Genomic DNA, 72,089 nt, shown 5'->3' with positions numbered 1-72,089 from the left:
AGCTTCCGCTTTTGGGTGGAGTTCCACTTTAAGTAAGATATGAGGATATTTTACCTTTTAGAAAATCTAGATACATTTACATACTAGCATGTCTGGCAGTGTGAGAGGAAACCCACACAGGTACAGGGAGAATATACAAACTCCAGACAGAAAGTTCTGTGGTTGGGATTTGAACCAACGACCCTAGTGCTGCTAGGCAGACGTGCTAACCACTTAGCCACTGTGCTGCCCTTAATTTAAAAAAAAATATATACAGTATCTCACGAAAGTGAGTACACCCCCCCCCCCCACATTTTTGTAAATATTTTATTATACCTTTTCATGTGACAACACTGAAGAAATGACACTTTACTACAATGTAATGTAGTGAGTGTACAGCTTGTATAGAAGTGTACATTTTTTTCCCCCTCAAAATAACTCAACACACAGCCACTGATGTCTAAACCACTGGCAACAAAAGTTTGTACACCCCTAAGTGAAAATGTCCAAATTAGGCCCAATTAGTAATTTTCCCTCCCCGTTGTCATGTGACTCATTAGTGTTACAAGGTCTCAGGTGTGAATGGGGAGCAGGTGTGTTAAATTTGGTGTTATCGCTTTCAGTCTGTCATACTAATCACTGGAAGTTCAATATGGCACCTCATGGTAAAGAGCTCTCTGAAGATCTCAAAAAAATTTTCTCTACATGAAGATAGCCTAGGTTATAAAAAGATTGCCAAGACCCTGAAACTGAGCTGCAGCACGGTGGCTAAGACCATACAGCAGTTTAACAGGACAGGTTCCACTCAGAACAGGCCTCGCCATGGTCAACCAAAGAAGTTGAGTGCACGTGCTCAATGTCATATCCAGAGGTTGTCTTTGGGAAATAGAGGTATGAGTGCTGCCAGCATTTCTGCAGAGGTTGAAGGGGCGGGGGTCAGCCTGTTAGTGCTCAGACCATACGCCACACAGTGCATCAAATTGGTCTGCATGGCTGCCCTCCTAGAAGGAAGCCTCTTCTAAGGATAATGCACAAGAAAGCCCACAAACAGTTTGCTGATGACAAGCAGACTAAGGACATGGATTACTGGAACCCTGTCCTGTGGTCTGATGAGATCAAGATAAACCTATTTGGTTCAGATGGTGTCAAGCGTGTGTGGCGGCAACCAAGTGAGGAGTATACAGACAAGTGTCTTGCCTACAGCCAAGCATGGTGGTGGAGTTTCATGATCTGGGGCTGCATGAGTGCTGCCGGCACTGGAGCTACAGTTCATTGAGGGAACCATGAATGCCAACATGTACTGTGACATACTGAAGCAGAGCATGATCCTCTCCCTTTGAAGACTGGGCCACAGGGCAATATTCCAACATGATAACGACCCCAAATACACCTCCAAGGTGACCACTGCCTTGCTAAAGAAGCTGAGGGTAAAGGTAATGGACTGGCCAAGCATGTCTGCAGGCCCAAACCCTATTGAGCATCTGTGGGGCATTCTCAAATGGAAGGTGGAGGAGTGCAAGGTCTCTAACATCCACCAACTCAGTGATGTTGTCATGGAGGAGTGGAAGAGGACTCCAGCGGCAACCTGTGAAGCTCTGGTGAACTCCATGCCCAAGAGGGTTAAGGCAGTACCGGAAAATAATGGTGGCCACACACAATATTGACATTTTGGGCCCAATTTGGACGTTTTCACTTAGGGGTGTACTTGCCTTTGTTGCCAGTGGTTTAGACATTAATAGCTGTGTGTTGAGTTATTTTGAGGGGACAGCAAATTTACACTGTTATACAAGCTGTACACTCACTACTTTACATTGTAGTCACATGAAAAGATATAATAAAATATTTACAATAATATTTCAAATAGTAAAAAATGGGAGGGGTGAAATACTATAAAGGGAAGTCTAAACTGATAGTGTTGCACAACCTTGGAAGAAAAAAATAAACATAGTAAAGCAAAAAAAGCTAAATGTAGTGCCCTTGGTCTTGAAATGGCTCCAGATATGCTATAATACAGTTCTGAAAACAATTTTTTTGTACTTTTGGAGTAATTATGTTGATTAATTAGGAATTTAATAAATTGTAATACTATGAAGCTTGGTTAGGATTTCTTGCTTAGTGAGATGTCCATTTCTACAATTTCTTCTAAGCCCTTGTACACACGGTCGGAGAATCAGTCGGAATGTGTCCTATCGGACCGTGTTGTCGGATAATCCGACTGTGTGTGGTATGCATCGGACTGATTCCTTCGGAATATCCGTCGGACCCAATTTTCCAACTTGTTGGAAATATTTTCCGACCAACTGGTTCGATCGGACATACTCCGATCATGTGTAGAGAATTTTGATCGGACAAAGTGCCACGCATGCTCAGATCAAATTCCTACATCAAAGCTATTGGCTACTAGCCTGAATGTAGTCCCATCGTAACGAAATTACGTCATCACGTTCTAAAAGATCAGATTTTTCGACAACTTAGTCCGACCGTGTGTATGCAACAGTTTTGGACAAGATCCAACGGACAAAATCCGACGGATTTGGTTGTCGAAATCTCCGACCGTGTGTACAGGGGCTTTGATCCCACTGGATAAGGTCCAGAAACATCTGAAGACATAGGAGGAACCCCATACAAAGTGGACATAGTGTTTACTTATATTATATTTATTCCTTCCTTTCAACTTATACCATAGATGAAATGCCTCTCTGCTTTATTTTTGTCTTGATTTGCATAATACACAGCAATTGTAAAAGTTTTGTGCACGATTTTGTTGGTTTTGATTTGTATTACTATATACTGTTTTTGCTCTGAAAGAGACCATCTTTCTTTGATATTTAAAAGTTTAACAGCCGAGATGATCATTTTACATATTATTTACTTATCAAACATTGCAGTGTGCTATATTTTAAAATTATTTTACCTTCTACTAGTTTAATGTATCTCAGTCCAGATTAGATTTGCTGGATGGGAGAGGAATGAAAGGGTATTTATGTGTCTCACTATTATTGATCCGTTTTGACTAACAACCATAATGTCCAAAATGCAACAGCTGACTTTTATCCTGAATCCTTTCTTCTGATAAAGACGTGAGGCTATTCCCAATGTGAGCATGTGCTGGTGTTTTTTTTGGCTTTAGTTGTAAAGTAATCTTAAAATCTCTTTTACTTGCCTTTTTTATAACATATTTTGTGTAAAGATTATTATATAATACATTAAACGTGTAGCTTGTAGGTATTGTTCAAGTAACTGATGCTAAAACAGCAAAATATGTGCTTATTAATTTTTAAATACATTTTCCTCTAGACATTTAAAATGAGTACCATCAAGATAGATACAGAACAATCAATATCAGCATGTCAGGACTAATTAAGAAAGGCAAAAAATGACAACATTTATCATAAATGCATGTTCTCTGTCTATAAGCATGGGAGAACATTTAGCTAGGGATTGAACGGCCCTATTTATCATTGTTCTGGCTTTTGATTCTAGTTTAAAAGCACAGCAGGGCAAGCAACATGTTTCAAACTCACTTTCTTACACCTCGTTTGACTGGGCTGCCCATGACAAGATTTGTATAATCAATTACAGACAACGTTGCTGGGCACTGAAAGCTCAGGGCAATCAATATTATCACCAAGACTGAGCACATGCCAACCATGTAATGATTTATATGTATATTTGTTTTCCTGTTGCTAACGACATTACTAGTTGTTAATGGCATTTAAGAGAAAAATAATTCACTTTGCAGTAAATATTAGATACAGTCTACATTTTCTTTCATTTAGGATAATTTTCTTCTACTCATGAAAAGAACATTGCATTTAAAATTTAAATGAGTCTACTCTATTTTAACTTTGAAAGCATAGTGGAGTATGCAGTGTACAGTATGGCGAACACTATGCAGCAGGCATGTACTGGCCATTGAGACTACAGGGAGTTTCCCGGTGGGCCGATGGCTCAGTGGGCCGGTTTCAGTGACAAAGTAATGGCTGCACGGCTTGCCCTCAACTTCACGCATTTGAGAAAGATACAGAGGCTAATAAGTGAAATAATAAAAGAGGTTAGTGAGGACTCCTTATGTTATGCTACTTATGTTTTTTTGCACGATTACGTATAGTTTTATATACTGTTTTTGTGCTTGTTTGCAAAATTAAAGTGGGCTGGTCTGGATGAAGTCCAGGGCCAAATTTTTGTCCCAGTCCAGCCCTGCTATGCAGTGATCTAGAGTATGTAACATACAGCACATTATGCAGAGAGCAAGTAGTCTAGAGTATTGAATGTGCAGCACAGCATTCAGAGTACACTGGTCTGCAACATGTAATTATGGCGTTAGGTCCAGAGTATGTACATATTATACGGGGTACAGACTGTAGATGCCCAGAGTATGTATTGTACAGCACTGGATACAGAATGCAGAAGATCAGAGTATGCAACTTACAGCATGGCATACAGAGTGCAGAGGTAACATACAGCATAGTGGTGTGAGGACATTGCCCTGGAAGTCCCCTCTTACATTGGTGGTCAGTGTAATGTTCCTATATGATGGGGGGTCGGTAAAATTCCCCTTACATTAGTTGGCAGTGTAGATTAATGCCCCTACATTGTTGGTTAGAGTACTGTTTCTTTTCACTAGTGGACACTTTAGAAGTGATTGGTGGTTAGTTGAGAAGTTCTCTCTTACTTTAATGGTCAGTGAGATGCCACATTATATAATTGGTTGCTAATGCAGTGTCCTCAGTGAAGAAGTGCCCCTTTTGTTTACTGGTTAGTGGTGTAGTACCCTACCCTTATATTTGGGAGTTAGCGATGAAGATACACGCTTACATTGGTTTTTAGTGAGGGAAAAAATGTCTGTACAGCTGCTGGTATCAACAATGACACTAATGATACAGCAGATCAATCCACAAGCTGGGAGATATCTGCCCCATATAGTGTGTGTGTGTATATATATATATATATATATATATATATATATATATATATATATATATACACACACACACACACACACACACACGGTAAAATAAGTATTGAACACATCACTATTTTTCTAGGTAAATATACACTGTTCATAAAAATTTAAGGAATGCTTTTTAATCAGAGTATAGCATCAAGTCAATTAAACTCCTGGGATATTGATCTGATCAGTTAAGTAGCAGAGGGGGTTGTTAATCAGTTTCAGCTGCTTTGGTGTTAATGAAATGAACAGGTGCACTAGATGGACAAAATGAGATGACCTCCAAAACAAAAATGGTTTTACAGGTGGAGGCCACTAACCTGTACCCTCTAGAGCAGGGGTCTCAAACTGGTGGCCCTCCAGCTGTTTGCGAAACTACAAGTTCCACGAGGCATCACAAGGCTGACAGTTACAAGCATGACCCTCACAGGCAGAGGCATGATGGGACTTGTAGTTTCACAACAGCTGCCATTTTGCCGCCATTTTGAGACCCCTGCTCTAGAGGTTGCACAGGAAGTCCACCTCCTCCAGGATAGCATATCAATACGTGTCATTGCTAGAAGGTTTGCTTTGTCTCCCAGCACAGTCTCAAGAGCATGGAAGAGATTCCAGGAGACAGGGATTTACTCTAGGAGAGCTGGACAGGGCAGTAGAAGATCCTTAATCCATCAGCAGGACTGGTATCTGCTTTTTTGTGCAAGGAGGAACAGGATGAGCACTGCCAGAGCCCTACAAAATGACCTCCAGCATGCCACTGGTGTAAATGTCTCTGAAACAGACTTTGTAAGGGTGGCCTGAGGGCCCGAAATCCTCAAGTGGTCCCTGTGCTCACTGCCCGAAACTGTGGAGCTCAATTGGCATTTTCCATTGAACACCAGAATTGGCAGGTCCGCCACTGGTGCCACTGGATAAAATGAGGGTGGACATTTCAACAGTGGTGAAAATTCCACATGAATAGCTCCTTTTAGAAAAAAAAAGTTACCTAGAAAAATGGTGACGTGTTCAATAGTTATTTTTCCCGCTGTATATCCCAATACCTTAGGACAATGTAACTCCTACAGAAATAGCCGCCATTATACTGTCGCAGGTTGGCATGATCCCACGAGCCGTCGTAGCTATACATCGGCTCCTTTAAGCGGGATAGCAGGTGTGCGTGCACCACCACACTGCGGGGCTGCTGATGCTCATGGCCAACGGTCACGATGACTGCCGGCCACGAGCGATTGCGGGCACGAGAGGCAGAACAGAGACGTGTGTGTGTAAACACACAAATCCCTGTTCTGTTAGGTGTGACAGATCGTGAGTTCCTAATAGCTAGGAATCACGATCTGTCATTTATTCTAGGTCAGTCCCCTCCTCCTACAGTTATAAACCCACACAGGGAACACAGTTAACCCCTTGATCGCCCCCTAGTGTTAACCCCTTCCCTACCAGTGACATTTTTACAGTAATCAGCGCATTTTTATAGCACTAATCGCTGTATAAATGCCAATGGTCCCAAAAATGTGTCAAAAGTGCCCGATGTGTCTGCCATAATGTCTCAGTCCTGAAAAAAATTGCAGCTTGCCGCCATTATAAATAATAATAATAATAAAAAATTATAAAAAAATAATAATAAAAATACTATAAATATATTCCCTATTTTGTCGACACTATAACTTTTGCGCAAACCAATCAATATACGTTTATTGTGATTTTTTTTTTACCATAAATATGCAGAAGAATACATATCGGCCTAAACTGAGAAAAAAATTGCTTTAAAAAAAAAAATGGTGATATTTATTATAGCAAAAAAAATTAATAAATATTGTGGTTTTTTTTTAAATGTTGCTCTTTTTTTGTTTATAGCGCAAAAAATAAAAACTGCAGAGATGATCAAATACCACCAAAATAAAGCTCTATTTGTGGGGAAAAAAGTACATCAATTTTGTTTGGGTGCAGCATCTCACGACCGTGCAATTGTCAGTTAAAGGGACGCAGTGCCGAATTGCAAAAAATGGCCTGGTCATTCAGCAGCCAAATCTTCTGGGGCTGAAGCGGTTAAAATGCAAATTCAACTGTTAATAGGACTGGAAAGACTGAATGAAAGACTCTTCTTCTGCTAATTTTATTCAAAGGGCAAATGAAATGTAGTTTACAGCACCCAAGTAGTTTTTTTATTAGGACTGATGGACTGACAGACTCTCGCTCTCTCAGATCTGAAGGCATAATCTGTCATTGAATAAATGGCACCAGCAAATTATGCCAAATTGATAAATGTTAATTGTTTGCTGTGATACAAACTGCAGTCTGATATGAGGATTGTAAATAATACAATGGACCTCAAATGATATGGTAAACAAACTGCAGGAAAGGTCTTGTGACATCCGAAAGAAAACCTGTTTTTGCAGCTGTCATATGATAGGTGGCAGCGAGCATTGTTTGTGTATACACAAAAACGAAAATAAACTGCGCTTGTGATGACAAATTAAAAAAATAGCTGCACCACTCTAGTGAGATATTGTCACAAATAAGATTATATGAAAAAAAATGTGTTGCGCTTGATATAAATCGGTATAGCATAAAAAGTGAGTCCATGAAGCCTGGTTCAATGCAATGAACCGCATGGAGCAGGAGATGAGATGCCACGTACATACGATCAAATTGTCCGGCAGACTTAGTCCGGCAAACAATCCGCTGGACTTTCTAACGAACGGACTTGGCCACACACGGACACTCTGAAAGTCCGGCGATTTCCAACGATGACGTACAGCACGTACGATGGGACTAGAAAAAGGAAGTTCAATAGCCAGTAGCCAATAGCTTCCTTCTCGTACTTGCTTCAGAGCATGCGTCATTCTAAGCCCACGTACACTAGGTCGGAGATTTTGGCATCCAAATCCGTCGGATTTTGCCCGTCGGATTTAGTCTGATGGATTGTGTCCGAAACTGTTGCATACACACGGTTGGGCCAAGTTGGCGAAAAATCTTTCAGAATGTGATGACGTAATTTCGTTACGATGGGACTACATTCCGGCTAGTAGCCAATGGCTTTGATGTAGGAATTTGATCTGAGCATGCGTGGCACTTGGTCCGATCAAAATGCTCTACACATGATCGGATTAGGTCCGTCCGGCCCAGTTGGTCGGGAAATATTTCCAACATGTTGGAAAATTGGGTCGGACGGAGATTCGGACGGAATCAGTCCGATGCATACCACACACAGTCGGATTATCTGACGACACGGTCCGATAAGACTCATTCCGACAGATTCTCCGACCGTGTGTACAAGGGCTTAGTCTGCCAGACCAGCACACCGACAAACGGATTGTCCGCTGAAAGCCAAGTCTGGCAGACAAATTTTGAGTCAAAACTACTTTAAGTCAGCCGGACTTTACGAAGAAAAAGTCCACTGGAGCCCACACACGATCGAATTGTCTGGTGTAATGCGGTCTGCCGGACAATTTGATCGTGTGTACGCGCCATTAGAGGAACATGAGGATCATTTAAGAGTGATGACAGGAGGAGATGCTCACGCCCCGGAAGAAGTCCCTGTAGTGACTAAACCGGTCGGGCTGAGGTGTCGTTTCCTTTCATTACGTTTGGATGAGAGCACATGGATGTTATTGTGTCCATACACACATGCTGTTTTTATCTGCAGGCATGTAAGTGAAATATCTCTTGCGGGGTATGCCCTTTGATGCGTTCACTTGCAATAAGAGGATTTGTGACTTCCCTACTGGCTACCTGGAACGATCTTCCCACATCTTCGGTATGCTGACTTGTGAATGGTGATGGAGCATTTGAGATTTAAGAACCTTTCTTTGACCCCCCCCTACATGTTTACATCTAGGGGACCAGGAAAATCAATGTTATTTACCTACTTGGTCCTACCCCCCAGGCTCATCTGCGCTGCAAGGTGGGTGCCTGCAGCCTATTCAAGGCCCATAGCCTTGCTATGGATATGAGGACACTGATGAACCGTCCATCATCATGGGGGCCTAGCCATATGTCATGGGAGCCTAGCAGTCTGTATCCTCTAGATTTTAAGGCTACTTTCACAGTGAGGCGGGCGGGCGCCGGCGGTAAATCGGCTCTATTTTTAGCACCAATTTACCGTCGTCTTAGCGGCGCTATTCAGCCGATAGCGGGGCGGTTTTAACCCCCGATGGCGGCCAAAAAAGGGTTAAAACTGATTGCAAAGCTGCCGGCGGGTTTGCAGCGCTGCCACATTGTTTTCAATGGGAAGGAGCGTGTAATGCACTGCTCCTATAGTGCTGCAAAGATGCGGGACGGTCAAAAAAGTCCTGCAAGCACACCGCTCCAGTGTGAAAGCCCTCAGGCTTTCACACTGGAGACACAAGAGAGGCGCTTTAGCACCTGTAAAGCGCCTCAGTGTGAAAGTAGCCTAAAAGCTTTTGACCTAGCAGTGCAGGGGCAGCCCTACTGCAAGGAAGGATTTCTACTTTTCCTGCAGCTGAGCTTTTTGGGACTCGTTAGCTTTTATTTTATTAATTTGCATATACTCTGTTGGACATCTGTCTCTGGGGTCCCATAAACACTATGCTCTTTAGAAAAGAACCGAGGTTGCTTGGAACTTGCTTGAAGGTTGCGTTCTTCACATTATTTTTCCATTAGACATACATATTATCACAGCAGTTACTAAACTAGATTCAGCTAGACAGCTATAACCTTTACATTGACAATCCATGACAGCATGCACTTGGAGGAAGTTGCTTGAATGATGCTAGCTGTTATTCAACCCAGGATCTGATGACATCTAGTGATGGAATGAACTTACAATAGGGGGCACAGATCCAAATTTAATTTTTTTTTTTTTACCCTTGCTGGCCTTTTTATTTTTTACCTGCAGTTTTGCATTTAACTACTTGTCCACTGATTGCATTGTCAGGACCATAGATGTACTCTGTACAGTGCCAATTTCCCCTTCTGCCTGCCCCCCGCCCGTGTTGCATGCCCCCCCAATGCAGTGCTGCTGGCTTCTCTCCCCCTCCATGCCCGGCTGCAGTGGGGGATGTTTAAGGATGGAGGGTCATTTACCATAGCGCCAAAAAATTACACTGCAGTGCCAAAAAGATCACATATGCTGGAATAGTGAAAGTCAATGGGGCTCAAACCTGCAAAATCTAAAGTTCTCACTGAAGGCTTATATGCAAGTTCTTTGCCATAAAAATTGTTTGGAGACCCGGGTCCTGCCCCAGGGGACATGTATCAATGCAAAAAAAAAAAGTTTTAAAAACTGAAGTTTTTTTTCAGGAGCAGTAATTTCAATAATGCTAAAAGTGAAACAATAAAAGTGAAATATTTCATCTATAGTATGCCTGTAAAGTTTCACATTTTTCCCCATGTTTAGAACAGTGACAGCAAAATTACATTTCTAAAGAAAAAAAAAGTCATTTAAAACTATTCGCTGCTATAATGAATTGTCGGTCTGGCAATACACATAAAAGTTCATTGATAAAAATGGCATGGGATTCCCCCACAGGGGAACCCCAAACCAAAATGTAAAAAAATATATATATATAAAGGTTCCCCCCGAATTCCATACCATGCCCTTCAGGTCTGGTATGGATATGAAGGTTAACCCCGCACCAAATTTTGTTTAAAAATGGTGTGGGCATCCCCCTCAAAATCCATACCAGACCCTTCAGGTCTGGTATGGATTTTAAGGGGAACCCGGCGCCATTTTTAAACAAAATTTGGTGCAGGGTTAACCTTCATATCCATACCAGACCTGAAGGGCATGGTATGGAATTTGGGGGGACCCCTACATATATATAAAATCCATACCAGACCCTTATCTGAGCACCCCCTCGACGCTACGGGGGAAGCCATAGGGATGTCCCCGTGCATCAGAGGGGGGCGGGGTCACCCAGTGACAGCATGGCCCCGCCCACAGTGCTGTCACCTGCGAGGAAACATATGTCGTGTGCCTCCCGTGGAGGCAGATCTTTATTTTATTTTTTGATCCGTCGGCGGAGGTGAATGGACTACGTGGGACAGTTTTATTCTTTTATTTTTTAATAAAGGACTTCTCCCATGGTGTGTTTTTTTACCAACAGAGGGGAAAAAAAAAAATAATGTACATTCATTTACTAGCTACAAAAAAAAAAAAAATGTATATGGTGCTACATTTAGCAATTGAATTTTAAGCGCCCTGCTCTTTGGAGCTTACCATCTAAAATTTGACAAAACCTTATGCCGCGTACACACGATCGGAATTCTGGCCAGAAAAAGACTGATGAGAGCTTTTCATCGGAAAATGTGACCGTGTGTATGCTCCATTGGAATTTAGCTGTCCGAATTTCCGCCAGCCAAAAATTTATAGCATGTTCTCAATTTTCCAGACGGAAAAACTTTCTATCGATAATTCCGATCGTGTGTATGCAATTCCGACACGCAAAAATATCACGCATGCTCAGATTCAACTACAAGACAGAAGCTACTGGCTATTGAACTTCCTTTTTCTAGTCCCGTCGTACGTCGCCGCGTTATAAACGATCGGAATTTGATGTGACCGTGTGTATGCAAGACAGCTTGAGTCGAATTCCGTCAGAATTCCGTTGGGAAAACCAGAGCTTTTTCCGATGAGTATTCCGATTATGTGTACGCGGCATTAGAGTGGACACAGCTTGACTTTCAGTTTATAACGGGCAACACATCACATTTTTATCTGCAAAATTTTAGAAACATACTTGACAGTCATTATTCTTACAAAGCATACCAACAGAATATAAAAAAAAAGGCACTTATTCAAAACACCCACCACCAACCCACAATCCATACATACATTGGTGACCGTCTTCTGCTGGAAGCTGCATTTCTGTGTACATGATTAAGCAATGAGATCAAAAACAGTAGAAGGTCAGCATATGCTTCCAAACGATGTTTGTATGGTCAGACAGGAACACACACAACATTGACAACATGGCCACATAAGCCCACTTTTGATTGGAAAAACGCAAAAGAATTTCCGCAAATATGCCTAGTTGGGCATTTGCCAATAGGCACAATTTCATTCCTTCTCCCCACAAATCACAGCAAAAAACATGGCCTTCTCAGGCTAAACAACCCCCCCTACTGCAGCCCTTTATATAAGATAGGTTGTGTTGTTAGCACACTGACACACGCCCATCAGTATCTTTCAATCTGTCTCTTCATGTATGTCTAAAGTGATTGCACCTGATGGGCAGGAACACAATACTATTCGCAACTCTGTTAGTCCTTGGCTATGTGCATGAAATCTCCAACTACAGGCCAAAGATCGAAGTCCATTTGTATGCACCTATATAGAGCAACAGTTTTCAAAGCATATGTACCTGTGCAGTGTAAACCCTAACATTTTAAAGGTCCAAGTCCCTGGGCATGATTAGTGCTAACAAACATTAACATCAGCCCCTGGCTGCAATGAGCTTCCAATCTAAAGTTCAAAACAAACTTTCTTACATTAGAGCCTATTTCAACAGGAGACAAATAAAAAGCCAGTATGTCTTTGGATTGTAGTGAGAAACCCACACAGGGAGAACATAGAGTATAAACTTCAACACAAGCATTAGTATGTTGGGGAATCGAACCAGCAAGCCCAGTGCTGTTAGACAGAAGAGCTAGCCACTTAGCCAGCAGGCAGCCTCACACATGTTCTCTGCATCTCTGTGGTGTGAACCAGCCCTAAGTCAATAGCCATGCTCAGTGTCACAAGCAATATAAAATATGTTGGCCTAAGTATTGGGATGCCTTCCTTTAAACGCACATGAACTGTAATGGCATCCCAGTCTTAGTCCATAGGGTTCATGATTGAGTTGACCATTCTTCCAAGTGCATTTGTGAGGTCAGGCACTGATGTTGGATGAGAAGGCCTGACCTACAGTCTCCGCTCTAATTCATCCCCAAGGTGTTCTGTTGTGTTGAGGTCAGGACTCTGTCCAGGCCAGTCAAGTTCCTCCACCCCAAAATCACTCATCCATGTCTTTAAGGACCTTGATTTGTGCACTGGTCCAAATGATTTGGTGGAGGGGGGGATTATGATGTGGGGTCGTTTTTCAGGCATTGAACTTGGCCCCTTAGTTCCAGTGAAGGGAACTCTTAAGGCATCACCATACCGAGACTTTTTGGACAGATTCATGCTCCCAACTTTGTGGGAACAGTTTGGGGAAGGCCCCTTCCTGTTCCAACATGACTGCACACATGTGCACAAAGCTAGGTCCATAAGGACATGGATGAGCAAGTTTGGGGTGGAGAAACTTGACTGGCCTGCACAGAGTCCTGACTTCAACCTGATAGAGCACCCTTTGGCTGAATTAGAGCAGAGACTGTGAGCCAGGCCTTCTCATCTAACATCAGTGCCTGGCCTCACAAATGCACTTCTGGAAGAATGATCAAACATTCCCATAGACACACTAAGCCTTGTGGACAGCCTTCCTAGCCTCCACAGAAGCTGTTCTAGTTGCAAAGGGTGGGCCAAATCAAGTTTTAACCCTACGGACTAAGACTGGGCTGCCATTAAAGTTCATGTGTGTGTAAAGGCAGGTGTCCCAATGTTTTTGGCTAAATAGTGTATCTGGCAGGATTTACAATGGTGGCGTTTGGGATTTGAGCCCACACACTCAGGGATGCTAAGCAAAAGTTCTAACCTCTAAGCCATGGAGCCACCACATGTGAGAACCTCCTTTACATAAATACTGCATTTATTTGACCATACAGGTGGTGGAATTACATTACTGAAGAGTTATTCTTCTTGATTTATTCTGTGATATTTGGTGGGTGAGTGTAGAATAGTGATGTTACCCTCTAATTTTTGGAAATTCCATTTTGGTACACATATCACATTTTTTGGGCTCAAATTATGAATATTTCGAAATAATAAAAAGCACAAAAAATTGTGATTCATTTTAAATTTGCATCAGCAATGGTATTGTTTGTGCTTTGTTTTGTTGTGAGATGGAGAATAACAAGTGAAAATGACAGAGAAAAATATATTTTACCAAAACAACAAAACATTCCACATTCTAGCATTCTTAAAAACAAAATATTTTATGCAGTAGCAACAATGTTGCAAAGGAAAATTCATTTCAGAGAAAGATACATTTCATCTTAACATTAAAAGGTTTTTTTTTGTGAAAGTTACAATTGTTCCATTAGAATCAATGGTTAAAACTTTGGACTATCATAGAGCAGATTTTCACTTCCAAAAAATGCTCTCTAATTAGCTCTCATTTTGGTATTTACTATAGCGCTGGGTAAAAAAGACACTGGAGCTAAAATTAGAACTATTTGCAGATCTGAGCATGCTCGGTTGTGTTGGCACCTAGTTGTCCAAAATGGGACATTTTTCACTTCTCAGACTTTTAAAGATATTTCAGTGTAGGGATGAGCTCAGGCGTGCTCGCATGGAACACGTGCAGAGCCCGCCAGGAAGTCGGTGCAACACTGCGCTAATCACAGGCAATGAGACATTGCTCGATCTGTGCAGCCGCACATCGGGGCAATGTCTCACTGCCTGTGATTAGCGCAGCACTGCACCGACTTCCTGGCGGGCTCTGCACGTGTTCCATGCGAACGCGCCTGAGCTCATCCCTATTTCAGTGTAGAAATCACTTTTTCACACAGTTTAAAAGCAGATTATCTTTAAATAATATACTGCATGTTTCAGTACCATTTAGGCAATTATATCATGCTCTAAACATTATTTCCATGTGCAAGTGTTTGGGCGCTATTTGGTTTTAGGGAATTATAGTAAATTCGATTTTAGGAGTATTTTCTCACCAGTGCTATAGTGAATACTGTTTTAGCACGATTAGCGCTAATTAGCACTAATTCGTGGCAATTAGCACTAATTAGCACCGCAACGCTATAGTAAATGACCCCCAATATGTAATTTACCAGCCCCTTCCTTTTCTAAATGAACACAGGGAACACACTCACTCATTGTGTTCAATCATAACTGTTTGTGAATGAGCAGGAAGCCACTCAGCACATGCATGTGTGTTTGATATTTGGGGTGCACACCCTAATGCAATAGGCTGCGCACACCTTTGCTCAGGATTCATTTTTGGGGAATTTACTAAAAGGGTCGGTCCGCTGATGATTTGACATTCCATCTAGGTAGAATATTTGGTGGGCAAAATCCAGCTGACTTCTTATATCTTTTGAATAACCCAAAGTTGAAATCTCTTTGCCATACTTCCTTGCTCAATTCCCACCAACCTTGGAGGTTTGGCTACTCTTGCCAAGGAAGGGGTTTTACAAGGGTGCAGAAACTAAGCACAAACATCTCATCATCAGGCTTCCCAACAGATATTAGAAAATTGTCTAGTATTCTCAAGAAACTTTAAAAAAAATATTTTGGATAACTGGGCTTTTGTATCTTTGAGTGTCCATACACAAAGATGATGTACTCAAAGGTAACAATTTGTAAAAAAAGATAACTATGTGGGGAACTATGTGAAACAGATTTTTCAAAAACAAACTTTGCTTTTTGGGTTTATTCTAGCAATCCTGTCTATTTCTATATAGAGATATACAACATAAGAAGCCTATATTAAAAGGATCATTATACATTTTGCAATTTTTGTTGATGATTTTCTTAAACATGCATACTATGTAATGTAGTGGTTATTTTGGTATGACTGTCACTTATTCCTATCTGCACATTGTGTTACTGCTGAGATGACAGGTATTAAAATGTAAGTAATGGAGGACAGAAACAAATTATTTCATAATTAAATATAACTGCAAAGAGAGAGAAGACTTCATACTCAGTGGATTTTGTTACTGTTTAATGCAGTGAAAATGAAAATTACACATCTTCAGCTTTATGCAAATGATCAAAAAGTAAAATAAACCTGAAATCCTCAGCTTTACAATACCGTAAGGTCAAGTGCACAGCAAATGATCCAACTGACATATAATAAATAAGCTTAAAGACTTTTTTTTTTTAAAAAGGCCACTGAACATAAAATGCAAGCTTATTCTTACAAAGTAGAGGGATACTAAAGGCAACCCCTTCTATTAGACTTGAGGAGCCCAGCTAATCTTCGGAATTAAGAATGTATTTTTCTTTCCCTATCATTGGACTGACAAAAAAATGATCATTTTGTGTTTTTATATTATAAAATGTTCTTGTTTCTGCAGAAACATTGTGTGGAGCATTTTTGGGATATGACACAATTCAAATACAACTAATCCCTTCAATATGTTATGCTTCATGCCCTGGCTGTACATTATACTCTATATTATAGCTTACACATCAGTCCGAAACAAGAATATGAATTACTTTGCAAAGAGGGATGCTCAAGTAAATGCACTAGTGCCACAGTAACTAATTCTATTACACTAAAAAGTATTTGAAATACCTTTTTAGAAGCTTTTTAGAAGCTGTCCCATGACTACAATATACTGGGTGGGGGATGTATTGCTTTCTGAAGTGTTGACTATGACACCCTTGACAAGAGCCACTGTCAATCAAACACTTAAAGTGTTACTAAACCCACAACAGTAAAATCAGTCTGTATATGTAGTAAAGTATGCTTGTTATACTCACTGTGGAGCCTAAAGGATTAATCCTCCTTGTAAATAGGCTGTTTGATCCTGTCTTCTGTATCCCACCCCCCTTCTTCCACAGTCCCCAATCCATCTGCAGATGGTACAGAGCTCTAGGAGGCACTCTGCATGTGCTCAGTTTGATGTGTATTGTTAGAGAGCTTTTTTTGGGGGGAGGGTGCATGTGATCAACAGAGGGCCAAGTAGCAATATCCAGACAGAGGGTCAGGGATCATGCAGCCTCATAGGACAGTCAGAGGAGAATGAAAACTCCTCCTACAAGCTTTAACCAGTGCTCAGTCAAACATTGACCAAAATCACAAGGCTGCTATAACTGCTGATGAGAAAAGGTATTTAGCTGTTTATATTTACTAAACTAATTCCATTTCCATGTTCTGTGTACTGTGGGAGACCAGGTATAGTGAACACAGGGTCCTGGGTTTAGTAACACTTTAAGGGAAGGGCAGGAGACACGTCAGCAAGTGAGGCCACAAGCTAACAATGACACTGCAGGCCACTATGAGATTGAACACCGCATGGTGACAATTCTGCAAAAGGATTTGTAGCCCGTGGTTATCTTTGTGAGCTGAACTCAGGAAGAACTTGAAAAGGCAAGAAACTGGCAGTATCAGTAACCAGGTATTTTTTTGAATTTTACAGATATAACAAATCAAATACAAACCATAAGAGATCTAACATTTACTACTCAAGAAAATAAGATTGTTTCCACATATATGTGTGTGTGTGTGTGTAATAAAAAAAATAAAAATAAAAATAAAATTATATATATATATATATATATATATATATATATATATATATATATATATATATATTATACATACTGTGTACAGTACAGATTATACAAATGTTTTGCTTGCATTTCTATTTGCAAGGCAAAACATTGAATGGTAGCAGCTCACATATACTTTAACTACTAACACCAAGAATAAAAAACAAACAGATTTTCCTACTTGCTGTTAAAAAAATCCCGTCCATATGGAAGCAGTGGTCTCTCTGCAGAGGTCTGACAAGTCCCTTGCTAAATCAAAGCTAGAGTTTCCCAATTAGCAGGGAGTGAAAGTGTTTGCAGGGCTCTAGGTCTAAATCAGCAGGAGGCATGTTGCATCTGTGTGGAAAGATCGTTCTGCTTCTACACAGAGCACAAGGGTCCTTCTCTGTAACATGCTGGCAGGGGAGAGCTTTGTGTTATTTACTCCTGCAATTTGTGAGTAAAACATATGGCCTGATGTTGTATTTGGTACTGTATACATTTATGCTGTGACAGTTTTATATCAGATTTTTCTACATTTATACACGCAACTACAACCAGCAACAAGGTGACTTTGAGCAGTGGTCTGGCCTACAGCAATGTCTCAATGAAATACAGAAGCCCGGGGCAGGTAAGCTTTGCCTGCTGTATACTTTTCAGTAAATTTCTCCTTTTAACAAAATTCCAAATCCATCCTACATTATACAACTACATTACCCCAAACTACATTATACATTACCTCTGCTCCCAAGCTGTTCCAGTTGTTTCTGCCCCCAAAATATTGTTAGCAGTTGTTGACAATACTTAACATTTTTGGCTAAGGCACACTCTATGAAACTACTCCTACTCCATGTGACTGCATCAGGGCTCAGTCCCACCCTCATAGCTCCCTACTGTCCCTGATTTCGAGGGACTGTGCCTGATTTGGAGCAATGTCCCTTATTCCTCCTCTTTTGTCCCTCATTTTGATCTGATCTATATAAATGTATATAAAATGCCCTTTTTATCTATCAAAAAGTGTTTTCCAGCAAAAAACCTTTCATCTGATTTCTAACTTGCTGCATTTGTAAACTCCACAATCCAATATAAAAGAATAGTAGTGGTAAAAAAAACAATTGTGAGTTTAAAACGGAGCTTCACCCGAATCATAAAAAAATTCTCCTTAATACTGTTTTTCGCTGTTATATACAAAGAGGACCTTTACCTCTCATGTCACTTTTTATGTGATTTATTTCTTGTCATTTCCGGGTCCTGGTTGCTGCAGATATGGGCGGTGTGGCTGCGGATATGGGCGGGGTTACAGCGTCCAGGTCCACACTTCCTTTCTGCCACACTGCCTCTTGGGATCCTTTTTTCTTGTTCCCAGGAGTCAGTGCGGCGGCCAGGCGGGAGTTATCGCGGGATTACGAAACCATTTTTATCTCAGTTGCCATCACAACGGGGCGGGACTTCCTACGACGCCGCCCGTTGTGATGGCAACCTGAGGTGTTGACGGCGCTCCAATCTGCAGTTACTGCGCATGCGCGAGATCTGCGTTCGCACGGGCGGTGCATGCTGCTCCACAGCAGCACAGTGTCCCGGAAGAGGATGCCTGTGGGCTTCAGATGCATAAAGGCAAAATGACAACTGGCAGCATCAAAAGTTTTTTTTATGCGGTGAAAACTGAAAACCAAAGTCTTTAAAACGGAACAAGTGAGTCATATATCTAATAATCATAATCATTGTCATTTTGCCCAAAAAAAAAAAGTTGGATACAGTGGAACCCCGCTTTAACCAATCTTGTTAACCAATCTTGTTTTTTGTACAATTCTCCTTTAAGTCGGCGTAACATGGGGTGTGTCCTATGCCTGCATACTTTTGCTGATAGGTGTCCCTCATTCCCATCTCAAAAAGTTGGGAGGTATGCCCACCCTCTACATTGTGTGGAAATAGGTGGAATGACATGTCATGTGCTTCTCTATACCTGAAACAATGATATTTGTATTTACCACAGGGATGAGCAGTTGTAAAAATATGTCCTAGAATGTACCTAGTGCATAGAGCAGCGGTTGATTTGGAAACTTTTTAAGATGACATGTAAGTTTCAATTTTTATGCAAATGCAACCTTAAGTTGCAGAAGTCCCATTAGTGATTATTTTATCTGAATCAATGATATTTCACATAAAAAGTTTACATAGAAAGTCAAGGTTTTTGATGAATGCCACTTTTGAAAAGCAATTAGCCGGACAGAAAAGACGGCACTGTTTCATTGTCTAATTACTTTGTAGCACCTTGCAGCTAATACATTTGTCACATTAAATTATTAATGAGGAATGAATATTTGACTTGCTGCTTTGAATAGAAAAATGTTCATTATCAGATGGCATTGTTCTTTCTGTATAATGAGCCTGGCACTATGAGAATTATGGAAAGGTGAATTAAATAGATTTTATTATTCCCATCACTGTCATTTGCAACGTGAAAAAATATTAATTAAAGCTGGGTGGGAGCCTACTTTTCTGTTTTTATGTAGTTTATTTTGTTCTGCTTTTTGCCACTCCTGCAGAGAACATTAGGATTGATGCATTAATGCAGGTTGTATTACATGTGCCAAAACAATGTCACATATGGGGATAGTGCCACTCGTGTGTCTGCCAGTAAGGAGACCAAAAATTTTTATGTATCGGCAAAAGGCAGAAAGCACATAAAACACGTTTCTGTGCAGCAATGCTCAAAAGTTTATTTATACAATTACAAACAACTTTAATATACAGAATACAAATATAAACAACAGAACCTAGCCCAAAAACTCAAAAATAAAAAAAAACAAAAAAAAAACACTCATAGATCATAATACAGTGCCTACAGTAAACAGTAATCTTCCCAGGGCTCAAGTCCTGCGGGAACTCACTGGAACGGAGTTCCTGTACTTTTTCCACAACAGGAACTCAGTTCCTGTTAGCAGCCGTGCCCTGCAAGACTTTGAAGTATGCGAGCTGTATGGCAGGTACTACACCAGCAGCCGCCGACACAGTTCGCAATAGTAAGTGCCGCACACCTGACCATTCAGGCATTGCCTGTAGGGGGCCCCGTGACAGCTTCCGCTTCGATCTACCTGTCAATCACAGCTAGCTGACGGGTAGATCAGGTCCCTGCTGCTAAGAGATTGTATTTAGTCAGACCTCTCGTGATGCGCTCCTCCCTGCCGGCCCCTCTTGATTTTCTGTCTCCTCATCTCACCCCTCCCCCCCCAGTCTCCTGCATACTTTCTCTGTGTGTCCTGCTGAATCCCTCCATCCTCTATCTTCAGTGCCATATGATGAGAGAACCCAGAGGAGGAGCACAGCTATTCTGCTCGCAGGACATGCAGGGAGAGAGGTGAGCAGAGGGAGGAACATGGGATGGTAAGCTGAGCACAATACCTGGCAAAGTTTAATGCCAGGAGGAAAGTTTATGTGGAAATAGCTTAGGTTGGAATAGCAGCGAGTGTGTGTTGGAGCCCTGCAGAGTTTGCAGCCCCCCCAAGCTAACATACATCTCCTAAGCAGGAACACATCACTATCTCCCCAAGCATTCTGTCCAGATAATTTGCAGTTAATTTATGACCTTTCCGTTTAACCCTGTGTTATCCAAACTCTGTTCAATGAAAGAGTAAACTCACCACATAAACACTCTATATACAAAATAAAATTCCCCAATAAGGATCGGAACACGATGTTCACATTTGCATGGAAGCACAATTGAATGAATTCTGATTATTCAGAGAATTACCGTATTTATGTTTATTGAGAATTGTTTATTTTATGTACTAACAGTTAAGCTTCATACACACAATGTGAAAATTGGATGAAAAATACCACTTTTGAAGCGTTTGTGCATATGAGCGTATCATTTTTTTTTGGGTGGGGGGAGTGGATCTTATGTGGGAGTTCCCACACTTTTTTCCCCAGGACTTGACCCCTGAATCTTCCTCTGTAATACATACACTGGTGAAAAGATATATTAGTGCAAAGCAATATCAAAGTTAATCAACAAACCAGTGACGACTTTCAATTTTAGCCCTTGTACACACGGTCGGATATTCCGATGGAAAATGTCCGATCGGACCGCGTTGTCGGATAATCCGACCGTGTGTGGCAGGGATGTGCCAAGCCATCACCAAATTTCTAAAAAGCAAAGAAGCATCCCACCTTAGAAGGGACACTTTTGACAAGAAGCCACAAGAAGAAAAGAGCAATGCCCAGACAGATTCCCCATGGAGGTGGACTGACGGTGCTCCTGCTCAGAGTGTCTTCTCAATACTAATGAAACATGGAGGTATCCAACTTTAGAAAGCAGAATTAAAAGAAGGGAAGGCTTGAGTATTTCAGCAAAGCTGAAGAAGAACTTCTAAGGAATCAGGGAGAAGGAAAGGATTTGAAGCCATCAGCTCTGACTCACCAAGGTAAAGGGCCTGGAAAATCTTAAGAGCTTATATAAGAAGGATGGTCTGACCAATATTAACAGGCCTTCTAGCAGCTAAAGTGGAGTATAATTCTTACCCCTGTCTTTGCCTGTGCTAGCTGAAGTACAGGTTGATGCAAGTAAGGAGTGACTCAACAGAGTAGATATCAAGAATAGGATGACCACCTTACCCTTGTTGCAAATGTTAGCTGGAGTCTCACCCACTTTCATTCTCACTACTGCCAAGTTAGATGCCACTAGACACTGATAACAACCCTGGATTGTTTTTACTTGCTCTTAAAGTATCAACCATGTATCTCCATAAGGGATATGTTAACCAACCTGAAACAAAAAACAACCTGCCTATAAGGAGACTCTAGCTACCTCTGATGCTTGAGAACAGCAAAACATGAGAAGTTTTTATCTGATAGTTCAAATTCTACAACCAGGTGACAGGGGGCAGTTGTGAAATCTGAGACGTTGTGGTAAGCAAAAATTAGCCAACTAGGGGATCTCATGGCTACATAATTTGTGTTAAGTTACCTATCCTTCCTGTTTATTCAAACCTGAACCTACAGAACAGTAGTGTCAAATTACAGATTTGACCTCTATGAGATTGACCTTTGACTGTAGGGGAAACAGTTCAGAAGAGGCCATCACTACAGTGTGCAGACCTGGCAGTGCACAAGTACATTAAGTCACTGTACCGGTGGGTAATACCTGCTGCAACCTGCCTTCCACACAATGGTGGGTAGATCCTCCCACAATTTATGATAGAACAGTTTCTTGCAGTGGGGGAAGTGTTTAGACCTGGCCATTGGTCTCTTTAAATTACATAAGCCTCACATCCCAGGCTTTATTAGGCTGTGCTGTGGCTTGGCTATTCACCAATGGTGATGGACAGCTCATGGAGGGGAAGGGTGTGATTGGCTGTAAGGGTGGCAAAAGGACCTAAGTCCCAGAAATTGAAGCTATACATGGGGCAGGCAAGGGAGGACCAGCGTGTATGTAGGCTTCTGACGAGTGACAGACTCACTAGGCATCAGGGAAGGTAAGAGCCCAGTCTTGCTCAGTCCCACAAAGTCCCCCAAGTGAGATCTGCTGCAGAGGAGATCAGAGAGAGAAAAAGACTCCAAGTGCAATCTGCCTACATTCAGCCCATAGAAAGGTTTGTCAGAGTACAGACAGGATGCCAAGTTGGTGCGAGGTGCTTCAGCTACCCAACTTCGTACTGACTGGTGCCTATAAAGATTTGAGGGTATTGCCCCTGAGTGGATCCCTACTTAAAGCAGACCTTTCAGTATTTTTTTCATCTTTCCATCTATTAAATCTTCTGCCATTGTTGTTTGAACTTTGGATAGTAAACACCTTGTACAGCCCCCTTCCTGTTTATTGTCTGGTAAAAAGCCTAGGCTTATGACATCATACACAGCTCTCTCTCTCACTCACGTGAGAGTTTGCCAGGAAGGGACGGGGGTGAGTCATAAGAGGACCAATGAGATCTGCAGGCCTGCAGAGTTGGAGGTGTGTGTCTGTGTAAATCCAGGAAGTGAACAGGCAGCAGCTTCAGCTGCCCACAGTTAAAATGGTTGCAGCCAGACTCAGTGGAAAGAGATTTCTGCAGCATATTTGGCAAGTATAGAATCACAGTATATATAACATAATATGCAAAGTGGTTGGAGGGAAGCTTCAGAATAGCAAAGATGTTTTTATTGCAAATGTGAGCAGACTGCAGTTCCTCTTTAAAAGGTACATCCCTGCTCTTTTGCTGATAGTTGGGTTGGGACATATTGTGAAGACACATTCATGCTTTGTGTATTACAAATACCTTCAGTTTAAGTTTGAGTGCTTACTGTTGAGTTTGAAGCCACACCGGAAACATACTCTGTGGTAGTTTTACCCACCAGCCAGTGGTTAGTCAAAGCAATTAGATGGTTGCTAGGCCTCAGTAGAACAAACTGTGCAAACGAAGGCTATCACAGCACAGAAATAAAATGCTGCACCCTTCAAACAGCACGTCTGGTTATACCTGTGCATTAAAGAGGAAGTAAACCCTAATGGGTTTACTTCCTCTTTGATTCCCTGCAAAGGTAAAGCATAATGGACTACTATGCATCACATCCATTATGTGTCACTTACCTGACACAGGAGCCAGCGAAGTCACCTCTGTCCCCTTGTGTACGGAGCCTCCACCTTCTTGATGGGTCTCGCTGCTCCGGCTCTGTCATTCGACGGAGCCACAATCACGTCACTCCCGCGCATGCGCACGGGAGACGCCACTCGCGGCATATCGCCTCAGTTAACTGCGGCGCACTCAGTGCGCCTGCGTGCCGCTGTCTACAGCGTTGCCTGTCTTTTGGCAAATATCTCCTAAACCGTGTAGGTTTAGGAGATATTTCTTGGACCTACAGGTAAGCCTTAATCTAGGCTTACCTGTAGGTCAAAGTGGTTTGTAAGGGTTTACAACCACTTTAAATACATGAATACATGCATGAATAAACTTTTGATAATTGCTGTGCAGCAACTTGTTTTAGTAGTGCTTTCTGTCTTTTGTGTCAATATATGAGCCTATCCATTTTTCTACGGGTCCTCCTCAAGTACATATCCATAAATTGAAAAATGCAAATTGTGTCCCAACACAACACATGCTTCTACTGTTGTATACATTGCTGTATGTTGCGAGTCATGTGTGTTGTATGGTGACAAATGAACATTGGTGGACCATTAGAATTGGATTACCTACAGCCCCAATATTTATACATAGTGCATCACACTTTAACCTGCGTGACAACACAAATGTATAGGTGTGAATGGGTCCACCATGTTCTACATTGATAGATCAGTTTTTTGCTGGATCAGTTGTGATGCAAATATATACTTACGAGTGGCTGTTAAAGCCATAAACATAACACAAAAAGTACTTTGTTTTATTTAGGGGTTATAGTTTCCTTTAATTGTGATGGATTTATGTTGTGAATATGTATGACATATACAGTATATGACTTAAAATTAAAATTCATTTTTCACACTATAGACTGTAGTACATAGAGAAAATTTCATTTTTCAAAATAAATGATATACTACAATACAGCAAATGAATATGTAAATGGTTAAATATCAAATTAGCTGTAGCTGTGATAGGTCACCTTGTGAGGATGCCTCCTCTCACTGCAACAGAAAAAGTATATGAAATTGAAGAAAACTGTGGAAATGAAAAGCTAACACAGCACAGAAACAAATATGCTTATAAGGCATAATAGTATTCTGAATAAGAAGCAAGGCTTAGGATCAATATGGTGCTGGAGGTTTTTCAGCCTGTACAAAGGGCAGATGAGATAGGACAGATAGTTCTTGCTTGCCACTGGCCTAGATGATAAGGACATGTTGTACATCCATAAACTTTAACACATGTTAACATTTATTTACATAATAATTAATTATTGAGATACATTTATCCTGACTTTGCACATCTCCTTTCATGAAAATAGATTGATAGTTTGCTGTTAGGAAATACTGCCTCTGACTTCAGCAATGGTGATCAAAATAATAAGTAAGCTAAATCAAACCTTAATCTGTCATGTACATTGTCTGTTCACGGTAGCTAATATTGTATATTCCCCAAAAAATGTTTTAATGTTATTTTGCATCTCAGTTCAGAACACCAACAAGTATCAATTAACACATTTTCTATAAAGATAAAATCATGGCATCCTGAAGGTGGATCGTTAGGCTCTTTGCGATTACCATCTAAATCAACTAAGTACAGTATCTCACAAAAGTAGGTACACCCCTCACATTTTTGTAAATATTTTATTAAATCTTTTCATGTGACAACACTGAAGAAATTACAAGTAAAATGAATATATGCGGCGCTACCTACACACCAAAAAAATATTTTACTACAGTGCAACAACTGCAATAAATTGCAGACTAAAAGTGCAAAAGTGAATCTACCTCACTATAGTGTTGTAATGTGCAAAGAAAGAAGAACAATAAATAAATATATTACATCTAGTATACAATAAAATAAATGCTCATATACGTGCATAAATAATCAAAATTCATAAGTGAAATACATTCCAAAGTACAAAAAAATGGAGATGTGCCCAACTTGTGCACCACCAGTTTCCCCCAGCCTCTCACCTCAAATCTATGGCATAAAAGCGCTGTATATACACAGATACTACTCCGTCCTTATCCGTCCAGCCTAAGTTATATATCGCTGTATATATACGGTTATTCCTTCCCCAATTTCTCCAAATACATCCAGTTACAATTGGTGGTACATAGGGAATGGAAGAAAGACAAGGGGGGCTCTCATGTGTAGTATTAAAACACAACTTTAATAGATAAATATCCTCACTTACATGTAAGCAGATATCAGCGAATTCGTAGCAAACACGGACAAGTTGGGCACTGAAGTTTGCAGTGGACAGTCACGCATTGGAAGCCACTTTATATTTTTTGCATGGACTTTTTTGTAGGGTCACCAATTATTTGCATGGACTTTATTTGATGATCACCATTTTTTATTATTGCATTTTGCACATTATTGTTTATTTCACATCTCCATTTTTTTGTACTTTGGAATGTATTTCACTTATGAATTTTGATTATTTATGCACGTATATGAGCATTTATTTTATTGTATACTAGATGTAATATATTTATTTATTGTTCTTCTTTCTTTGCACATTACAACACTATAGTGAGGTAGATTCACTTTTGCACTTTTAGTCTGCAATTTATTGCAGTTGTTGCACTGTAGTAAAATATTTTTTTGGTGTGTAGGTAGCGCCGCATATATTCATTTTACTTATATTGTTTTGGTGTAAGAGATCACTATTTTTTGCTGGCTGCTTCCTTATTTATATATATATTTTTTTTTGAGACACTAAGGCCGCGTACACACGCGCGGACTGTTTGCCCAACCTTGTTCGTCAAACAGTTTCGGCAAACAGTCCGCTCAAAATTTGCATGAGCGGACTTGCCCACACACGAGCGGACTGTTTCAACGAACTGTTTGCCAAACAGTCCGCTCAACTTTTGAAATGAACGGACTCGCCCACGTAAGGCGGAGGCAAATCCGCCCATTTCGAGCGCGTGTACAGGTAGGCGGAGCCCGCGAAGGAGACGTCGCGGGCTCCGCCGCCTGGAATGGGCTTAAAGGGGAACCCCAACGCCGAAAAAAATCGGCGTGGGGGTTCCCCCAAAGTCCACACCAGACCCTTGTCCGAGCACGCTACCCGGCCGGCCAGGAAAGGGGGGCGAGCGAGCGCGCCCCCCCTCCTGAGCCGTACCAGGCCGCGTGCCCTCAACATGGGGGGGTGCCTTGGGGAAGGGGGGGGCCGCGCGGCCCCCCCCACCCCAAAGCACCTTGTCCCCATGTTGATGAGGACAAGGGCCTCTTCCCGACAACCCTGGCCGTTGGTTGTCGGGGTCTGCGGGCGGGGGGCTTATCGGAATCCGGGAGCCCCCTTTAAGAAGGGGGCCCCCGGATACCGGCCCCCCACCCTATGTGAATGAGTATGGGGTACAATGTACCCCTACCCATTCACCTGTGAAATAAAGTACAAAAAAAACACAACACAGGGGAAAAAATATTTTATTGCACAGCTCCGGGGGTCTTCCGTCTTCGGGGGTCTTCTCGCCGGACTCCTCCGCTATGTGTGTGTAGCTCTTTTACTAGCGGAGGAGTCCGGCTTTCTTCCTCCCCGCCGCCGGCCTCTTCTCCCGACTTCGGGGGTCTTGTCCCCCTCTTCGGTTCTTCTGCCGGGCCACCGCGCCTTCTTGTAGCTCTTTTACAGGCGGTGGCCCGGTCTTCTGTCGCCGCTGCCTTCCGTTCTTCTGTCGCCGCCTTCGGTTCTTCTGCCGGGCCACCGCGCCTTCTTGTAGCTCTTTTACAGGCGGTGGCCCGGTCTTCTGTCGCCGCTGTCGCTGTCGCCGCCTTCCGTTCTTGTTCTTCTTCTTGTTCTTCTTCTTCTTCCCCAGGAGATGTTGACACGTCGCTCCCTCCGGCCGGAATGCCAGAGCCGCGCTGTGCGGTCACTTATATAGTGACAATGGGGCGGTGTCACATGGTATATGTCACATGGGTTGGTCACATGGTGACCCCGCCCCCTTACGATGTCATAGTCCCCATGTGACATCAACCCATGTGACCAACCCATGTGACATATACCATGTGACCCCGCCCCATTGTCACTATATAAGTGACCGCACAGCGCGGCTCTGGCATTCCGGCCAGAGGGAGCGACGTGTCAACATCTCCTGGGGAAGAAGAACAAGAAGAAGAAGAAGAACAAGAATGGAAGGCGGCGACAGCGACAGCGGCGACAGAAGACCGGGCCACCGCCTGTAAAAGAGCTACAAGAAGGCGCGGTGGCCCGGCAGAAGAACCGAAGAGGGGGACAAGACCCCCGAAGTCGGGAGAAGAGGCCGGCGGCGGGGAGGAAGAAAGCCGGACTCCTCCGCTAGTAAAAGAGCTACACACACATAGCGGAGGAGTCCGGCGAGAAGACCCCCGAAGACGGAAGACCCCCGGAGCTGTGCAATAAAATATTTTTTCCCCTGTGTTGTGTTTTTTTTTGTACTTTATTTCACAGGTGAATGGGTAGGGGTACATTGTACCCCATACTCATTCACATAGGGTGGGGGGCCGGTATCCGGGGGCCCCCTTCTTAAAGGGGGCTCCCGGATTCCGATAAGCCCCCCGCCCGCAGACCCCGACAACCAACGACCAGGGTTGTCGGGAAGAGGCCCTTGTCCTCATCAACATGGGGACAAGGTGCTTTGGGGTGGGGGGGGCCGCGCGGCCCCCCCCTTCCCCAAGGCACCCCCCCATGTTGAGGGCACGCGGCCTGGTACGGCTCAGGAGGGGGGGCGCGCTCGCTCGCCCCCCTTTCCTGGCCGGCCGGGTAGCGTGCTCGGACAAGGGTCTGGTGTGGACTTTGGGGGAACCCCCACGCCGATTTTTTTCGGCGTTGGGGTTCCCCTTTAAGCCCATTCCAGGCGGCGGAGCCCGCGACGTCTCCTTCGCGGGCCCCGCCTACCTGTACACGCGCTCGAAATGGGCGGACTTTCCGAGCGGGAACAGTCCGCTCATTTCGAAAGTACAGCGGACAGGCCCACACACGGGCGGACTGTTCGCTCAAACACAGTTTCAGCGGACAGTTTTTCGGAATTTCCGAAAGACTTTGTCCGTCCAACTGTCCGCTGAAACTGTCCGCTGAAAGCCCACACACGAGCGGACTGTCCGCCCAAACACTGTTCAGCGGACAAGGTTGGGCGAACAGTCCGCCCGTGTGTACGCGGCCTTAGTAGTAGTTAGGTGGAGCGCATTAGTACCTTTTGTTCATAACTGAAGAAATTACATTTTGCTACAATGTAAAGTAGTGAGTGTACAACTTGTATAAGCCCTTGTACACACGGTCGGAGATTCCGACGGAATGTGTCCGATCGGACCGTTTTGTCGGATATTCCGACTGTGTGTGGTCTCCATCGGACTGTTTCCGTCGGAGTATCCGACTGGCCAAGTTTTCCAACTTGTTGGTAAAATTTTCTGACAAAATGCTCCGATCAGACCTTGTCCGATCATGTGTAGAGAATTCAGATCGGACCAAGTGCCACGCATGCTCAGATCAAATTCCTACATCAAAGCTATTGGCTACTAGCCTGAACGTAGTCCCGTCATAGTGAAATAACGTCATCACGTTCTGAACGATCTGATTTTCTGACAACTTTGTCCGACCGTGTGTATGCAACAGTTTCAGGCAAAATCCGTCGGACAAAATCCGACGGACAAAATCCGACGGATTTGGTTGTCGGAATGTCCGACCGTGTGTACAAGGGCTTAGTGTAAATTTGATGTCCCCTCAAAATAACTCAACACACGCCATTCATGTCTAACCTGCTGGCAACAAAAGTGTGTACACCACAAGTGAAAATGTCCAAATTGGGCCCAATTAGACATTTTCATTTTCCGATGTCATGTGACTCATTAATGTTACAAGGCCTCAGATGTGAATGGGGAGAAGGTGTGTTAAATTTGGTGTTATCGCTCTCACTCTCTCATACTGGTCACTGGATGTTCAACATGGCATCCTCATGGCAAAGAACTCTGAGGATATAAAGCAATGTTGCTCTACATAAAGATGGCCTAGGCTATAAGAAGATTGCCCAGACCCTGAAACTGAGCTGCAGCACGGTGACCAAGACCATACAGCGGTATAACAGGACAGGTTCCACTCAGAACAGGCCTCGGCATGGTCGACTAAAGAAGTTGAGTGCACGTGCTCAACGTCATATCCAGAGGTTGTCTTTGGGAAATAGACATATCATTGCTGCAGAGGTTGAAGGGGTGGGGGGTCAGTGCTCAGACCATACGCCACACGTTGCATCAAATTGGTCTGCATGGTTGTTGTTCTAGAAGGAAGCCTCTTCTAAAGATGATGCACAAGAATGCCCACAAACAGTTTGGTGAAGACAAGCAGAATAAGGACATAGATTACTGGAACCATTTCCTGTGGTCTGATGAGACCAAGATACCGTATTTGGATTGGATGGTGTCAAGCGTGTGTGGTGGCAACCAGGTGAGAAGCACAAAGATAAGTGTGTCTTACCTATAGTCAAGCATGGTGGTGGGATTGTCATGGTCTAGGGCTGCGTGAGTGCTGCCGGCACTGGGGAGCTACAGTTTATTGAGGGAACCATGAATGCCAACATGTGCTGTGACATACTGAAGCAGAGCATGATCTTCTCTCTAAAGACCCCAAACACACCTCCAAGACGATCACTGACTTGCTAAAGAAGCTGAGGGTAAAGTTGATGGACTGGCCAAGCATGTCTCCAGACCTAAAGCCTATTGAGCATCTGTGGGGCATCCTCAAATGGAAGGTGGAGTAGCGCAAGGTCTCTAACATCCACCAGCTCCGTGATGTCATCATGGAGGTGTTGAAGAGAATGCCAGTGGCAACCTGTGAAGCTCTGATGAACTCCATGCCCAAGAGGGTTAAGGCAGTGCTGGAAAATAATGGTGGCAACACAAAATATTGACAATTTGGGCTCAATTTGGACATTTTCACTTAGGGGTGTACTCACATTTGTTACCAGCGGTTTAGACATTAATGACTGTGTGTTGAGTTATTTTGAGGGGACAGCAAATTTACACTGTTATACAAGCTGAACACTCACTACTGTACATTGTAGCAAAGTGTAATTTCTTCAGTGTTGTCACATGAAAAGATATCATAAAATATTTACAAAAATGTGAGGGGTGTACTCACTTTTGTGAGATACTGTATATATAACTGGATGATGTATTGAGAAGGCTAGTGAATACAGTCACTATAATAATGCTTTCAGGCTATTTGAGCTACACAGTGTCCAACCTCCATTATGGACTCTATAAAAAAAATAACCCATGCTATATATTTTTTATTCTTGGACTGCTTCTCTGTTGTTCAAAGAAGCAGGAGACAGCTAAAAGGGCAAAAGATAAGTTAAAGGATAAGTTCACCTTTGCAGCATGTTACATTTTTCACCTGTGTTTACACCCATATTTAGGGTGTAACATATAATATTCTCCAAGCCCCCAATCCCCTCATCACTCCCCACTCCTTGTGACAGTGGAAGGAGGTTCCTCAACCCGCATCCACTGTCACATTTCAAAATTGTCATTCACTCACAGCAATCTGTGAATGAGAAAACTACAAGTCCCGTCGACCATTACAGCAGGAGGCTTGTAGTTCTCAATGAACTGCGAGGGAGTTGATGAATGCGCTTGTAGTTCATCCAGAAGCCCTGCAGCTTTTAAACTGACAGCCCATACAGAGGTATTTGCAGAAAGCTGTAGGACTTGTCTCCAGGTGCCAGACATTGAACCTGTGAGCCACTAATTGTGGGTGCAATGCTTTGCAGTCACCTTGGGAAAAAAAACAATGAATGCACTTTGTATCTGCAAAACTTATCGTTTAATAACCAAATTTCATGCAGTTTGCGGAGTGCTCCATTAGAGAAACATTCTGCTTTATGGTAGGACTGGATGTATATTCCATGTTGCCCTTCACTTGTGAGAGTGCTGGTGCCAATTTAACCAATGTGTAATATTTTAAACCCACGCTTATTTTCAAACATACAGTATGAACAGGTAATGCTGGGTTTAATCCCAATTTATCTTGCTCTATTTTAACATTTAACTTGAATGTATTTGCATTGCAGGTGTACAACGTATATATTTCCAGGTGCAGCCTCGTCTCAATTATAGCGATATTAGGAGGTACAAGACAAATATTACATGCAAGTGAAACTACAGTCATAAATTTGAAATAGTAACATAAGTGATGTTCAAGAGCGTAATGCCTTTGATTTTTTTATTTAGCGCTCTAAGCTTTTGATATTGAATATCGAACTATGTAATTATTTTTTAAGCTTAATGCTTAGTAGGTAAGATAAAGAAATCCACGTCCATGTGTATTTTTATTTTTTATGGAGTATAGTTGATGTTTATGTAAACCAAACAAATTCAATCTCTTAAAATCTGCAGGTTTTATTAACCAGTTCCCGACCAGCGCATGCCGATGTACATCTGCAGAATGGCACGGGCAGGCATATTGGCGTACAGGTACGTCCAATCTTTAATGCCGCCCTGCCATCGCGAGCGCGCCGCGGACCTGCCCACACACAACCAGACTTTTCTGGCGGACCTAGTCCTAGACTATGATGGGAGTCCGCTGTACTTTTGAAATGAACGAACTTGCCCACACACGGAGGAAAGTCCGTTCATTTTGAACGAGGCACCAGGTAGGCGGGACTAGCGCAGGAGGTCAATGTCGCTGCCTCCATGGGCGAGATTAACACGTCGCTGGCCCTGTCACCTGATATGGACTTAAAGGGGAAGCCCTATGCTGAAAAAAACGGCGTGGGGGTCCCCCCAAAGTCCATATCACAGCCTTATCCGAGCACGCAGCCGGCCGGTCGGGAAAGGGGGTGGGGACAAGCGAGCACCCCCCCTCCTGAGCCGTACCAGGGCATGTGCCCTCAACATGGAGGGGTGCTTTGGGGAAGGGAGGGCCGTGCAGCCCCCCACCCCAAAGCACCTTCTCCCTATGTTGATGAGGACAAGGGCCTCTTCCCGACATCCCTGGCCGTTGGTTGTCGGGGTCTGTGGGTGGGGGGCTCATCGGAATCCGGGAGCCCCCTTTAATAAGGGGGCCCCCAGATACCGGCCCCCCACCCTATGTGAATGAGTATTGGGGTACAATGTATCCCTACCCATTCACCTGGTGAAAAAAAATGTAAATAAAATACAAGACAAGGTTTCAAAATTAATTTATTGCACAGCTCCGAGGGTCTTCTTCCAGCTTGGGGGGTCTTCCCGCCGGACTCCTCCGCTATCTTCTGCTAGCTCTTTTACTAGCGGAGGAGCCCGGCTTTCTTCTTCGTCACCGCCCGGGGGTCTTCTTCCGACTTCGGGGGTCTTTCCCCCTCTTCGGCTCTTCTTTCTGGGCCTCCGCTTTCTTCCTTTAGCTCTTTTACTAGCGGTGGCCCGGTCTTCTGTTGCCGCCACCGCCACCGCCTTCTCTTCTTCTTGTTCTTCTTCTTCTTCTTCCCATCATAGTTGGCCCTCTTGAAGATGTCCACCGTCTCCACCATCTCTATAAAGGCCATTATTGAGGCCTTCAATCTCCTCTGGGACCGGGAGGTTCAGGGCTCCGGCCTTTCGTCTTTGCTGCTCTCCTCTGCATGCAGCTGTTGTCTCTCCGCCATGTGCTCTCCCACTGCGCTGAAAGACAAGGGGTGGGGAATAGACTAGAAAAACGTCAGGAGCGGGAAGAGTTTCACGTATGAGCAGTGTATATAAAGTGGAACGCGTGTCCGATCTGTGAGCGGAGGATGGAGTAGCAGAAGGGACGATCGTTATAACGAAGGTACAATTTTAACTTGGTGCATCAGTGGCCTATACTGCTTAGAGATTGAGGCCTATATTGGGTCAAGATTAGGAGAGTTTCACCTGACATTAGGGTTTGTCTTGTGTTGTGTCTTGCAGAGAAAATGGACCCGTTCAATGATAGGGAATTTCTAGTAATATTCATTGATATGCTCAGGGAGCTGCCCTGTCTGTGGCAGGTGAACCGCCCATTTTATAATAATCCAACAAAGAGGCAGGCAGCATTGGAGAAACTGCTTGAATTTGTGAAGCCGGTGATCCCCACAGCAGATATCATGTATGTAACGTCCAAAATTGGTGGCATGAGGAGTACTTATAATAGGAGCAGCAGATGACATTTATGTACACAGTCTGTGGTACTATGACAGAATGCATTTTGCTGTCAGACCAGAGGGAACCCAGGCCAGCACTCTCCAGTCATCCTTCAAGGCTTCCTTCCCCCCAGCTGAGGCTTCCGACGACCAATCTGGGCCTTCCAGGCAGCAACGTGTGGAGGAGCCCAGCTTGAGGCACGTATAGCATTCTTAAAAATATTTCTGATTTCCAAATTAATGATGTTAAATATATTTTACTTTTGATCACTAATTTCTGATTTCACAAAGGGTTTTACATATCAATAGACAGTAATGGCCACAAATGATTGGGACAAGAGTGAAAAATGCTGGGGTCAGAATGATAGTCTTTTCTATTTATTAACATTCCGTTTGTAACAGGAGCTGAAAATTGTGTGTGATTGATGAATGAAAAAATAAAACTATGTCCCTTTTTCATACACAGGAAAGTCTCAGCCAGGAGGAGGCCATGGAAAGTGGCAGCCAGGAGGTGGTGGGGGTAAGTGGCAGTCAGGAGGTAGCCGGGCACAGTAGCCTGCCCAAATCCCAGGTCCCTCCCCTCGGCTTTCCACAAAAAAGTGCCAGGAAGAGGCATCCTATTTCTGAAGGCTACTGCGGACTATGCCTACATGACAGCCTGCAAAATGCTGGAAATGGAGGAGGGCCAACGCCTCTTATGTGAGGAAGTGATCTTGCAAGCCCTAAATAAGGGGTTGAGGGGCGAACTCACAAGTCAAAGCCAGGTTTGTGAGTTGAACCATGGTCCTCCTCCACCTCCTGCCACAACTCCAACACCAGAGCCACAGCCTGGAAGGAAGCATGTAAGGAAGAGCAGAGAGTGATGGCCTGGGTTCAGTCTGGTCTGAGAAAAGATGCAGGATGTTGTATGACCACAGCCTGGGGACAGATATGTCATCTGCTGCTGTTCCTGATCTCTTGTAGTCCTGGACCTGATTGTGCTCACTATTATATGGACTCCTCAGGCCACCAATTTTGTCTGGCAAATAGTTGATATGTGCCCTGGGGTACAAAGTCTTTGCCAATTTCAGCAGTTTTTCCAGTGTCGCCTTCCTCTTTATTTTGTTATGACCCTGAAAATATTGCTATTTATTTTTCACAAATACTTGCCTATGTGTTTTACTTCAAAAAGGACAGTTTGTTTGTGAGTAGGCAGGTACACTTCCTAAATACAATGTCAAGTTAACAAGGGACACCAGCACCAACCAACCTCCTTGAGGTTAAAAAATACGAGATAATAATGGTGTTGTGGTAACTTGACACACAAAACGAGAAATGATATTATGGGAAGCACTAGAAAAAAAATATGTAGATCTTGATAAAAAATAAAAAAAATAAACAAAAATTATAAACATTAATATGGAGATCTGATGAAAAAAAAAATATTATTCATGAGTTTACGAGAAATAAGAAATCAGTTTGTGAGAACTCTGTGTGAATATGAGCAGCAAAACAATTTCATTCTTCTAGCATTCCAAAGAAAGAAGAAGAAGAGAATGCGCTGCATTTAACTATTTAAAAAATTGCAGTGTGACAAAAGTTGAAAGTACAAACACGGATGCTCAGAATCAATGCTCACCAAACATGACATTAGCAGAAGGTGCACAAAGGGTGGCGCTCAAGAGCTGAAATTCCTTGTAGTACGTCACTACGTTCATGTTTGTTGGCTGACAATTGTGTACCGTTTGTATGCAAGACAAGTTCCTGGCACATGCCCTTTGGACAAAAGTCTGGCACTTTGCTGGCCAACAATCCGATTGTGTGTACGAGGCTTAAGTCTACATCCAAGGCTCACAGGTAATTGAAGTTTCAGCAATTACATGTGAGCAGCCATGATTAGTTGTGGATATTGTCAGCCTCCCATTGCTTTCAATGGGGCTTCCAGTTCCACCCAAAGCTAACCTCTGGGATTCCTAACTGGGTCGCAAGTGTAAATGAGGCCTTAAAGTTGGTAGATGGAGGAGACAAAAGTGAGTTTGCCCTTGTTATTTAGATAAATGAGTCTGACACTGACCTGGTTGTAGAAAATTATCAAGCATCTGGAACTAACAGAATACACTCTGACATTTGTACATTTAATTAATTACATTACCACCACCTCAGGAATAGACAGAAGCAAGACAGGGAAACAGATGACACACACATATTAATCATGCTCTAGCTAAAATATCTTTATATACATGATTATTTACATCTGCTAATGGATATTTCACATAAGATATCATACTGTAACCAGGGCCATCTTTAAGGCAGGGCAAAAGGGGCAGCTGCCCTGGGCCCTTTCATTGTTGAGGGGCCCATAGCAGCTGTCTCATACTTGCCAATTATCCCAGTTTAAATTCCCTTGTCCCTTGAAGTTTAGTCCTGTGATGTGTGTCAATATCTCAGTGTGACGTGCTGGTACTAATGCTGCCCAGCTCTGCTCTATTGTTGTGTACAGATGACTCACCTGCAGATCCTGTGTTTACATGTAAATAACCAGAATTCATATGTAAATAACTGTGGCTGGCAGCATTGATATGTAAATAAATGCAGCATTCATATGTATATCATGCTCCCGTGCAGTGAGGAGATGATGTGCTGTAACCTCTAGCAACTAATCAGTGAGCCGTAATGTGTGCTGTAACCTCTAGCAACCAGTCAGTAAGCAGTAATGATATGCTTTAAGTGCTGGAAACCAATTACAATTTCTGCCTGATCTGATACAGTAAACTGATTTTAAGTCTAGATGCTATTTATTATATGTCTGAGAGCAGTTGGAGAGTGAAACTGCATGGAGGGGGGGCCCAAGAAATTTTTTGCCCAGGGTCCAATCAATATTAAAGACGGCCCTGACTGTAACAAACACTTTGTCCTGGGTACACTCTTGAGCTTGTGCTTTTATCACGTCTCCCTGTCACTCTGCTCCCCAACATTTCCCCACAAAAGTTTCTAGCTTTTTTTTCCCACAATTGCGCAGTGACATGTCCCCATATGACAGTACTGCATTGTGAGTTGGCATGTAATCATAGCAATTGGGGAATAGCAGTAAAGGCCCTGGTGGGTGCCAAGGACAAGATGGTAGATGGTGTTGTGAAATATATATATTTTTTTGATGATCTGATATGACAGTACTGCATTATGAGGAAGCAGGTAATCGGGGGAATTGAGGAGCAACAGTAAAGGTAAATATAGGCCCTGGTGGGTGCCTAATATATTTTTATTTTTAAAATTGAGACTGCATTAGCCCTTGTACACACAGTCAGACATTCCGACAACCAAATCCGTCGGATTTTGTCCGACGGATTTTGTCCGAAACTGTTGCATACACACGGTCGGACAAAGTTGTCGGAAACAGAACGTGATGACGTTATTTTGTTACGACGGGACTACCTTCACGCTAGTAGCCAATAGCGTTGGTGTAGAAATTTGATCTGAGCATGCGTGGCACTTTGTCCGATTGGAATTCTCTACACATGATCGGAGTATGTCCGATCGGAGTATTTTGTCGGAAAATTTTACCAACAAGTTGGAAAACTTGGTCCGTCGGATACTCCGATGGAAACAGTCCGATGGAGACCACACACAGTCGGAATATCCGACAAACCGGTCCGATCGGACACATTCCGTCGGAATCTCCGACCGTGTGTACAAGGGCTTACACCTGTACTTTTATTTTTTCTTGTAAGAAAAAAAGACTAGGGGACTGATTTACAAAAGCTGTGTGCCATCAGCAGAGGCGTGCGTTGAGTAGACATGTGCAGAGTAAAATATTTCGTTTCGGAATTTCGTTTTCGTCCGAAAACTTAATTTATTTAGTTACTCCCGAAAGTCGTTTTTATTTATTTCGTTTTTCGTGCAAAAATTGCATTCGTCCGAAAATCCACATGAATTACGTTCGAATCTGTCTTGGAAGGCTTATGGTGTCTGTCAATGTATAAAGAAGATTTGACGGAGCTAACTATATAGCATACTTTAGAACCCTATTAAAGTCTATGGGACGCCAACGTTCAAAATCTAAAGTGCTAATTTTAAAGGCTAATTTGCAAGTTACTGTCCTAAAAAGTGTTTGGGGACCCGGGTCCTTCCCCAGGGGACATGTATCAATGCAAAAAAAAGTTTTAAAAACGGCCGTTTTTTCGGGAGCAGTGATTTTAATAATGATTAAAGTGAAACAATAAAAGTGTAATATTCCTTTAAATTTCGTAGGGGGGGGTTGTCTATACTATGCCTGTGAAGGGGCGCATGTTTCCCGTGCTTAGAATTGTCCCTGCACAAAGTGTCATTTATGCAGGAAAAAAAGTCCTTTAAAATCACTCGCAGCTATAATGAATTGTCGGCTCCGTAATACAGAAACCTGCCTGTGTTACATCAGAGGGGTGCGGGTCACCCCTATGTCACAGGGAACCCCGGGTTTCCCCTTGCGTCAGAGGGGGGCGGGGTCAGGTGACGGGTGGCCCCGCCCTCCGTATATAAGAAACGTCAGCCACCGGAATGCCTGCAGTGTCTCCGTGGAGGAGACAGAAGAAGGATGGATCGCTGCGCTGGATGAGATGAGACATCGCTGGAGAGATGACCGTCCGTCGCTGGATAGCAAGAGTGGATTACCGCCGCTGTAATCTTTTTTTTATTTTTTTATTTTTAATAAAGGAATTTTTCAAAAGTGTGTTTGTTTTATTTAACCATTTTTTACACTTTCTTTGTGAAATGGTAGGGGTACTTTTGTACCCCCTTACCATTTCAAACAGGGGGGGGCCGGGATCTGGGGGTCCCCTTGTTAAAGGGGGCTTCCAGATTCTGATAAGCCCCCCACCCGCAGACCTCCACAACCACCGGCCAGGGTTGTGGGGATGAGGCCCTTGTCCTCATCAACATGGGGACAAGGTGCTTTGAGGGGTCACAGACCCCCAAAGCATCCTCCCAATGTTGAGGGCATGTGGCCTGGTACGGTTCAGGAGGGAGGGGGGGCCGCTCTCGTCCCCCCCTCTTTTCCTGCGGCCTGCCAGGTTGCGTGCTCGGATAAAGGGTCTGGTATGGATTTTTAGGGGGAACCCCACGTCAATTTTTTTTTAAATTTGATGCGGGGTTCCCCTTAATATCCATACCAGACCTGAAGGGTCTGGTTATGGATATTTAGGGGGAACCCCACGTCAAATTTTTTCTTAAATTTGAGGCAGGGTTCCCCTTAATATCCATACCAGACCTGAAGGGCCTGGTAATTGAATTTGGGGGACCCCCACGCTTTTTTATTTATTTATTTATTTATTTTTTTATCAATGACTTTCAATGAGTGTTCTCTGTATTACGGAGCCGACAATTCATAATAGCTGCGAGTGATTTTAAAGGACTTTTTTTCCTGCATAAATTACACTTTGTGCAGGGACAATTCTAAGCACGGGAAACATGCGCCCCTTCACAGGCATACTATAGACAACCCCCCCCCCTACGAAATTTAAAGGAATATTACACTTTTATTGTTTCACTTTAATCATTATTAAAATCACTGCTCCCGAAAAAACTGCCGTTTTTAAAACTTTTTTTTGCATTGATACATGTCAATGAAAACGAACGAAAATAAAGCATTTATTTATGTCGGATCTTTCGTTTTTCGGATTTTGTGCTTTCGTTATCGTTTGTCAAAACGAAAACGAAAATAGCTGAAATTCGGACGAAAATGCATTCGGACGAAAACGAATGCACATGTCTAGCGTTGAGGTGCAACGCACATTTTCATATTTACAAAACAGTGCGCCGGTAACAGAGCGCGAATCCCCCATTTACTATAGCAATCTCAGCGCACGGGAGAATGCAATCTGTGCACCACTATGGACATGGTGCACGGCATCTTCAATTCAATATTAACAGAAGATGGAGGTGCCAATATTATAGTAACAAATATGCCCAAAATAGAATGACAAAGTAACTTTTTCAGAGAAAGCCTGCTGTGCCTGCAAGTACATTTAGAACTGCGTGAGATCAATGTATGCAGTGCGCATGCACAAGCGGTGGTTACACTCATTGCCATACGTTTGTTCACTGCGCGGGCAAAATCTTAGTAAATGTTAAGCAACGTACATGCAATTACGTGGATTGAATGGGCGCACCTCTAAACTTGACACTTTTTTAACACTAGTTCACCTTTATGCATTTTTTTAAGGAGATTTGTACACAAGTCATATGTGCATGTTACTTTGCCAACATGTGACACGCACCTTATTAAAATTATGTTAAAAGACTCTCGCTCCTCTAGCTCCTCCTAATATGGCATTGAACCTTCCCCCCTCTAATGCGTATGATTTCCTTGGGCTAACTTTTGCTTTTAAAGGAGAACTCCCCACTCCATTCTCCAATGCTCTTGTCTCCCCCCTCTACCCCCTTGGATTTCCATGGGCTAACTTTTGCTTTTAAAGGGAAACTCTACGCTCCACTCTATTCTTAAAAGCCTGTGAGCTGCCTTCGCCAATCCAAACCACATCCTTTTTCAGAGCATATAACAGGGCCAGCTAGGAAAAGGGCGAGAAGAGGGATCGCCCAACCCCCTCCTGAACCATACAAGGCCATATGAACTCAACATAACTGGCTGCTTTTAGGGCATGTTGGCCTAAATAGCCCAATACCAACCACAAAGCACCTTGTACCCACTAGTTTAAAGGGGCTTTCCACATTCTGGAAAGCCCCTTGTCTGCAGCCCCCCCCCCCCACAACCCCAGCCTAGGGTTGTATGGAAGAGACCCTTGTCCCCCTGAATATGGGAACAAGGGGTTTGACTTTTGGGGTGCCCGAGCCCCTCCTACCCCCAAGCATCCACCGCTTTCATTGGCTGGCTTGCTTGTTAGTTTGTTAGTATGTGGGAGGAGCACAGATTTTTGTTTGGGGTGGTATTTTTCATGTGAGGGTTATCATTTTAAGCCTTAATAGACCCAAATGGCCTTGTATGTATTAGGGGGGCAGGCTATTTTTTGTTTAGGGTTAAAATCTTGCAGCTGCAATATAGATTTGTAAGTTTTCTCTAAAGCTGTACAACTTTGAAGCAGAATTTTGGATACATGCTACAGATGCGCCACTTTAGAGAGTAAGCCCCCCCAAGTTACTAGCTTTTAAGCAATTTTAAATTTTTAAAGGCACTTCTCCTTGTTTCGTTTTTGGGGTTGTCCAAATAGGTGACATTCATATACAGTATCTCACAAAAGTGAGTACACCCCTCACAGTTTTGTAAATATTTTATTATATCTAGTAGTGAGTGTACAGCTTGTATAACAGTGTACATTTTCCCTCCCCGATGTCATGTGACTCGTTAGTGTAACAATATCTCAGGTGTGAATGGGGAAGTTCTAGAGGGAAATTTTCCTAATGTGGACACTAGTTAGATTGACCTGTGTGTCCCCAAGGAAAGACATTGGTAGGGTTTTACCCTCACTTCCTGTTTTGGCTATGTGACAGGAAGTGAATAAATTAGAAGGTGAAACTGGCAAAACTTGTGAGGTGCCTTCACCCTATCAGGGGTACAGACATCCCCAAAAACTGACAAGACTTATCAATGAGAAAACTGCAGTTACCCTAGCGACAGTTGCAGTTTACATATTGCAGGTATTTATTATCGCTATTTGCGATTCAATGTGCGCCGGTTCGCACGTTCAATTAATGACTACTGGTGCAGTGCCTTATTCTTAGTAAATCACCCCCTAGGTGTTAGTATTACTGTTTTTTTTTTTTTTAATACAGACGCTAACATTTATTAACTAACAGATTACAGAATGTTTTCATTTTACACAATAAAAATTGTTTTGGCCAGATGAAACAGTGTACAAAGGAGTTAGGAATAAACCTCTTGAAATTTCAGCATTTCAAGCTGCATTTTACAAATAACACTTGCTTTACTGTGGTTTATTCCACCATAAACAAAGAGCTGTCATAACAGTCTAGTATTTCAGCAATGTAAATAAGACATGCAAACATCACATTTTGGTTGTAAAGTAATAATCAACCCAGTGAAAAATAAATAGCTAAAGACTCGGAAAAAGCCATGTTTCAGCCTAGCCTAAATGACAGTCTTGTAATGGTCTTACACATTTACAGGTGGAGAGAGTAATACAAAAAAGGGCATTGTGACTTAAATGTTTCATGAAGGAAGGATTCTATTTCAAAAGAATGCCATTTCTCTGAAATATGTTTCAACGCATAATAGTTCTGGACAAAATCTGCTTTCAGAAATGCAATTGTACATGTTGAATGCTCCTTCATCTTCTGCTCGCTGGTTATTATTTCATACGGGGCAATACGTTACTGCATCATGAATGCTCACTGGAGTTAAAAAAAAATCAGAAAAATAAAGTGTGGCTGTCCATCTCTACCCTTTGAAATCATGGATACTTCAGAGCTTAAAGTGACACCCTGCTTCCTTGAGAAAAAAATCCCGTCCATGTAAATTATATAAATTGGAAGGAATTTATTTTGTTCTATTCTCTTGATTTTACGGCAGTTCATTGCAATCATGTTCTCAAACCTCCCGAAACAGACCAGGAAAAAAAAAAACAACCTGCATCTTGGCATCACTTTAGATGTGCAGTACCCATGACATTCATCTTACCAAAGATCAAAGTTCCCCTTATGCCGCGTACACATGATCGAATTGTCCGGCGGACTTGGTCCGGCAAACAATCCGGAAAACAATCCTCCGGACTTTATAACAAACGGACTTGGCCACACACGGACACTCCGAAAGTCCGGTTATTTCTAACGCGATGACGTACAGCACGTACGACGGGACTAGAAAAAGGAAGTTCAATAGCCAGTAGCCAATAGCTTCCTTCTCATACTTGCTTCAGAGCATGCGTCAGTCTTAGCCCTTGTACACACAGTCGGAGATTCTGACGGAATGTGTCCGATCAGAGCCGTTTTGTCGGATAATCCGACTGTGTGTGGTCTTCATCGGACTGTTTTCGTTGGAGTATCCGACGGACCAAGTTTTCCAACTTATCGGTTAAAATTTTTCGACAACATGATCCGATCGGACCTTTCCGATCATGTGTAGAGAATTCCGATTGGACAAAGTGCCACGCATGTTCAGATCAAATTCCTACACCAAAGCTATTGGCTACTAGCCTGAACGTAGTCCCGTCGTAACGAAATAACGTCATCACGTTCTGAACGATGGGATTTTCCGACAACTTTGTCCGACCGTGTGTATGCAACAGTTTCGGACAAAATCCATCAGACAAAATCCGACGGACAAAATCCGCCGGACTAGCACGCTGACGAACGGATCGTCCGCTGAAAGCCAAGTTCGGTGGAAACATTTTGAGTCAAAGCTACTTTCTAAGTCCGCCGGAATTTTACGATGAAAAATTCCGCTGGAGCCCACACACGATCGAATTGTCCGTCGTACTGTGGTCCGGCGGATTTAGTCAATCGTGTGTACGCGGCATTACTGAACCTAAAGACACTGTTGAGGATGCCTGAAATTTTACCTTAAAGTATTACTAAACCCAGTAATATGACAATAGTTAATCGCCCCCCCCCCCCCCCCCCACAGTGCCCACAGCTTATAAATCATCTTTTCACATTAAAATATTGCCACTATATACCTTTTTGGATGATCTGTATACCACGGTTACATGATAAACTTGGCACAGTTTCTCCAGTGCTGAGAGTTCAGAAAGGGGGAGATTTCTACTGCAGCCTGTATACACACCCACTTGTGTGATGTCAATCATGTGGCCTGGCTGGCTCTAATTAACAAATAAATGTTCTCTCCAGCATAAAAGACACAACTGAGCATGTGCAGGTCAGCTACTCTGCCTGCGTTAGCTGGCCTTCCCCAGATATACAGTGCAGGGAGGGAAGGACCTGTACATACAGGATACAACAACTTTTTTACACAAGGCAGAGGATTAGCCCCTATAGTTGTACAGTGATTATAACAAGCATTCTATGTTGCATATACAGACATATTTTACTGTTGTGGGTTTAGTAACACTTTAAGCTTTGAGCAGACCTCTGAGAAAGGTAATTAAGTCACTCACACAGTAAGAACATGTGAGTGTTGTGTGTCTTCTCTACATAGTGTGAAAATTGTCCCTAGTATTGCCAGAATTATTGTATAAAGTTTTGCCAGCTTTAAAAAATCTTACCAGGCTGCATATTAAAATGGAAAGGTAATTTTTAATAGTGTGACATTACAGAAAGGTTTGCTGAATGTAGCTATTGCATAGGTTATATCAATCTTCAGAAAAGGTGGAGTTTCTCTTTATAAAAACCTTGTTTACTTTTATGTGCACACATCTGACTTCTCTAAATCATGCTTTAGATAAAAAATGAACAGTATAGCAACCAATAAATAAATGAAATAAAATAAAATCCCCACACAGACTTCCTGGGTCCTTTTTACCAGACATCTGTCATACCCTGTATTAGGCCATTTGTTTCTGTCACAGGATGACTTAAACATGGGGCAAATTTTCATAAGTAACAGAGCAAGGAAGATTTTAATATTTCATAACTTACTGGTCACCCAATCAGCCAATTGATTTTTCATTGTTTACTTGATCTTTGTATTGTGGCTTACAACACAGGTTCCCCCACAGGTCTAACATACAGTAGCAGACAGACCCTACAGTTTTAACAATGTGTGTAAATGGGGGCAGCCATATTCGCTAATTACTTTGCGGTCTTAGTAGTGTATGACAGGGACACGTCTTTTTATTTTTTACTCACTTGGTGCAAATCTTTCAGTCTGCAAAGAATACAACTGTGTCTTTATGTGAAATATCCTGCACTGTTAGCTTAGTTTACTGTCTGACATGCAGAAGCCAGTAGAAGGAAAATATACCAATCTGTATATGACGTACCGCCATGAAAATATGAAATAGCAAACTTGTAAATATACAAAAGTTGAGTGTAGTATGAGTGAAGAATTACAATTAAAAGAGAAGTATGGAAATACTGTAAATAAATATTTTTAAGCATTCATAGCCCCCCTCCCCACGCTCACTGGAGCACTGGGCTGTGGAGGGGGCAGGAGTGGCCGGCTCAGGCTCTCAGAGGCTCGCTGAGAGGCTGAGCTGGGTGCCGGTTCAGGCATGTGGGCAGATCTTGACCTCATTTTTTTCCATAAAGAATTTATTGAGTTTCCAAGACAACACAGTAACAGGCAGTACATGATTAAAAGTGTGCAGTACATATTTTAACTACAGATAACAGAGAAAGCTCTGATCCAGAAAGAAAACACAAAACATTCTTGCTCTTACATCACCATCTGTAACATGAAACATCTACCCCTGTATGGGAGTATCGCGTGTGCTGAGATCCTTTGGTGAGCTAAGGTTGTAATTATTGGGAGGTTATGTTTCCCAAAGATCATAACTTGTGTCTCAGGAGGGTCGTATTGGTAGTGAGTGTCGGTCGGTCCGTCAGGGATTATATATGAGACTATTGGTGTAATGGGGGTAACGTCAGTTGGGAGCGAGATGCAGGGGGCAAGGAGTGTAGTTGTCAGGCCGAGAGACACCAGTCGGCCTTCAGTGGGTCTGGGGTGTCTGTATCTGGAGTTTACTAAGCGAGGTGGGGTAAATATAAGGGGTGCAACAATGGTCAGATCTTGACTTCATTGTTGCAATTTTGCCTAAGCCTGGATTGACACTGTGACATCAGCCGACAGCGGGCTTCAGCCCGCTGTCTGCTGAAAACGGGTCACAGAAATCCAAAATGAACTACACTTATGATTCACAGGAGAAGAACAGCCAAACAAGCTTTGGCTGTACTTCTCCATTAAGTTGTTAGGGTGTAATGTAAGCAATGCTTGAATGATTTTCAATCAAGCAGAGCGCATAGGTGTCAGCAAAGGGAAGAATAGGGGTAAGTTAGTTTATCAGTTTGGTAGGGAATTCCGGATGGATGACAACCTACTCGATTTTTGGACAAGCATTGTGCTGTTTAGTTTGGCATGTCTTTCTCTCTTGAATCCTCAATCATCTTCTGGTGTTCTGCAGGGAAGGTACATGTACAGAAAGGAGCAACGCCACATTCACCTTTGTACATTGGGATGCTATAGAGACTATGATATGCTATGTAGATGCTGACTCTGGTTTGTGGACGGTGGCTCTAAAATGTAAGTGGGAATGCTGGTATTTGGACAGTGTTCCTTATGCCGCGTACACGCGATTGAATTGTCCGGCGTACTTAGTCCGCCAAAACGCATTTCACCAGACAATTCGATCGTGTGTGGGCTTCAGCGGACTTTCTCAGTGTAAAGTCCGGCGGACTTAGAAAGCATTTTTGCAGTCCAATCTTTCCGCTGGACTTGGGTTTCAGCGGACAATACGTTCGTCAGTGTGCTAGTCCGGCGGACTAAGAATGACGCATGCTCAGAAGCAAGTACCAGAAGGAAGCTATTGGCTACTGACTATTGAACTTCCTTTTTCTAGTCCCAACGTACGTGCTGTACGTCATTGCGCTAGCAAACGCCGGACTTTCTGTGTGTCCGTGTGTGGCCAAGTCCGTTCGGTAGAAAGTCCGCTGGACTATCCGTCAGATTGTTTGCCGGACTAAGTTTGCCGGACAATTCGATCGTGTGTACGCAGCCTTACAGGGAAAGGGTGACCCTAATATTTGTACTGTGACTCTGGCATATGAATGGTTGCCCTGGTACATGGAAGTGACTTTGGAATATGGGAGCTGACCTTTTAGATAATTTTGACATGGCAATATTTATTTGTTGGCATATGTGGATAATGACTTTGAAATATGAGAGGTGACATTTTAAATGATTCTGACATAAGTATGTATGTTTGTTGGCAATTAACTTGTACTGTGGGAGTATAGTAGCTTTGAGCCTTTTAAATCCCTACTGGGGTTTTGAAACAAGATTCATGTATTTAACACTGTATTAAAATTAAATTGTATTGCTTATAGTAGATCAACAAGACTTTATTTAACAGCACCTGTATTTTCATATGTCAAACAATTTATGGGAGCCCTGTCCTTTATTTAAATTTTTTTGATTTTTGTTATTAGCTATAATACTTCTTTATTTAAACATAAACCTATGACCAAGATTAAATGAATAAAGCAAAAACTAGTAGATAGGTGACTGGATTAAATTGCTTGCAAAGCTTTAATTTATTTTTATTAAAATAATAAACATGTCATAATTACTTGTTCTGTGCTATGGCTTTGCACAGAGCAGCCCCTGATCCCCCTCTTCTGGAATCCCCCGCTCCTGTTCCTGGTTCCACCTCTTCGGCGAGTGCCCCCATGGGTAGTCGCTTTCTACGGGGGCACTTGTGCGAGCTCGTTTCTGAGTAGGTTAAATGTGGATTTAGATGGACATAAATAACAAATTCATTAAATAAAATTGTAAGCACATTACTGTCAATATCAGATAGTGAATCTTACCCCTCTAACTGCCTCTTTTGCTAGATAGCTTGGTCTGTTAAAGGAAGTTGAAAAATATCAGACTTACTGGTTGGATCACCAGTTGAAAATATGGGAAAAGGCCTAAGAGAAAAACAAGAGCAGCCACCAGATCTAAGAATTGGTAAACTGCAATTTAATAAATTTTTTTTTATTTTTAGATTTAATACCACTTAAAGTCCCTTTCACACTTGTGCGACTTGGGACTGCAAAGTCACATGACAAGTTTTACTCCATGATTCACAATGAGTACTGTTCATATCTGTGTGACTTCAAGTTGCAGAGACCCTGCACTACTTTGGTCTGACTTTGATCTGACTTGAGGTTCATAGACCTCAAGATTACACAAGCATTATTTTAAGTTGCGTTGTGCGACTTTCAGGTCATAAAAGTGTTAAAGAGGCCTTAAGGAACTTTCATTTCCACATAGCAAAAGGCTCCACCTCATTTTCTCTACTTCTTCATTGTGGATATTTGACAACCTCCTGCTCAGAATAACACCCAATGCCTAAGCAGGCTATTGGTAAACCAAGTAGTTACTACATTAGGGTGTACCTAAGCCTATACTAGGACAACATATGCATTTAGGGAGTTTTTGTGGAGACGTATCAAAAAAGGTGCATTCTAACATGTTTAGGACTTAGGCCGCGTACACACGCGGGGACTGTTCGCCCAACTTTGTCCGTCAAACTGTTTCAGCGGACAGTCCGCTCAAAATTAGCATGGACGGACTTGCCCACACACGACGAACGAACAGTCCGCTGAAACCGTGCGCGATGACGTGAACGGCACGTATGACGGGACTAGAAAACGACGTCCTATACACTGCAATGCAAACTTCGGCGTGTAAATCCTTTCTGAGCATGTGCGGAACTTAGTTTGACGAACAAGCCTACACACGAGGGGACTGTTCGCTGAAACAAAGTTTCAGCGGACAGTTTTTCGGAATTTCCGAAAAACTTTGTTCAGCAGACTGTCCGCTGAAACTGTCCGCTGAAAGCCCACACACGAGCGGACTGTCCGCCGAAACACTGTTCAGCGGACAAAGTTGAGCGAACAGTCCCCGCGTGTGTACGCGGCCTTACAAATGGTTACATAGTTACATAGTAGGTGAGGTTGAAAAAAGACACAAGTCCATCAAGTCCAACCTAGGTGTGTGATTATACGTTAGTATTACATTGTATATCCCTGTATGTTGCAGTTGTTCAGGTGCTTATCTAATAGTTTCTTGAAACTATCGATGCCCCCCGCTGGGACCACCGCCTGTGGAAGGGAATTCAACATCCTTGCTGCTCTTACAGTAAAGAACCCTCTATGTAGTTTAAGGTTAAACCTCTTTTCTTCTATTTTTAACGAGTGGCCACGAATCTTGTTAAACTCCCTTCCGCTAAAAAGTTTTATCCGTATTGTGGGGTCACCAGTATGGTATTTGTATATTGAAATCATATCCCCTCTCAAGCATCTCTTCTCCAGAGAGAATAAGTTAAGTGCTCGCAACCTTTCCTCATAACTAATATCCTCCAGACCCTTTATTAGCTTTGTTGCCCTTCTTTGTACTCGCTTCATGTCCAGTACATCCTTCCTGAGGACTGGAGCCCAGAACTGGACAGCATACTCTAGGTGTGGCTGGACCAGAGTCTTGTAGAGCGGGAGAATTATCGTTTTATCTCTGGAATGAATGCCCTTTTTAATGCATGCCAATATTCTGTTTGCTTTGTTAGCAGCAGCTTGGCATTGTATGTCATTGCTGAGCCTATCATCTACTAGGACCCCCAGGTCCTTTACCATCCTAGATTTCCCCAGAGGTTCTCCCCCCAGTGTATAGATTGCATTCATATTTTTGCCACCCAAATGCATTATTGTAAATTTTCTACATTGACCCTCATTTACCATGTAGTTGCCCACCCCATTAATTTGTTCAGATCTTTTTGCAAGGTTTCCACATCCTGCAGAGAAGTTATTGCCCTGCTTGGCTTAGTATCGTCCACAAATACAGAGATTGAACTGTTTACCCCATCCTCCAGGTTGTTTATGAACAAATTAAATAGGATTGGTAACAGCACAGAACCCGGGGGGACCCCACTACCCATCCCTGACCATTCCAAGTACTCCCCATTTATCACCACCCTCTGAACTCGCCCTTGTAGCCATTTTTCAATCCATGTACTCACCCTATGGTCCATACCAATGGATTTTATTTTGTACAGTAAACCTTTATGGGAAACTGTGTCAAATGCTTTTGCAAAATCCAGACTCTTCATGAATCCATGCTAATTACTACTAATGATACCATTCTCATTACTAAAATCTGGTATATAGTCCCTTATCATCCCCTTCAAGAGTTTACATACTATTGATGTTAGGCTAACTTGTCTTTAATTCCCAGGGATGTACTTTGGGCCCTTTTTAAATATTGGTACTACATTGGCTTTTCTCCAATCAGCTGGTACCATTCCAGTCAGTAGACTGTCAGTAAAAATTAGGAACAATGGTCTGACAATTACTTGACTGAGTTCCCTAAGTACCCTTGGGTGCAAGTCATTTGGTCCCAGTGATTCATTAATGATAAGTTTCCCAAGTTTGCCAATAGGCCCACACTACAAGGGATGTGGCAATCCTGGGTTGACTTCCAACCCTCATTTGCTGCTCCCCAGTAGTTAAATGGTTACACTTATAATTATGTAGAGGGCAGGGGTGCTAGCAGTAGTTCTTCCATGGCAGGCAAGGTAAGTTAAGAGTTTGCACAAAGTGCAGTGGCACTAACTCAGATGTCTCTAGCACTCAAACTTAAGATACAGTATATGATTTCAAGTACAGGGGCAGTGTCACTATGTTCTGTGCCAATTTTCAATAGTTTATCTTTACAGCCTTGTTGTGGAGGATCTTCTTTTCATTCAGCTTTCTCTGAACAATTGTAATACTATAATAATGCAGAAGGGGTGGTAAAGATGGCGGCAGCTTGGTTCAAAATCTGCTCCTGGGCCTGTATGTGTTCAGCCCTGCCCCCGCTCTGACAGCTTGTCAGAAAATGTTATAAATGACCCAAATACAATAGGAGGAATATGATACTGAAATTCAGCAGCGGTTTTGACAGTCTAATGTCTCAAACACTGAAGGAGAAAGAAGATGTGCTTAGGCAGCATATACCGTAAGGTAATGTGACAGGAGGCAAAGACCGTACAGAGACCTTATTCTTCATGCTACAAAAATATAAAAGGTCATAGATGGAAACCAGTCCAAGCTGTACAGAAAATGAAAATAGGCAGTGGCCATTATGACAGCTTGTAAAAGGCTTCTTTTTTGACTTTTTTTTATCATTGAAAGGACAATTTAAGTAAACAGTATTAAATTAGAGTGGTTAAGGGAACTACTAGTGTTTTATAATACATCTTTAGGATCTCGGCCTTTTGCATGTTTGTCAGCCATTTAAAGCCGACTACTGCTGCTTATTCAATAAAGCAGTCAAAAATGATTCCCTGGTAAGTTTATTGTGGATCATTATTATACATGAAAAGCAATATTGTTATATTGTACCTATTTATGTGAGGATTAACGAGGTACTTATATATCCACTTGCCACCAAATCACGTATCTGGTACGTCATCCAGGCATGTACTGGCCATCGGGACTACCGGGAGTTTCCCGGTGGGCAAATGGCTCAGTGGGCCACTCTGATGTAAGGGGGCTGGTGATGGGACACTCTGATGTAAGGGGGTGCTGATGGGACACTCTGATGTAAGGGGGCTGGTGATGGGACACTCTGATGTAAGGGGGTGCTGATGGGACACTCTGATTTAAGGGGGCTGCTCATGGGACACTCTGATATAAGGGGGCTGGTGATGGGACACTCTGATGTAAGGGGGCTGGTGATGGGACACTCTGATGTAAGGGGGCTGGTGATGGGACACTCTGATGTAAGGGGGTGCTGATGGGACACTCAAAATGTAAGTGGGCCGATCTGGATGAAGTCCAGGGCCAAATTTCTGTCCCATTCCAGCCCTGACGTCATCATACTATAAATGGTTTTACTGGGGTGGTGCCTGCAGCTTTTTAGAGCCGACAGTCGGCCATCTTGTAATAGCAATTGGAGCGGCTAACTAACCACTTGATTGCTATTACAAGCAGTGGGAGGGGACATCCCCCTCTTGCCACCTTCCGCAGCTTGCTCGGGCTTTTGTATTGTTTTTTTTTTGCATTAAAGCGGAGCTCCACCCTAAAGTGGAACTTCCGCTCATTGGAACCCCCCCCCCCCTCCGGCACCACAATTGCCACCTTTCAGGGGGGAGGGGGGTGCAGATACCTGTACAGTACAGGTATTTGCACCCACTTCCGGCATAGATATCCGCAGAATCTGCGGATATTTACGCCACTTCCTGCGGGTCCCCCACTGTCTGCTGGGAAACACACGGATCCCAGAGACAGCGGGGACCATCCTTATTGCGCAGCGCAACTCGCGCATGCGCAGTAGGGAACCGGGAAGTGAAGCCGCAAGGCTCCACTTCCTGATTCCCACACCCAAGATGGCAGCGGCAGCACCCGAGAGACGATCGAGAGATCGGCTTCGGGTGCCGACATCACGGGCGCACTGGGCGGGTAAGTGTCCAGTATTTGTAGCTGCTGACTTTAAAAAAAAAAAACGGCGGAACTCACGCTTTAAAATGAAAAAAATTATATTTTTTTCCTAAAAATTGCATTTGAAAAACAGCTGCACAAATACCATGTAACATAAAAAAATTGTAAAACCCACTAGTTTATTCTCTAGGGCCTCTGCTTTAAAAAAATATATATAACGTTTGAGGGTGCAAGTAATTTTCTAGCAAAAAGACCTGATTGTTACATGTAGACAGAAAGTACTAGAAAAAGCTTGGTTTTCAAGTGGATGTTACACGTTTGCTATATAGCGCATTCTTTATTGGGTGCTATCAGCTTTTCCATATTACACTCCTAGAGTTTTTCTCTCTTGGGTATTCAAACCTTTAGTTCAGTGTCTTTCTAAAAATTGTTATATGCAAAGCATCTATAGCAGGGATATGCAATTAGCGGATCTCCAGCTGTTGCAGAACTACAAATCCCATGAGGCAGAGCAAGACTCTGACAGCCACAAGCATGACACCCAGAGGCAGAGGCATGATGGGACTTGTAGTTTTGCAACAGCTGGAGGTACTCTAATTGCATATCCCTGATCTATAGAGTCAAAACATGTTGCATCAACCCGAGTCATAGAAGAGACACTTGATTCACAAAGCTTTAACACAAGGATAGGGATCATCCTTCTTAGTTATACAACTGTAATTTACAAACTTAATTGGATTCAAATGATACCTGTCCCTCTTTTTGATAATAGGAATCCTTTTTCTGGTTGCATTAGTTCTATTAACCAGGCCTAATTTCTCATATTACATTTTACACTGCTTAGATTACAGAATGGTAATCAAGGGATTACAGAATGATAATCAAGCGATGATACTATAACACTACCCCCAAAAGAGCCACTGAATTGTTTTGTGATTTCTCCTAACACCTGAAGATGACACACCTTGCTGTCCTAGCCCTTACTGACACACCTTGAGGTATTTCAAAGAATTTATCAGGCCAAGCATATCCTAACAGGGCAGAAAATTAGCACATGTACATTAATGAGATATAGATAAACACCTACAGTATTCGGACTAACAGTATATAATAGAACTTAACCGAATTTCCCTAGCAACACTATATAAATATAGTCCTAACTTACTATAGCAGATACAGATTTATCCCACTGCCAGTGATTGATGAAGAATAAAAGAAAACCGTTGGCCAGCACAGTTGGGACCCTTGAAGAAAGCACAACAGTTTCCAGCAGACAACAGATTACCTTGTGCAATGTTATTCTCTTACCAGCCCCAGATTACCCTCTATTGCAGGAATATGCAATTAGCGGACCTCCAGCTGTTGCAAAACTACAAGTCCCATCATGCCTCTGCCTCTGGGTGTCATGCTTGTGGCTGTCAAAGTCTTGCTATGCCTCATGGGACTTGTAGTTCTGCAACAGCTGGAGGTCTGCTAATTGCATATATCTGCTCTATTGCATAACCATGACACAGACTCAGCCAATGTAACTGCTCCCTGCATGGGGACACTCTATAGTTTCTTGAAGATGTCTGCTTCACTCTTGCATTAATGAATATTCAGTTTAACCCTGTCCACACTGCAGAAGGATAATACAGCAGCAAGAAAGGAAGATGTTCCGCAGCAGCTATCAGCTACAGTCAAGGTTACAAGGCACTTACACTAGATGAATCAAGTAACAGTATCAGAAAAAATGTATTATGTTAGCCTTTTGTAGGATATAATATAAATAAAGTATACTCCTTACTAAACCTAGCATCACCAGTTGAAGTGTAAATTTCTTCAGTCAAAAAGAGATTGTTGGGTTTTGGCTATAAAGGAGTTAAGTGATGTTCTGTGTTGGTTGAGAAGAACTACATTCACGTCCTCTGAAAATGTTGCTCGGTATTAATTTAGATGAGGAATGGAATGCAGGCAACAGAGCAAGGCTCTGTCTTGGTGTGTCCAATACCTGTTTGTGCTGCTTATAAGCAAGATGATGCGTAACGCTGAATGAATTCCTATGTAGCTACTGACATTCACAGTCTATGAAACTGTGAAAGACAAATTGTCCACATCATCATGTCATGGGTATACTGATGAATATAAAAAGTCAATGTTTAAATAGCTTGCAGCTCTCGAACTGTGCAGTGTAAGTACTTAAGAATGGAATAGAGATTTGCTAAATGAAAATGGAAAAATGTTTTGCATAAGAAAGAACAGGATTATACCATGTAGATTATTTTTCATCGAGCCTTACATGAGCAGGGGATTTTGCATAGAGGGAATGCATCAGTAGATTCAGCAGATGCTTACCGACCTGATCTTCTCACTCAAAAAATCAAATAAAAAACATGCTTCCTTTTACCAGACATTAGCGGTGGCACCTCAGCCTTTTTAGAAAGCCCCTACGGTAATATATTTGGAAACACTTAGAACTTGGACTGTGGTATCTTCCATCAGACCAGAGCATCGGTCTCTGTAGTTGTAGGAATAGCTGGCTTTTGTGAACACGGATTGCCGGCTGTTTCAGCATGTAGATGTGACAATTAAACAAACATCTGTCACTTTATATTTTCTGAGTGGCCTGTTCATAAAACTAAATACAAAAACATTTGCCTGCCCGGATTTGTAAACCAGCAAATATGAAACCTTTCCAACGTTGTAAATATGTTCATTGTTATTGCCCATTTGAGGTCTTTGCTTTTAAGTTTTTGAGTCAGGCTCTATAACTCATAAAATATGGCATTTTTTATTATGTTTGTGATTGAAGTGGTTGTAAAGTCTACCTTATGCATTAGCCCTTGTACACACAGTCGGAGATTCCGACGGAATGTGTCCTATCGGACCGTTTTGTTGGATAATCCGACTGTGTGTGGTCTCCACCGGACTGTTTCTGTCGGAGTATCCGACGGACCAAGTTTTCCAAGTTGTCCGTAAAATTTCCTGACAAAATGCTCCGATCGGACATACTCCGATCATGTGTAGCCTACTCCGACGGACAAAGTGCCACGCATGCTCAGATCAAATTCCTAGACCAAAGCTATTGGCTTTTAGCCTGAACGTAGTCCCGTCGTAATGAAATAACGTCATCACGTTAAGTACAATCGGATTTTCAGACAACTTTGTCCGACCTTGTGTATGCAACAGTTTCGGACAAAATCCGTCGGACAAAATCCGTTGGACAAAATCCAACGGATTTGGTTGTCAGAATGTCCGACCGTGTGTACAAGGGCTTAGGGTGAAAAACCTTCTGTGCTGCAGCTCCCCTCCAGAACCCCCCCTCTTTCTTACCTAAGCCCGATCCAATCTAGCGATGTGCATGAGCGCAGTAGATCCAGTCTGCTCATTGAACAAATTGATAGCACCATTGACCCCCGCTGCTGCCAATCAAAATCTGTGACATGGGAGCAGGTGGCGGGGGCCGAGTCCTGCTGTCTGTGTCAATGGAGTCAGGAGTGAGCCCATGTCGGGTGTCCTTATGGAAAATGGATTTCTGTCGGGGGCAACTGATGAAGAGGAGGGGCCAGGAGCGCTGGCGGGGCACCCCAGAACAAGAGGATCGGGGCTGCTCTGTGCAAAATGATTACACAGAGCAGGTAAATATAGGCATGTTTGTTATTTCTTATTAAAAAAAACAATTGAAGCTTTACAACCCCTTTAAATCCATACAAAGCTGTCCTGTGCCATCAGTACGCTGGAAAGCCAGACTGCTGCTCTCACATAGAGTGCAGCTGTCCATCTCCAGTGGTCCGATGCCCCCACCCCGTACAGTCCTCCAATTACCAAACCTGCATGAAAATTGTTGAGTGGAGTACTGTGCAGGGGTGGTGTCAGACTGCTAGAGTCCTAGACCTAGACTACTGGGCTCTGTGTAAGTGCAGCACTCTAATGCCACGTATACATGTCCGGTTTTAACGGCGGAATAAACTCCGAAGGTTTTTCCAACGGAGTTCCCACAGAGTTCCACTGAAACTGTCGTGTGTACACACGATCACACCAAAGTCTGATCGTTAAGAACGTGGTGACATACAGCACATATGACTGGACTAGAAAAGGGAAGTTCAATAGCCAGTAGCCAATAACCTCTGTATTGTCCTTGCTTCAGAGCATGCGTCGTTTTTGGTCCGTCTGAACAGCATACAGACGAATGGTTTTCCCGATAGGAATTGGTTCCGTCGGAAAGATTTAAGCCCTTGTACACACGGTCGGACATATTCCGACGGAGAATGTCCGATCGGACCGCGTTCTCGGAAAATCTGACCCTGTGTGGGCTACATCGGACTGTTTCCGTCGGAATATTCGACCAACAAAGTTTTAGAACTGGGCTATAAAATTTTCCCACAACATGATCCGATCGGACGAAGTCCGATCGTTTGTAGAGAAACAAAGTGCCACGCATGCTCAGATCAAATTCCTAGACCAAAGCTATTGGCTACTATCCTGAACGTAGTCCTGTTGTAACCAATGAACGTCATCATGTTCCGAACGATCGGATTTTCCAACAACTTTGTCCGACCGTGTGTATGCAACACCAGTTTCGGACAAAATCCGATGGATTTTGTTGTCGGAATGTCTGACTGTGTGTACAAGGGCTAAAACATGTTCCATTTCTAGGTCCGTCAGAATTTTCGTTAAAAAAAAGTCAGATGAGGCCCACACACGAATGGAATATCCGATGAAAAGATTCCACCTGACTTTTTCTGACGGAAAGTCCAACTGTGTGTACACGGCATAATTCTTCAGTGCTCTGACAGCACAGGGCAGTTTCTTACAGTTTTAATCATGAATACATAAAAGGTCACATAATTTGCTTCCTATGCAGCCTTACTGCATAACAAGTCTAAAAATATAGACTTCAGTTGAGTTTTATCCACTTCAGTCCCGGAAAAGATTTACCCCTTCCTGATCGGGACATTTTTTGCGATACAGCACTGCATTACTTTAACTGACAATTGCCACGGTCTTGCAACATTGTATGCAAACAAAATTGATGTCCTTTTTTTCAAAAAAATAGAGCTTTCCTTTTGTGGTATTCGATCACCTCTGCGGTTTTTATTTTTTACGCAATAACCAGAAAAAGAGCGACAATTTTGAAAAAAACACAATGTTTTTTAATTTTTGCTATAATAAATATCCCAATTTAAAAATAAATAAATACATTTTTTCCTCAGTTTCTTCTACATATTTTTGGTAAAAAAAATCAAAAAAAAATCGCAATAAGCATATATCGATTGGTTTGCACAAAAGTTATACTGCCTACAAATAGGTTATTGTTTTATGGCATTTTTTTTTTTTTACTAGTAATGGCGGTCATCTGCGATTTTTATCGGGACTGCGACATTGCAGATCAGACACTTTTGACACTTTTTTTGAAAGCATTGACATTTATACAGTGATCAGTGCTATAAATAGCCACTGATTACTGTATAAATGTCACTAGCAGGCAAGGGGTTAACACTAGGGGGGGCGATCAAGGGGTTAAATGTGTTCCCTCAGTGTGTGTGTTCTAACTGTGGGGGGATGGGACTGACTGGGGGAGGAGACCGATCTGTGTTCCTATATACTAGGAACACACGATCGGTCTCCTCTCCCCTGGCAGAACATTGATTTATGTGTTTACACAGACAGATCCCCATTCCTGCTCTTTCAGGAGCGATCTCGGGTGCCCAGCGGACAATGCAGCCACTGGGCATGTGCATCGGCCCCTCAGTGAAGTGGCGGCAGCATGCGCCCCCTATAACCCTTTAAGCAGCCACCATACAGCTATGGAGATTTGCACAGGGGAGGCATTCTGCCGCCATCAAACCATTCTGCGCCATTTGATGGCGGGCGGGCGGTCGGCATGTGGTTAAAGCTACACTCCAGGACCGACGGAATAATTTCATCAGATATTCCGATCGTGTGTGGGCTTCATCTGACTTTTTTTTTTTCAAAAATTCTGACGAACCTAGAAATAGAGCATGTTTTAAATCTTTCCGACGGAATCAATTCCTATCGGGAAAACCGTGCGTCTGTATGCTATTCCGACGGACCAAAAACTACGCAAGGGTAGCGATTGGCTACTGAACTTCCTTTTTCTAGTCCTGTCGTACGTCATCGCCTTCTAAACGAACAGACTTTGGTGTGATCGTGTGTAGGCAAGTCCGTTTCAGCGGAACTCTGTCGGAACTCCGTCAGAAAGACCGTCAGTTTATTCTGACAGAAAAAACGGTCGTGTGTACGTGGCATAAGAATTGGTAAGCTGCAATTTAATATATTTTGGTTTCTAGGTTTAATACACACATACTGTATATTAATTTATGCATTCACGTTAAACACGGAATACAATGATTCCAATTTGGTAGAGATTCCTCAATATATTCTAATCTGTTGACAATTCTCCAATATTATAGCTGCAGACCTCCTCCTGAGGATACAAGCCTGGCAGATCAAGCATGGTTATATCATCATAACTTATGGACAGAGGTTGCATGGACCACCTACCAAGCTGATGCCAAGTCTCTCAGCAACAGGAATTTTCTCCAATAGGAGAATATAAAAGGATGAAGCTCGCTATGATGAACTAACAGAGTGGTAATAAAAGTCTTAGAAGCCTGAGCAACAATTTTTTAAGTTTGTGTGAAATTTAAGGGGGCATAAGTGACTACTTTCTGTCTGCTTATATGGTAAATGGGGTTAGCTGTTCCTCACGACAAATAAAGGGTTAATAAAATGACATTTATTATTGAACAATTTATCAAAAATTGTTTTGAGAAAAAAACTGTTCCAAGCCCGATGCAGTACTGTAAGGAGAATCTAAGGTAAAATCATATCACATGTTATTTTCACACATACAAGCAGCACATAAATGCTATAGAATCATCTCTGTAGGAGCTGTCACTTTGGTTTTTGACAACAAGAAGTGACAGTTATATTATATTTAACCACTTCACAACAGCACAGTCATGTGTTACCTATACCAGGATTCTAGTCCAAGAAATCAGCTGGAGATCATCTGTAAATCAAAACACACACACCCCCGCACATGTACGAAAACATAATTAAAAATACATGTGTGTATATATATGTATATATATATGTATATACATATATATATACATATATATACACACATACACACTGTATACATACATAATTATATAGCAGCTCTCCCATAATTTTAACCCCCTAAATCAGAAGGTAAAACAGTGCTTCAGCATCTATCCATGGGCCAACTGCTCTGTACACACGGTTGGACATTCCGAAGACAAAATCCGTCTGATTTTTTCTGATAGATTTTGGCCCAAACTTGTCTTGCATACACACGGTTGCACAAAGTTGTCGGAAAACCCGATCATTCAAAACGAGGAGACGTAAACCACGTACGACAGGACTATAAAGAGGGCAGTAGCCAATAGCTTTTTCTGAGCATGCGTGACACTTTTGTAATGGATGTGATCACGAGTGTTAGAAGTGAAATGCCTATTTCTGGTACTCTTATAGATATAAGTGCTTATCTTTCACTATCAGCTATCAACCTTAAAGCGGGAGTCCACGGGGACTCCGCGTTTTTTTTTTTTTTAAAAGCCAGCAGCTACAAATACTGCAGCTGCTAACTTTTAAAATAGTGACACTTACCTGTCCAGCGCGCCCGCGATGTCGGCACCCGAAGCCGATCTCTAGGTTGTCTGTCGGGTCCTGCCGCCGCCATCTTGGGTATGGGAATCAGGAAATTGAGCCTTTCGGCTTCATTTCCCGGTTCCCTACTGCGCATGCGTGAATCGCGCTGCGCAATAAGGACGCTCCCCGCTGCCTCTGGGATCTGTGTGTTTCCCAGCAGGCAGCGGGGCACTTGCGGAAAGGGGCGGGCACTTGCGGAAAGGGGCGTAAGTTACACCCCTTTCCGCAGAGAGCTATCCCGGAAGTGGGTGCAGTTACCTGGATTATCCAGGTAACTGCACCCCCCTCCCCCCTGAAAGGTGCCGATTGTGGCACCGGAGGGGGGGAAGGTTCCGATGAGCGGAAGGTCCACTTTAGGGTGGACCTCCGCTTTAATCATACTCAGTTAAGATGTCTGCCAGCTTCTCCCTTCATGTGGAACGAAACTGCAAGGGTTAAAAAGAGCAAAGTTAAAAAGAAGATTGTGCCTGTTTTCGGACTCATGAGACTACACCCAAGAGGAAGAAGGGGCTGAAAACAAGACCCTACATAGCTACGATAGTCTGCTTTTCCCTTTTTAAGACATAACCCAGCTAAAAAGCTTAGGCCGCGTACACACGCGCGGACTGTTCGCCCAACTTTGTCCGTCAAACAGTTTCGGCAAACAGTCCGCTCAAAATTAGCATGGACGGACATGGCCACACACGACGAACGAACAGTTTGCTGAAACCGTGCGCGATGACGTGAACGGCACGTACGACGGGACAGAAAATACGACGTCCTATACACTGCATTATAACTTTCGGCGTGTAAATCCTTTCTGAGCATGCGCGGAACTTAGTTTGACGAACAAGCCTACACACGAGCGGACTGTTCGCTGAAACAAGGTTTCAGCGGACAGTTTTTCGGAAATTCCGTAAAACCTTGTTCGTCAAACTGTCCGCTGAAACTGTCCGCTGAAAGCCCACACACGAGCGGATTGTCCGCCCAAACACTGTTCAGCGGACAAAGTTGGGTGAACAGTCCGCCCGTGTGTACGCGGCCTTACACTTCGTCACAATAATGAATATGTATAATTTGTGGTTTGTACATGCTGTCTTTCATCTAAATTTTGATCAGCCGGAGTTCAGGAAATAAAATAGAGAAGTATCTGAATACTGAACTGTGTCAGTGTTTGACTTCAAGTGTGGACACTTTTATATTAAAGATTAATTTGCCCCGGGGGGGGACAGAAACAAAGGTACCGAGCGGTTCTGGTTCGGTTCAAAACACTTTGTGTGTCGGAATTGTATACACACGATCGGAATTTAAACGATCGGATTTTGCTGTCGGAAAATTTTAGATCCAGATCTCAAACTTTGTGTGTCAGAAATTCAGACGGAAAAAGTCAGATGGAGCCCACACACGTTTGGAATTTCCGACAACAAAGTCCGATCGCACATTTTCCATCAGAAAGTCTGACTATGTATGCAGGGCATAAGGATTACAGACAGTACAAGCAGATCTCACAGATGGAAATCCATATATGCACATCAAGGAGAAACAGAACTCACAATACCGAAATACCATCAAGAATTCATATAAAATAAAAAAAAGTTGGGATCGTGGTTTGGCACTGTACCAAGATGGCTGCGTAACTCTGGAGCTTCCGTCCACAAGGCCCTGCAACAGCATACTACGGCAAGTACATGGACTTTCTACCTGCCTTATTGGGAGAAACTGACCCACAACATGTCGGTGGCAAGATACCAGTCCCCGCCGGAGCCTGACGCGCAACCCGGTAGGCAGATCGCAGACATATTCTGGTCGAGGCCTAGAGGTAGCTCCCAAGCCGCGGCCTCGAGTAAATCACGCTCTCACAGCAGGAGCCCGCTGCGCTCAAGAGGAGACTTAAACACCCAGGAACAACCAGCGCTATGTCTCAATGAGGGATATCACGGCCGACATTAAGAGCACTCTATCGGCTGTGATATCCGACTTGAGAGCAGATACATACAATCCATGGCCCTGAGAGTAGAGGAAATAGAGGCCATGCAAGCCCGCCATGATTCCTCCCTCTGCCATGTACAACAACTGACCAAATCCCATGCCATACATCTGAGGGAAATTAATAGGCACATGGAGTATCTTGATAACGGAGGGAGACGTCACAATCTTAGAGTGAGGGCAATCCCCGAATCTATAGATCCTAGCCACCTGTCACATACAGTCACCAACATTTTTAATGACCTGCTTGAAAGGCCTCCAGACACACTGATCGTCTTTGAACCCATCCACAGGGCGCTGCGCCCTAAAGGGAGGGACACAGACCCCCCAAGGGACGCAGTATGCTGCCTTATGGATTTCCCTCTGAAAGAGGAAATCCTCCGCAAGGCCAGGGGGAGAAACTAGATAACCCACCGGGGAGCTAATATTAAGATATTTCAGGATTTGTCCAATATAACACTGCAACGCAGAAGGGAACATGTTGGGGGTCTATACAATATCACTGGAAGTTTCCCTTTTGCCTCTCAGTATCCCACCAGGGGCACACAGCGAACCTCAGAGTTCCAGAGGATCTGGAACATTTTTGCTCGGCACTGGACATACCAGTCGTGGACCTGCCAGACTGGTATAGCGACTTCAGACTACCTTCGCTTAACAGAGCGACATTCATGGAAGGAGTGGATGAGGCAGGCAACTACAGTGTCAGGTGGCACTGCAGGCTTGCACAGCCCCCTCTCCTCCGCTCCCCACAGAGAAACACTGAGAAACGGCAGCCCCGCGGCATCGTCCGCGCATCGCAGACCTCGTCACAACCAACAAGGTACATTTCCACACTTTGACTTTATGAATGGCACGAGTTGTTTCAAAAAAGTTATCTGTTATCGGTTAGCTGATATGCCAATTTAAAACCCTCCACACGCACACATGGATCTGAGCACTTGAACTTGAGGGCCTCCACAGTATGCTCATAGACTAATTGTGTACAGGAAGAATATTTCACCAGTGATCTGGGCCCCCCCCCCTCCGTTATTGTCATAGGATTCAAGGCAAGATCTCCCCCACAAACCAGGACAATAAAGCACAACATTGGCACTCAAAAGCATACCCATCGATACGACCTGTACCCAGCTCTACGACACCGTCGCCTATCAAACACTATGTGAAAAGGGGAGACATGACAAAAAAAATAGGTAACCGATGATCTTCCCAGATTTTGGGAATATTCCCACCATTACAGGTCTTTCTCCGAGCCTACTTTTAGATCCGTCTCGGCGCATACAACTGATTACAGAAGACTGAAGAGGGGGCCCAAATCCAACTTCTGGACCCCAGCTAGAACTAATTTTATCATAAGGAACCCGTCTTCCTCAACTTGCCATATTAACGCCAAGAGTAATAACAGCCGAGCAAGACTGATAGCAGAGGGATCCGGGATGTTATTAGGCAGAACTCAAAATGGCTCACAAACCTTTTATCAATCCTTTTTTTTTTTGCCCATCATGACTGATGGCAAAATACTAACAGATTTTTCTATGCTTTTGTTTCTTGAGACCTTTGTAGGTACAATGGAACCCTTTTCCTGCAGGCCTCAGCTTGTATAGAACACCAGACAAGTCAGGAGGAGTCCAGGTAAGAACATCCCCTACCCTAATGAGTCATAGAAAACATAGCGATAATGGGAGGCCCTGGTTAGCATTCGGACTAGGACCACCACAACACAAATAGATCACATCTATACATCGCATAGGCGATGCGATATACTAGATACCCCCCAAAACAACATTGCAGAAGGACCCCCCCCCCCGGCTCTGCTTACCATGCAAGAAAGTGGAACGCTTATCAGCTTATTTGTGTCTCATATAGGCCTTAGTGCTAATACTTTATTGTGTTCAGGATTATTGTTGTGCCATTCATAGATTACATTGTATAAGTTGACGTATATTGGATAATTTTCTACTAAGGAACCCAACCCTTGTTCCCATACAACTGTTCCTCATATACGCAAAACCCGTAGTCATACCTAGACAGACGAACCCTCCAGAAACTCTCCCAACTCATTGCCCCTCATTTATATCGCCCCACCCCTGCTTTTACTAATTGATTGCATACTTATGTGATTAATTCATTAGGAAACACCTCCAAGCCAGGACACCCCCCGAAGAAAAACAACCTCAGGGAACCATAGAAGACCCGGAAAATGACTCCATTCTCTATCCCAACCGCATACATGATCAGCCCATCCCCCCATTTGACCAACATCTCACCAAAAATTCCAGAACTAGGGGATGTGGTGAATAGAAAAAGTGCCATAGATCTCCCTCTCCCCCCTATACTGCATGTTTACCATGCCGAACTTATGAGCTTTTAGGCCTCATAGGGGATGCAGAGCTCGCACCTCTTTAAATACGTTGCATGCCGCACCCACACAACAGACTCTGGTAGTCATTGTTGACCAAATCCAGAATTACACTCCACCATTTAGAGGGTTGACAGGCTCAACCCAATCTCCAGTTTAACCCCCCTTTGCCCAGTAGACCCCCACAAAGCCCCATCACCATCAGTGTCGTCAGCACCCCTTGCACTCCCCCATTTCCGACCGACACACCCTACCCCCCCACCTGTACCCTTGACCCCGTCTATCCCGCGCTTCTAAAACACACCTTTCCTCTGTACCCCCTCTTCCCCCTCTTCCCCCTTTTTTTCTTTCTTCCCCACTCCCCCCCCCTTCTCCACGCCTCCTACTTCTCAGCTCTCTCCCTCTTGGATAACTTATAGGCGACACTTACCATCAACCTCCAACAAGATGCCCCTTACAGAAAGAAACAGAACTTACTCTTCCTTAAAACTTGTCTCACTGAACGCCAAAGGTCTAAACACCCCTGAGAAACGCTCCCAAGTATTATTGATGATGCGAAAGATGAAAGCTGAAGTGGTTTTCCTCCAGGAAACACACTTCTGTTCAAAGTCCACCCCCAAATTGTCCAACCATGCCTTTCCCATCGGCTTTCATGCAACATCCCCTACATCCAAATGCAAAGGGGTTTTCATACTTCTCTCCAAAAACACCTAAATCCAAATCTCTGACACCTTAATAGACGAAAATGGGAGATTCCTGTTCGTTAAAGGAAAATTTAAAAATAGGAAAATTACACTAGCTACAGTCCCAACACTTCCCAGGTATCCTTCTGCAGAGAAGTAATCAATAAATTAACCTCCTTCAAGGAGGGGTTGCTGGTCTTAGGCAGCGATTTGAACGTCCCACTGGACCCTTTATTGGATACCTCCTCAGGGACCTCCAGCCTACCCTTCCGTGCGATCAAACAAATAAAGAAAAGTCTCCAGGAAATGCTACTCCATGACACGTGGCGAACACTGCATCCCAGAGAAAAGGACTTCATCTTCTTCTCCATACCACACAAAAGATATTCTCTCATTGACTACCTCATGATCACGCAGCAGGCACTCCAATACCTAACTAAGGCAACTATAGAACCCATGACGATCTCAGACCACCATCACGTTACAGCCCTGTTCACCTTACCAGACTCACTCGAGCGCGCCAACATATGGAGATTAGACACGAGTATCCTAATAGACAAATCCAGGGAAAAGGAAATCTGCGATTGCCTAACCCAATACTTTAAGGAAAATAATACACCGGATGTCCCCTTATTAACACAATGGGAGGCACATAAATGTGTGGTGAGAGGCAAGTTTATCTCCCTGTGTGCCGCAATTAAAAAAAGGAGAGATCCACCAAGTTAGCAGACTTATGTTCGAAACTTCGCTTGCTAGAAGCGAAACACAAGCGAACCCTAGCCGTAAGCACCCACTCAGACCTAATGGAAACCCGTACACAGATACAAGAGGAACTAGGGTGCCAGACGAGAAGAAGATTTGCCCTCACTTAAAAGCTCTTTTATGAGCACGGAAACAAGACAGGCCATTTACTTGCCCAAGCACTGCGCTCAAAAAAGTGAAGCAAATGATCCATCAAATACACTCCCCTAAAGGTATTAGTACATGAAAAAAAACACGGAAATTGCATGCAAATTTGAAAAATATTATGCATCCCTTTATGACCTCGAAAAAACTGCAAACCCGAGTGCTCGAGATCCCCAACGACGACTAAAAGGCCGCGTACACACGCGGGGACTGTTCGCTGAAACTTTGCTCGTCAAAATTTGCATGAGCGGACTTGCCCACACACGAGCGGACTGTTTCAGCGAACTGTTTGCCAAACAGTTCGCTCAACTTTTGAAATGAACGGACTCGCCCACGTAAGGCGGAGGCAAGTCCGCCCATTTCGAGCGCGTGTACAGGTAGGCGGGGCCCGCGAAGGAGACGTCGCGGGCAACGCCGCCTGGAATGGACTTAAAGGGACACCCAACGCCGAAAAAAATCGGCGTGGGGGTTCCCCCAAAGTCCACAACAGACCCTTGTCCGAGCACGCTACCCGGCCGGCCAGGAAAGGGGGGGCGAGCGAGCGCGCCCCCCCTCCTGAGCCGTACCAGGCCGCGTGCCCTCAACATGGGGGGTGCCTTGGGGAAGGGGGGGGCGCGCGGCCCCCCCACCCCAAAGCACCTTGTCCCCATGTTGATGAGGACAAGGGCCTCTTCCCGACAACCCTGGCCGTTGGTTGTCGGGGTCTGCGGGCGGGGGGCTTATCGGAATCCGGGAGCCCCCTTTAAGAAGGGGGCCCCCGGATACCGGCCCCCCACCCTATGTGAATGAGTATGGGGTACAATGTACCCCTACCCATTCACCTGTAAAATAAAAGTACCCAAAAAAAAAACACAACACACGAGAAAAAATATTTTATTGCACAGCTCCGGGGGTCTTCCGTCTTCGGGGGTCTTCCCGCCGGACTCCTCCGCTATCTTCGTGTAGCTCTTTTGCTAGCGGAGGAGTCCGGCTTTCTTCCTCCCCGCCGCCGGCCTCTTCTCCCGACTTCGGGGGTCTTGTCCCCCTCTTCGGTTCTTCTGCCGGGCCACCGCGCCTTCTTATAGCTCTTTTGCAGGCGGTGGCCCGGTCTTCTGTCGCCGCCGCCTTCCGTTCTTCTGCCGGGCCACCGCGCCTTCTTATAGCTCTTTTACAGGCGGTGGCCCGGTCTTCTGTCGCCGCTGTCGCCGTCGCCGCCTTCCGTTCTTCTTCTTCTTCTTGTTCTTCTTCTTCTTCTCCAGGAGATGTTGACACGACGCTCTCTCCGGCCGGAATGCCAGAGCCGCCCTGCGCTGCCACTTATATAGTGCCAATGGGGCGGTGTCACATGGTATATGTCACATGGGTTGGTCACATGGGTTTATGTCACATGGGGACTATGACATCGTAAGGGGGCGGGGTCACCATGTGACATCAACCCATGTGACCAACCCATGTGACATATACCATGTGACACCGCCCCATTGGCACTATATAAGTGGCAGCGCAGGGCGGCTCTGGCATTCCGGCCGGAGAGAGCGTCGTGTCAACATCTCCTGGAGAAGAAGAAGAACAACAAGAAGAAGAAGAAGAACGGAAGGCGGCGACGGCGACAGCGGCGACAGAAGACCGGGCCACCGCCTGCAAAAGAGCTATAAGAAGGCGCGGTGGCCCGGCAGAAGAACGGAAGGCGGCGGCGACAGAAGACCGGGCCACCGCCTGCAAAAGAGCTATAAGAAGGCGCGGTGGCCCGGCAGAAGAACCGAAGAGGGGGACAAGACCCCCGAAGTCGGGAGAAGAGGCCGGAGGTGGGGAGGAAGAAAGCCGGACTCCTCCGCTAGCAAAAGAGCTACAAGAAGATAGCGGAAGAGTCCGGCGAGAAGACCCCCGAAGACGGAAGACCCCCGGAGCTGTGCAATAAAATATTTTTTCTCGTGTGTTGTGTTTTTTTTTTGGGTACTTTTATTTTACAGGTGAATGGGTAGGGGTACATTGTACCCCATACTCATTCACATAGGGTGGGGGGCCGGTATCCGGGGGCCCCCTTCTTAAAGGGGGCTCCCGGATTCCGATAAGCCCCCCGCCCGCAGACCCCGACAACCAACGGCCAGGGTTGTCGGGAAGAGGCCCTTGTCCTCATCAACATGGGGACAAGGTGCTTTGGGGTGGGGGGGCCGCGCGGCCCCCCCTTCCCCAAGGCACCCCCCATGTTGAGGGCACGCGGCCTGGTACGGCTCAGGAGGGGGGGCGCGCTCGCTCGCCCCCCTTTCCTGGCCGGCCGGGTAGCGTGCTCGGACAAGGGTCTGTTGTGGACTTTGGGGGGACCCCCACGCCGATTTTTTTCGGCGTTGGGGTTCCCCTTTAAGTCCATTCCAGGCGGCGGAGCCCGCGACGTCTCCGTCGCGGGCCCCGCCTACCTTCACACGCGCTCGAAATGAGCAGACTTTCCTCCGAGCGGGAACAGTTTGCTCATTTCGAAAGTAGCCTACACACGGGCGGACTGTTCGCTCAAACAAAGTTTCAGCGGACAGTTTTTCGGAATTTCCGAAAGACTTTGTCCGTCAAACTGTCCGCTGAAACTGTCCGCTGAAAGCCCACACACGAGCGGACTGTCCGCTGAAACACTGTTCAGCGGACAAAGTTGGGAGAACAGTCCGCCCGTGTGTACGCGGCCAAAGACATCCAAGCATACCTCAAAAAACTCCCTATTAAGAAAATCCCCACTGACACATTCCAAAGACTCGAGGCCCCAATCTCGCCATTAGAATGGCTACAAGCAGTGAAACAATTGAAGTCTGGCAAGAGCCCTGGCCTCAATGGGCTAACCGCAGCATACTACAAAATGTTTGCGGAAACGCTTCACCTTTTCTCATAGCCTTTAACTCCCTCTACTGTTCAAGGTCAATCCCTCCAGGGTTATTAGAGGCCCACATAACAGTTATACCCAAAACAGATAAAGACCCCACGAACACGAGCAGCTACAGACCAATCTCCCTTCTCAACATGGATATCAAGATTTTCTCAAAGATTCTCACGAATAGATTACTCCCTCTTCTCCCAGCCCTCATCACCCCTGATCAAGTGGGCTTTGTCCCTGGACATGAAGCCAGGGACAACACTATAAAGACCATTAACATACATCACCTAATAACACAGTCTAGACAGAGGGCCTTCTTCTTGTCCCTGGATGCGGAGAAGGCGTTTGACAGAGTGGCTTGGGACTATATGGAAGCAGTACTCCGAAATCTGGGCCTTGGCCCCCAAATGATGACCATGATCTTGTCCCTATACTCCACCTCAATAGCAAGAGTGAGAGTCAATAACACTCTGTCAGATGGCTTCTCCATCAAAAACGGGATGAGGCAGGGGTGCCCTTCCTTATCCTGTTTATTTTGACCCTAGAGCCCCTCCTGCAGAGGATCAATCTAAACAGAGACATCAAGGGCGTCCAAGCCCTACACACAAAGAATTTAAATGTGCTGCATTCGCCGACGATATATTGTTGTTCCTCACTGAACCCCTGACCACCATTCCGATCATTCTATTGGAATTCCAACATTTTCAAGCCATATCCAATCTCAAGATAAATTTTTCAAAGTCATACGCCCTAAATATCTCCCTCCGCAAAGACATTAAAAAACAATGCGAAGATAACTTCCCAGTGAGATGGAAAAATGACTCAATCACCTATCTAGGTACCCAAATCCCCTCGGATCTATCTGAACTTTATATTAGGAACCACCTCCCCCTCATACACAACTTAACAGCTGACCTCAAGAGATGAAACAAACCCATTTTTTCATGGTTTGGCAGAGCTGGGATATTAAAGATGAACGCCCTGCCAAGGCTACTTTACATTCTCCAGGCCAACCCGATACAAGTCCCCCGAGCCTTTTTCAAAGCATACAAAGGCATATGTTCCAGATTCCTCTGGGGGAACCGGAAACCCAGAATCTGTCTTAGAATCCTCTCCCGTCCAAAACATTCAGGAGGCCTTGGCTTCCCGGACATACAAAACTACTACAGAGCCGTCCACTTAACAAGAATAGTAGACTGAAATGTCCATCGTCTCTATAAAGATTGGGTCCCATTAGAAGCAGCTTTCTCCCCTCTCCCATTAGTGTCCATGCCATAGATGCATCCGAGTCACACCCCAACGAACATCAGCTTACACCAACTCATAGGCCCAACCCTGAAATGCTTTAAACAGGTCTGCTCCCACATGAAGGTAAACTAAATCTGGACTTCATACCAGGCATGTCCCACTGCTTCCTGTCAGACAACTGGACACAAGAAAGAATGCGAGCTTGTCATCTTTACGAAGAAGGGAAACTCATTCCTGCCTCGAAAATAGTGAGCAAAATGGATAGGCCACTTATTCCCCCATGGACATACCTTTTAATAGCCCACTATCTGAGGTCATTAGACAAAGACTCTCAGTGCTCCAGACCACTAACCCCTTTCCAGAAGCTCTGCACCCAGTCACACCCCCAAAGGCACCTAATAGCTCTCTCACACAATTTCTTGTTCAAAGATGAACGGCCTAGCTCGAGCAAAGCCTGCAGACGCTGGGAAGAAGATTCATCCCTGTCAATCAGGGATGAACAATGGGAATCCATTTTCCATACTATCCACAAGGGCTCCCTAAACGTAAGCACCCAAGAAAAGAGATACAAGATACAATCGAGGTGGTATCGTACAACAGCACTCCTAAACAAATTCAACCCTAACATAACAGACACATGCTGGAGATGTCAAAAGGACACGGGGACATTACTGCATATCTGGTGGTCGTGTACCCCATTACAAATGTTTTGGAGAGAAGTATGCCGAATCACCACTCAAATAACCACATATAATATTGATCCAACCCCAGCCCAATGCCTTCTTCATCTTTCGCCCTTGCCGCAAGCAGTGTACCACAGATCCTTAGCGATGCATATGATTAATGTAGCGAAGCAATGCATCCCCATCCATTGGAGCTCTCCCCGAACCCCCTCACTTAAAGAATGGCTTATCAGAATTGATAAAACAACAGAAATGGAAGAATTGGCATGCTGGAAGCATTTCTAGACCAGCCCCACCTACTCTGAGATATATAAGAAGTGACCCGTACATACAAAGTGATAGGGACAAAACTGGTAGGAAAATATTTAGATCCATGATAGGAGGGAGGAGGGGAGGGAGGGATATAACAAGCTGCAACCCTGCGCAGGGAGCCGGGGAGGGACGGGGAGCAGGAGAAACCCAGAGAGGGAGAGAGCAGGAGGGCCAAAGAGAACGCCACCAACCTCGCCGTACCACGCTAAATTTACCTGCTGCCCTGCGTCATCTCCTCCTTTTTTTTTTTGCTTCGCTCTCACTTCTTCCCCTCTTCCCCTACTCTGACCCCTACCCTTGACCCCCATCTGTGACCCCGCCCTAGCAACCCAACTAAAGTAAAGAACCTCAGCAGGACCACCCCCCCATTACCTCTAACTGACATCTCTCAAGATATCTCCCCAAGCTGGAGCAGCAGACCCCCCTCATAGACAAATCCATGTCACAGAGACCTACCCTACAACCTGCCAAATAGAACCCACAACCACCCTTGGGCTGTTAAGGGGAAAAAGATTACAGGGTCGAATTAGAGCCCAGGACCCCTTCAAAGTTGCAAAATACCTCAAAGCAGGTTATTTTTTTTTGTAATTTTGTTAGAATCTACTCATCCCTTGAGAGGAAAAAGATCCAAGATGAAAAGGATGTGGTTTGATTAATTATACGCTTCAATAATTTTGTGTAATGACAAATGTTCAAGAGTTACCTTTGTATGTTCTGTTTATTCTGTTGGAGATTTCTGTACACTTGTGCATTTTCCTCAATAAAATAGATTCTCAAAAAAAAAAAAGTTTACAATCCTATGGTCTATGGTGTTTACAAAAAAAAATGCTGTGCGCCAGTAAAGCGTTTGGCTTGAAGAAAAGGTGGCAACCCTATCCCTTGCTGTGCGATTCTTTCTTGTTAAAATTTTATATAGCAGTTTCTATGGAAGCGCTGATGTAATTTGTCCATATTACCATAAAAAATGCTAATAATAACTGATCAGAGAAAACTGCACTGTGTATTTGCCAGCCAGATGACCCTAGTGCATTTTAACTGGAAAACATGGATGTCTGGCATTGTTCTTGGATGGCTGGCATTGTGGGACAAAGTTTCTAAAGATGTCCTCTATATGTGAGGAGGGCATTCATCTCTCTGCAGCAGAGATGAAACCTATACCAAGAATCCCAATCTTTTAAAACCTGGAACACTATAATTCCAGAATGTCCTGGAACCAAATGCATGCATTTGCCCACAGAAATTTATCTTTTGATTTATTTTCCTCTGACATTAACTTAGATGCCAAAATGCATTTAATTTAGCATTCTATAGTAGGTCAAATACTATTATTAGATAATATAAATGATTTTAGTGCAATAGCACCAGGTTGGGACATTCCCCCCCCCCCCTCCCCTCCTTATATGGCAAAATATTTCCAATAATAGTCATGGAGTTAAAAAGTAAGAATAATAATTGCTAGAAAATAACTGCAGATAGTGATAATTTGTGGTTTGTGGAGAGAT

Source organism: Lithobates pipiens, unplaced genomic scaffold (assembly GCF_037356315.1).
Source record: "Lithobates pipiens isolate NorthernLeopardFrog02 unplaced genomic scaffold, aLitPip1_a1.2 Scaffold_1, whole genome shotgun sequence".
Classification (NCBI taxonomy): Eukaryota; Metazoa; Chordata; class Amphibia; order Anura; family Ranidae; genus Lithobates; species Lithobates pipiens.
The sequence above is the reverse complement of the archived record's forward strand: the minus strand, read 5'-3'. Positions refer to the sequence as shown.